We start from the raw sequence: 72,089 nt of genomic DNA, 5'->3' as shown, positions 1-72,089 counted from the left end.
GTTTGAAGTCAGGAGCACCAGCAGGCTTTGGGGCTGTGGTGTGAAGTGGGGCAGTGTAACGTGCGGTGCTCTCAGATTGAGGTGCAGGCAGCAGCTTGGTGATGGTCGTCCAGCGTCATCAGTAAGGTCAGGGCTGTGGTGCGAAGCAGGGCGGTGCTTGTTGTGGTGCTGACAGGTCACGGTGCAAGCAGCGGCGTCATTGCTGCTTAAGTGCTATTGTCGGTAAACCCAAGGCTACGGTGCGAGATGGGGCAATGTATCATGCAGGGCCCACAGATCGGGGCGAAAGCAGCGGTGCTGACATCTGTAGTCAATGGCATTGGTATTGATGGGCCAAGGCTGCGGTGTGGGACAGGGTGGTGCGTCGTGTAACTTATAAGAGGTGCCCCCAACCGATAGTGAAAGCAGTGGCGTCAATGTCAGCTTGGAGTGTCGTCGAAGGTGAGACCAGGACTGTGGCGCAAAGCAGGATGGTGCTCTGTGTTCTCCACAAGCGGTGTCCACATGTCATGGTGCAGGCAGCGGCATCGGTGATGATGTCACAGTGTTGTTGAGGATACCAGGGCGGTGGTGTGAAGCGAGGTGGTGTGGAGTGCGTTGCCCATAGGTCATGGTGCAATCAGCAGCTCGGTGGCGGCACCGAACGGTGTCATCGGTGAGACCAGGGTTGCGATGGGAAGTGCTGTAGTTCCCCCTACAGTGCCTTCAGGTCACAGATCCGGTAGCAGCGCCATTGACTACGTCGTGTCCCTTTTTCCTCTGTGGCAGCTGAAACATCCAGTTCCAGAAGCCGGTACCCAGAAGATGTTGAAGTCTTTGATTTCCCTGAGACTTTCTTCAGAAGGCAAGCCCTACATCAAGCCCTTGGTGATACTTAGAATGCAGAAAAAAAGTCCAGTCCTTTCCCTACCGAAGACAGAAGCAGCAACTGCAAGCCAACCCAGAAAATCACACTGCAAAGTGGTAGTCTCTCCTCACATCTCTTCCAGCTCTTCTTCCTGGCAGGTTCCTTAGTCCATCCAGCAGTAATCTAGAGTTTTGGGTTCAGGGCCCCAATATTCATAGCACATTTTCATTTGAATTTGGCACAAATTCAGTTCCACTGGCATACATAATCCAGTTCTTCCTCGGTTCAGGCTGGGCCCACTCTAGGGGGTGGATATAGCATTGTGGAAGACAGTCAATTCAGTGCAAGCAACAACTCTTCCCACTACTCTAAATGCAGCCAAGTCTATTCAGCCGGGCTATGTCACACAGGAAAGGCAGGACACACCTCACCCCCCCACTGTATGTCTAGTGTGAATGCACAAACCAGACCCTGTCAGTATAAAACCCAGACAGTGAATACACAAATGGCAGATGCACACAGTATGGTTAAGCAAGAAAATGCCAACCTTCTAAAAGTTCAGTTTCATGGTAATTGTACACTCTCTTCATTTCAGTTTAATTCACATCAATATTTACATTGGTTCTTGTTCTTTTACAGTGTGGATGGGACAAACTTTACTCTATTTGAATTGAATCAGAGCTTCAAGGTAGTGTTGATTTGAGTCACGGCATGCTCCACCCAATTTGCATGCACACTCACATGGGGGGTTACTCGGCTTCTTTGAACACTCCTTTATTTTCTCAGTTCTTTAGAGTAAATTACTAAATCCACGCAGTTGCTTTATTGTGCATCACGTGGCATTAGATTCAGTGGTGGTTTGCATTCCTGTTCTTTTCTATACTTTAACTCAAGACCTGTAATATCGACAACTGATAATTGTTGTCAACCATGAATTTGTTAATGGTTCTGTGCTCACTCTATGTTCATACCGACGCAACAGTGTTATAAGATTTTTACAAATAGTTTAGTTACTATGTTCATTTACTTGTAGATACCCCTGAAGAAGGGCAAATTTTCATGCCCGAAATGCATTGGGATTCCTTCTTAATCTGCATGAAGCTCGCAACTGACACTTTGTATAATTGAATGAAGTTCTCCAAAGGAGACGCATCAAGTCTGCTCAATAAATTAAGACATTTCTTCGAGCAAACCATATTATGCTCTGTGTAATATTTTCTCTGCATCATTTTCTGTCAATAGTTTGACTGTATATGGATTCTCTTGTTATATCTGATCACTCATAGTATAATGTGATGTACTCCTTTGGAGTGTTCAGTGTAGTGCACTTGGAGGCTATGACCTTTGTTCTAGCGTATACATACTTTTGAGTAGAGGGTGGGCTGTATCTCCTCCGCAGGTGCACACCAAATTGTACAGTAACAACATAATTGATTAAATTTGCATTATTGTTGGTTCAATTGAGTGCATACCAGCTGTTACTGTTCAATTTCATAACCTTCTAAATGTGGCATTTTCAAACAAACAACATAAAAACCATCTTTACTAAAATATGTATCTTTAAATTCTGAGTTTAGGAAGCCTAAACTCCACTTCTACAACATGTCTCAATGGAAAGTTATGATTGTAAGATGTTACATAGCAACTCCCATGTTAGCCTATGGGACAGATAGTCTTGCAATAGTGAAAAAGCAAATACAGTCTTGTACCATCAGGGCATGTAAAACACACCAATACATGTCCTACCTTTCACATATAGTGCACCCTGCCCATGGGGGACCTTGGGCCTACCTGAGGGATGCCTTATATGTAAGAAAAGGGAAAGAGGATGCACTTGCCAGGTCGACAAGGCAGTTAAAAACTACGTGCAGACTCTGCAGTGGCAGTTCTGAGACACCTTTGGAAAGCTACCTGTGTGGGTGACACAACCAGTGCTGCAAGCCCACTAGTAGCATTTGATTTACAGGCCCTGGGCAAACTCAGTGCACTGTACTAGGGACTCAGTAGTAAATCAAATAAACCAATTATGGAAACACCAATCAATAAACACAATTTACCTGGAAAACATTTGCACTTTAGCACTGAATAGCACTGGAAAAGTACCCTAAGTCCTAAAACCAACAAAAACAAGGTCAAGAACAGGAGGCCAAAAAGCAAAAAGTCTGGGGGTGAACCATATGACGCCCAATTCTGACAGGTATCCTCTGCGCGATGGGGTTTTTAGGAAGCTGGCTCACTATGTAGTGTGCTAAAAAGTAGTACACTGTGCAGAGAGTCAAGAGAATCCCCAAATGATGTCAAGAGGTAAAAGCAGATATTTCTAATGCTCATTTTGTGGTAGTATAGGCAAGCAGTTAGGCTTATCAGAGGGTAGTGCTAAGCATTGTTGCACTCCACAGAGGCCGTAAAGGGGACACATGCTCAAGAATAAATCTGAGACCAATTTATAAAAATATTATTGATTTTAAATATTTTTTAAGACCAAGGACACAGTTCTAAAGAAAGTACTTTTGGAGATACGATTTTGAAATGTTTGGCTTCCCCAACTACCTGGAGGTGCCTGAGCTGGATTTCAAAGGTGTCATAGCCTTTGCAGCTTTCCACCCAGGAAAGCCATCCTGTCCTGGAAGAGGTATGAAACACCTCAACCCAGACCAGGCTTTTTCTCTGGTCTCTGAGAGTGCTAGCCTTCCCCCCATGAGGTCAGAAACATGTCTGATGGTGGCAGACTGGTGAAAACAAGTTAGAGACCACACCAGTGCTTTGTAGGTTTTCTGGAAACGCTCTAAAAAGGTCTCCTGTATGAATATATTCATACATCCAACACTGGCATTAGTGAGGATTAATTAAGACAATAGTTTTGGCACCACACATGTTTGAAATTAGTGAAGCCATCATGGAGCTAGAAAACTCGTGTTGACAAGCATCCAGCTCATGTACTCCTCGTGTCTTCCCTGTGCCCTTACAACATCTCAGAATAGACTTGACATTGTAGGGGCATATCTGATGATGCTGACATGCCCTCACATGGGTGGGGAACAGCACTTTGTCTGACCCTAAAACTGGTTCTGGTCAGTTTTTCACCTTTTTGTATGTGCTGGGGAAGGTCTCTTTAAAGTATAATCAGGACTGAACCCAACTCCTCCCTGGCCATCCTGTCAGGAAGACCGACTCCTCTCTACACCTAGGCCTTTTGTGCACTGTCTGCCTCAAATACAGATTTCCCAGGGGAAGAGCCATCACCAGACCAGGCAGCTGGAAACTCACAGAAACTTTAGTCAAGAAAATCCCAACTTTCTTATCGTGACATTTCCAAAACAATAATTTAAAATCTGACCCTCCAATTAAAGAGGACATTAAATTGTAATTAAAACGAGTGCAAGTAGTATTTTTGTAGCTGCTACCAATCCAAATTTAGCATTTAATAAGTGTAACAAAGTAGCCTAATGATTCCCTATGGCAGCAACCAGTCTTGCTACAGTGAAAATCATTTTTGGGGATATTACATTGTAAGGACATGCTCAAAATCAGTTTCTACATGCCCTACTTTTAAATAGCTGCACCTTCCCTTTATGGCAAAATGGCCTACATAGGAGTGACTTACTCATATTTAAAGGGAAGGTTTAGGCCTGTTAAAAGCGGTATTTTGACGGTTGAATTTGCAGTTTAAAACTGCCACAGGCAGGTTACCTGGGTGCAGCTACCAGCCTGCTCATGACTTTAGTCTCTCACATGCAGCCTGCACCTGTGCAGACATGCTGGTGTACATGTATTCACCTGTAACCAGCCCAGTGCCCCTTACCCTAGCTGCTTCAAAGTTGCCCTATCTTCAAAGGCGGACACTGACGGTAAACATGCGGTGTCTAATTTACCACAAACGTACTGGGAGTGAGATTCGGGTATTGACTCAAAAACCTTAAAGGTCCAATTACCGATAATCCAAAACAAAAATCCTGGTGTACTAAATGGGCATTACCCATTTGCAACAAAGGACAACTCTGCACCGTAAAGTAGCCCTTATGCACTGGTTTACTCCTTCAGCTTGTTTCCTTTGTCCGTATTTTGTATAGCACTGACTGTTTACAGCTAGGGTTGTGATTTATTAGTATACATTCATGTATTTAACATCTTGGAAGTCACCATGATTTAATCTCCTGTATATTCTTTATTTTTAGTTACCCCCTTAGCCCAGGCTCTGTTGTCAAAACTCAAATCTTGAACTCTAATTCAATTGCAACTCTATTTTTAATGCTTGCTTTTTTATCTTTGGTTGTATAATCAGCATATAATTTTAAGTGTCAGGTTCCTTCATACCTAACCTGAATTCATTTGGAAAATATATCAGTGTTCCTAATGTGGAAATGTGGATTTTCCTGATCAGTTATGTCCCCTATCTTGGACCCCAACGGTTCTATATGCATGTTACAAGTACATGTATGTTCCCTCCAGTTCCAGTTTCTAAGACGCAAACATATGTGTGTCTACCGTCGACATGTTCTCTGTCAGATCCGCCATCAATGGGCTGGATATTCGATTCCTAAGTATGAAAGGCCACCGACTTTATATGGCTAAGTTACTTCATTTTTACAGTTCAGGCAAGTAGGCCCGATTCTGTCCTCAAGCCTTTCCCTGCTCTCTGTCTCTGACAGCTTCAGCTTGAGCTCGCATCTGTATCCATGAACTTTGTCCTACTCCCTGTGCAGCTAACGGTGCCTGCCTCGGCCAGTTTTCGCCTGTCTGCCAAAAAGCTGTATTTCACCTTCGAATTATCTATTTTGCTCTTCAGCCGATGCATTCCTGTCTAGTGATTTAAGTAAACATTTCCTTTAGCTCACAAGCAAGGGACTCAGCCTTTCCGTCCTCCTGCAAGTGATTCATAGCCCTGCTGCCATGGAAAGTTTTCTGCCCCTCGCATCTCATATAGACACTTAGACGCTTGTACACGCACACACAGTTAGTATAGAATAGATTCTGTCCGAGAGTCCTTCCTTGTGGATAACATAGTTCTCTAAACATAGGATGTTAGATATGATTTGGGATTAGGTTGACTTGACCCCTCAGACTTTTTGTCTCCACATGTAGAGCTAAATGTCAAGTCCCTTTCACCCTCTAGTTGCACGTCAATCACACGTCATGCTGCTGCGCGCGCATCTCTGCCAAGTATTTCTGCTGACATTGCGAAATCATCTCCAGGTATCCACCCACACATGGAAATTTACCCATTATCATCAAGTGGACGCCCACATGGACGCCCACCTTCACGCCTACTTACACGCCCACATGCTCTTATCTCATTCTCTCTTGCTCTCTTGCTTACGTACAATTGAGAAATGTATATATACTGTACTCTGTGAATAATGTTTGGAGAATATTGAGAATACTTTTCAGCCCCGTCCAGATCCTTTTTGGTGATGGAGATATTCTCCCTTTGACTCGAGTTATTGGAATAAATCCCTTTATGAATCTGATACCACAGACTCAGCCTCTTGCTTTATGCATGATCTTATTGATATCTGAAAAATTATGACAGCGTGATATTTTATTTACCACAGAATGGCGCCCGAATAGGACAGATAGTGCTGTTCCATCCCGCTCTGTCACAAAAACATAAACGATTTGTTGTAATCAGGGTTTGCTAAAACTGGTGCTTGACATAAAGCTCTCTTTAATTCTTCAAATGCCACAATGTTTTATTGTGATCTTTCAGGGGAATTAGTCCAAGCCCCTAAATACAGCTTCTACTAAAGTCCTCCCTTGGACACAAGAACACACTGTGGCATTTGAAGAATTAAAGAGAGCTTTATGTCAAGCACCAGTTTTAGCAAACCCTGATTACAACAAATCGTTTATGTTTTTGTGACAGAGCGGGATGGAACAGCACTATCTGTCCTAACACAAGATCATGCAGGAAAACACGAGCCCTGTGCTTATCTTTCTAGTACATTAGACCCAGTAGCACAGGCTTTGCCTGCGTGCCTAAATCAGTTGCAGTAACGGCCTTAGCCATAAGACAAAGTGACTCGATAGTGCTGGGCCACCCTCTGACAGTACAAGTACCACACGCAGTAGAGGTTCTCTTGAACCGGACACAAACACAACACCTGACTGTAGCTAGACTGACAGATTATGAGCCAACGTTATTTCAACCACACATAGAGATCAGACGATGCAACATACTGAATCCTGCTACCCTTTTGCCCTCCAGTACAGAAAGCGTTTCACCACACAACTGTGTTGAAGTAATACATACCGTGACTAAACCAAGACAAGACTTGACAGATGTTGCACTCCCAGACCCCGACCTAACACTATATGTTGACGGCTCATGCATGAGGACAGGGGCGGGAGAATTAGTGGCAGCATATGCAGTGACTGCTGATACTGTAATAATAGAGACTAAAAGAATAGACATATTGTCAGCACAAGCAGCAGAGCTCATCGCCCTGACACAAGCGTGCATAAGAGCTAAGCACCTGAGAGTAAACATTTACACCGATTCTCTGGCGAGAAAGAGGTTTCTTGACCTCTCATGGGGCCAAGATACAGCATGGCCCCCATATTCAAGCCCTACTGGAAGCAATACATTTACCAACAGCCATAGCTATCCTAAAATGTAAAGCACATACTAGAGCCACAGATACCATTTCCCAAGGCAATGATCTGGCAGACCGAACTGCTAAACAGACAGCTCAGACCCCACTAGACATGACAAAGTTACAGGTTCAATAAGTGTCCAAAGCCATGACAGTTAGGGATCCTTCCAAGGATGTACAAGACATACAGACACATGCTACTATGGACGAATTAAAGAAATGGTCGGAACAAGGAGGGGTACTGACTGATCAGGGTTGGATGAATAAGGGCAAATCCACATGGTTTCTTCCTGATACCATGGTACAAGTGATTATAAATACCGCACATAGTCCTGCACACTTAGGAGAGAAAGCAATGATAGATAGCTTACAGAATATATGGTTCAACAAGCACCTGCGTGCAGCAGCGAAACAAAAGGTCAGAACATGTATGATCTGTTGCCAATTCAATCCAGGTAAAGGCATTCCGATGGAACAAGGTGGATTCCATCCACCTGACCACCCTTTTGAAGTGCTCCAAATGGATTATATCCAAATAAACAGATGTAGAGGTTACAAATATGTCCTGGTACTAATGAAGCAGGTGTCCCTTCTGTTAGGGTATACCTGGAAATTCCATTGTGTGCGACATCCTGAAGCAGCAGGCCTTGTAGAAAGACATAATCAGACATTAAAAATTTGCGCAGACAAAGGTATAGACTGGATGGTAACCCTGCCGGTTGCCCTCTTTTACATGCGAATTGTAGCTCATTCTAGAACAGGCTTATCTCCCTATGAAGTGGTCTTTGGTAGACCACCAAAATATGTGGGCACTACAATGCCTAAAAGATTACTTATGTTGACAGTAACATGCTGACAGATTACCTGGCTTCCTTGATGTCTGCACTACTCTCTTGTTGTTCGCAGGTTGCTGCCGCCTTCCCTGACAACACCCAGGTCAAAGAATACTCCATCGCTCCTGGATGACAGGCGCCGAAGTCAGTGCTCTGGACCACGGGGACGGCCGTTAAAGTCAAAGTGCACCTTCACCACTCTTTTACAAAGGAAAAAAAAACTTTGAACTTGGATTTTGAACAACATTTTCTAGAGGAGAATGCCCAGAAGTTTCCACAAAGCTAAACCTTGATTCAAAAAGTCAGAACCCGTTTGATCAATTAAGTCCACTAGGTGGTGAAGCGGTTGAACATGTATTCTGGCTCGCATAAGATCTTGGACAATAACATAAAGCAAAAATAAGAGTTAGATAAGAAGCAAATAGATGTATAGTGACTGTAATTTTTCAATATCTTAAGAGCATCACGATAATATGTATCAGCTTAATACTACATGCTATTTTTCCTCCTATTGCCTCACTTTTACACTCCTCCACTAATGATACCATAAAGCACACATTTAGTGATCTGCCATCCTATGAGCTATCATATCGACTTGCCTTACGCAACAATACCTTTATTCAGATGCTGCACCATTCACATCAGACTAGCAATGCTACAGACTGCTGGGTCTGTGGCCGACTCCCCCCCTATCAGAACTATAAGGGAGTTTTGCCCCTTTATTCTCTATCCGTTCACACACAATGGCTCCTGTGGAGCATGGTTTAGTTTGATTAATTCCCTAGATTCGAATTCCGCAGTTTATCAAGACAACTGGGTATGGGGAAACCTGAACTTAGTTTTGCTTAAAGTCTGCTACCCTAACAAGGAGGGACTTCCCAAAAGAACAGGAACTGATCTAAGAAATGAAGTATATGGATTAGGTAATTTTACACTTAACCTCATGATCCTGAACGTTGAATCTGAAGCTACACCAATCTTGCCCGCCATGTCCGTATTCCCAGTAAAAGAGGAATTATGTATAAGAAAGAATGGCTCCATACACATGGGCCATAGTAAATGCACCACTGTAATAAAATTCAGTGATCAAGGCAAGTCTACATTTAGAGCTTCTCGTCATTCCTACTTTATATGTGGCCAGACCGCATATATACGCTTACCTCTAGATTGGGATGGTACCTGTTACATAGCATTCCTCCTACCACCTGTTTTCCTAGCTCCTCCTGATTCTCATAGAAATACTCATTTAGTACACAATAGACAGCAGAGAGATCTCCCAATTGTCAATTACACTGAAACAGCATGGGAAAAATACACAGATTTCAATAAAGGTTTCTTTCCCTATATAGGTACAGTTACCAATAGTAAACTGATACGTAGATTAACCAGAACCCTTGAAGCAGTAGTGAACGAAACTATTTCCGCCTTAGGCAATTTAACAGAAGAGCAGTCTGCTATGCGGATTGTTGTGCTTCAAAATATTCTTGTCCTTGACGTTATCCTGGCCGATAGGGGCGGAGCTTGTAGGGTCATCGGATCAAGCTATTGCATTTTTCATACCAGAAAATTCGCCATCTGTATATAAAGCCATAACTCGCCTTCATAAGATTGTAAGCCAGATACACCAGAATCCAGGCACCTGGACTTGGTCCGGTTGGTTTTGGAGTGTATTATCTACCTTTGGATGGAGGGTCCTATCCTTCCTAGGTATTGGCCTTCTCATACTATTCAGTTGCTGTCTATGCCTGCAATGTGGACCAGCGATTTGTGGTCTGTGTGCCACATCGTGTATTCCACATCAAGGTTTTCGCTCAAGATCCCGGAAGAAGAAAGAAGAAGAAATGATGCTCCATGAGCAAATCGATGGATTAATGAAGATTGATGTTTCTTGACGGGCAAGTAGGGGACAAGGAGGGAATGTGGAAATGTGGATTTTCCTGATCAGTTATGTCCCCTATCTTGGACCCCAACGGTTCTATATGCATGTTACAAGTACATGTATGTTCCCTCCAGTTCCAGTTTCTAAGACGCAAACATATGTGTGTCTACCGTCGACATGTTCTCTGTCAGATCCGCCATCAATGGGCTGGATATTCGATTCCTAAGTATGAAAGGCCACCGACTTTATATGGCTAAGTTACTTCATTTTTACAGTTCAGGCAAGTAGGCCCGATTCTGTCCTCAAGCCTTTCCCTGCTCTCTGTCTCTGACAGCTTCAGCTTGAGCTCGCATCTGTATCCATGAACTTTGTCCTACTCCCTGTGCAGCTAACGGTGCCTGCCTCGGCCAGTTTTCGCCTGTCTGCCAAAAAGCTGTATTTCACCTTCGAATTATCTATTTTGCTCTTCAGCCGATGCATTCCTGTCTAGTGATTTAAGTAAACATTTCCTTTAGCTCACAAGCAAGGGACTCAGCCTTTCCGTCCTCCTGCAAGTGATTCATAGCCCTGCTGCCATGGAAAGTTTTCTGCCCCTCGCATCTCATATAGACACTTAGACGCTTGTACACGCACACACAGTTAGTATAGAATAGATTCTGTCCGAGAGTCCTTCCTTGTGGATAACATAGTTCTCTAAACATAGGATGTTAGATATGATTTGGGATTAGGTTGACTTGACCCCTCAGACTTTTTGTCTCCACATGTAGAGCTAAATGTCAAGTCCCTTTCACCCTCTAGTTGCACGTCAATCACACGTCATGCTGCTGCGCGCGCATCTCTGCCAAGTATTTCTGCTGACATTGCGAAATCATCTCCAGGTATCCACCCACACATGGAAATTTACCCATTATCATCAAGTGGACGCCCACATGGACGCCCACCTTCACGCCTACTTACACGCCCACATGCTCTTATCTCATTCTCTCTTGCTCTCTTGCTTACGTACAATTGAGAAATGTATATATACTGTACTCTGTGAATAATGTTTGGAGAATATTGAGAATACTTTTCAGCCCCGTCCAGATCCTTTTTGGTGATGGAGATATTCTCCCTTTGACTCGAGTTATTGGAATAAATCCCTTTATGAATCTGATACCACAGACTCAGCCTCTTGCTTTATGCATGATCTTATTGATATCTGAAAAATTATGACAGCGTGATATTTTATTTACCACACTACACCGTCCCTTAACAAGAATTTGTTCCTGCCCAATAAACATTGTTCGTTGGCCGGCAAATAGGACACAGGATAAATACATTGGCCCAATTATTCCAAAATGTATTTCCATACATAAGATTAATTATTGTGCACCCACGTACCACATATACAGGACAACAAATCTTATAAATATGATGAATTTGTCTTAATTGGTGATGTGTGGATTTGCATGCATCCATGGTATTTACAGCATGGAACATTCCAGCCAGTTGGACAGAATACCCAGGCGAGAAAATCTGCTTGCTTGGGCATGTTTGTAAACAATATTGATGAACACTTTCAAACTCTCAGATTTGAGAGTAGTCACAAAACGATTGCAAGTAGTTCCTCAACCCAAAAACACTGAGAGATTTGCAACTGACAAGAGGCAGGGTAAATAATTTTTGTAGGTGTGAGTCACACAAGGAATGGATAAGCAACAACAACAAATGGGTGCGGTGATGGATTGATTTGGAGTTCATGTGGCAGGTACTGGAGCACACCACAATATTGCTTACATCATTGGCAAGACAGTATGCGGAAGGTATAAGAAAATGATTACAAGTGAGCAGATAAAGTGATCCAGGGGACTTTATTACAAACGAGTACACTTCAGTTTCATAACGTGTGTGTGGGGGGGGGGTGGAACAGGGGCAGTTGCCTGGGTGCACAATTCCTAGGAGGTGAAAAATGTTGAAAGAAAGAAAATGGGTACCACGGTCAACGGTTAGGGTGCGCTATCCTTATTTATTTATTTATTTATTTATTTTTTCAATTTGTAGGGCGCAACAGCTACCCAAAAAGGGTTTCCCGGCGCCAAGACACAGCTAGTTAGAAGACAGGAGTAATGGCTATTGAGATTTATTGTTCAAATAGCCAGGTCTTAACATGCTTTCTAAACCTGACATAATTTTCCTCCTTTCGGATGAAGGGAGGGAGCGTGTTCCAGAGGGATGGTCCCAGATGGGCGAAGGATCTGCCACCTACTCTCGCCCGTTTGAATCTCGGCATGCAGAAAAAGGCTGCCGACTGCGACCGTAGGTTAAGTTTGGGAGTGTAGGGATGGGCAAGGGCTAGAAGATATTTAGGTGCCGTACCCGCTTTAATTCTGAACATAAAGTTCAGGGCTTTAAAGCGGATTCTATTTTCAACCCTGAGCCAATGGAGTTCCCGGCGGTGGCTCGAGACTCCAGAGTTTTTAGGAATATTGTACAGTAGGCGCACTGCTGCGTTTTGCACAAGTTGTAGTCGGCCGACTACTGATTTGTTGGCGCCCAGATACAGAATGTTGCCGTAGTCAAGCCTCGATGTTATGAGGGCATTGACTACGGTCTTCTGCGTGGAGAGAGGCAGCATCCAGAGAATTTTCCTCAACCATTTGACTATGGTAAGACATAGACCAGTGACTTTGCTGGCCTGTTGATTCATGGAAAGGGAGTTGTCTAAGATAAATCCCAGATTACGAACATGGGTTACCGGGATTGGAAGAGCGCCCATCTGATCAGGCCAATGTACGGAATTCCACAAATCTTGATGTTTCCCCAGAACCAGAATCTCGGTCTTGTCACCGTTGAGTTTAAGTTGATTTCTCGTCATCCAGTTCAGGATGTTTAGGAGTCCTGCTTTAAGTAGAGAAGGAGAGTTGGGACAGGATTCGGATAGGGAAAAAATGATTTGTGAATCATCCGCATAGCTCATAAAAGTGAGACCAGATTGTTCAACAAGGTCGGCCAGGGGTCTAAGGTATAAATTAAAAAACAAAGGGCTAAGAATAGATCCCTGAGGTACTCCATGGGGTGCCGACAAAGTATCCGAAGAGGCTCGTGAAGAGGTGATTTGGAAGGTTCGAGTAGCCAAGAAGGACCAGATCCAATCCAAGGCCTTTCCGCGTACACCATTTTTATCCAATACCTTAACGAGAGTTTCATGGGAAATGGTGTCGAAGGCCGCGCTCAGATCTAATAGCACGAGCGCGACCGTCTGACCTTGATCAAGAAGTTTACGAATGTGCTCCGTAACTCCAAGCAGGGCGGTTTCAGTAGAGAAAGCGGCCCTAAAACCTGACTGTGAGGGGTGCAGAAGGGAATTTTCTTCCGCAAAAATAGATAGCACAGAATGCACGTGCCTCTCCAAACATTTGGAGAACGCAGGGAGCAGAGATATGGGTCTGTAATTGGCAGGAATTTCCGGGTTAGCAGTAGGTTTTTTTAGAAGAGGCTTAACCATGGCATGTTTCCATAGAGCTGGGACAATGGCAAGGTCAAGGGAGGAGTTCAGAAGGTTTGTAATGATTTCCAAGGAACTATCACCGAGTTGTTTAATGATTTTGATTGGGATAGGGTCCCTGGGGGAGCCGGATTTAATGGTCTTAAGAATCACTTTCAGTTTGTCTACTGAGAGAGCAGGTCAGGATTCCAGTGTGTTGACACAAGGAGGAATTAAACCTGAGTCAGAGAAAGAGGGTGGTGCTTTATTGTTCGTACTGATATCTAGGATGATTTTATCAATTTTTTCAGTAAAAAAGAGTGCTAACGCCTGGCATTGTTAAGTGTTAAGTGGAGGTGCTGCAGCTGTAGTGTAAGCACCAGCCAATTCTTTAACTTTGTTAAATAGGGTTTTTGGCATATTGGTGGCCTCCAAGATGCTTTTTGAGACAAATGCGGCTCTTGCTTTTGCGCAGGCCGTGTGGTACAAATTTCTGGCCTCATGATAGCTTTTCTTGGTGTCCAGGGCGTAGTTTTTACGCCATTTGCGTTCAAGCGCTTTACATTTAGATTTTTCGGCTTTTAGGCTATCATTAAACCAAGTAGCCGGGTGACGGTGTCTATTCCCTTTAATACACATAGAGGGCAGGCATTTATTAGCGGCACCGCTGAGCCACTTTTGTGCTGCAGCCGCGAGGCTGTCCATGTCTGGGCTATTACCCGGAGGGTTATCTTGTAGTGTAGAATTTAACAATTCTAAGTTCACTGATTTCCAATTTTTCCTGGGTGTTTCAGGGGAATCATATTGCAGATTATGAGCGGGAGGAAAAATGATGCTGAAATTTATTAGATGGTGGTCGGACCAGCATATGGGCATAGTAGCGAGACATTTAAGTTCTATGATGTTGGAAAATATAGGGTCCAGCAAATGGCCAGCTATGTGAGTAGGGCTAGAGTTGATCAGAGACAGATTTAGAACCTTCAAGTCATCCAGTAGGTTAGAACAGGAAGAGGTGGTGGGGTCCTCAAGATGCAAGTTGAAATCGCCCAACAGGGAAAAATTGCTTGAGGTAATGTGATGGGGAATGATAAAATTCGCTAAATTTGATACCCATTGAGAGGGGTTTCCTGGGGGACGATAAATCAAAAAGCCAGACATCGTGAAATTTGGGTTCAAGAAAATTTTGAAAAGGCCTGCATCACAGTCTGGAATAGCTACTGGTTCAAGAGTGCATTTTAAATCTCTATTAAAAATGATTGCTATTCCGCCACCTACCTGTTTGTTCCTGTCTATTCTGACAATGGCGTAATTGTCAGGGAGGGCGGTAGCGATATCCGGTTCGGCACTATCGTGCAGCCAAGTCTCCGTTAAAAAGAGGGCACTGGGACTCTTTTCAGCTAAGAGGTTGAAAATGTCATATTTATGTTTCGGTAATGAGCGACAATTAGTACTGTAAAAAACATAATTTCGAGATTCGTTTTTGCGCACTAATTTTCGTTTTCTGTGTCTTCTGGAAGTATCAGGGTGGGGTTGACATATTAAAGTGGTCAATTTGCAGTTAGCGCAGTAGCGTATTCCTATTTTATGGAGATTACCTATTGTGCACCTAGGATTGGGGTAGGACGTAAAGCTTTCAATTCCGACAATGATCTTACCAGCCTGGGTTTTGCAGGGGGAGCGGTGGCCTCTGCCCCGTGCCCCGTCCTGACACGGACGGGCACAGACGGGCTAGTCTTCGGCGTGCCAATGGTGTGCCCGCTGCGCTCGTCCGCTGCGCTTCCGAGCGATGAGCATAGTAGTAGGGAAGAGGAGGGGGCGTGGCTATTAGAAGGGGGCGTGGCCCCAAGTCACGTGGGTGGTGACGAAACCAGGAAACTGATCTTCCCCCAGCAGTGCTCTAAGCGAAATGCAGCAAGGTAAAACACAGTTTACGTTTTTAAAACAACAAGAAAACAGTGCAGATAAGTAAAATCTTAAAAGTTGAGGAGCAACACCCCCGGCTTCCGCCTCAAGGGTAAACTAGCATGTCAACACCGGCTGCAACTCAGCACGGCGTTTTCAAGCCTCAGGGAGGGGGCGTGGCTATTAGAAAGGGGCGTGGCCCCAAGTCACGTGGGTGGTGACGAAACCGGGAAACTGATCTTCCCCCAGCAGTGCTCTAAGCGAAATGCAGCAAGGTAAAACACAGTTTACGTTTTTAAAACAACAAGAAAACAGTGCAGATAAGTACAATCTTAAAAGTTGAGGAGCAACACCCCCGGCTTCCGCCTCAAGGGTAAACTAGCATGTCAACACCGGCTGCAACTCAGCACGGCGTTTTCAAGCCTCCGGGAGGGGGCGTGGCTATTAGAAAGGGGCGTGGCCCCAAGTCACGTGGGTGGTGACGAAACCGGGAAACTGATCTTCCCCCAGCAGTGCTCTAAGCAAAATGCAGCAAGGTAAAACACAGTTTACGTTTTTAAAACAACAAGAAAACAGTGCAGATAAGTACAATCTTAAAAGTTGAGGAGCAACACCCCCGGCTTCCGCCTCAAGGGTAAACTAGCATGTCAACCTTGCCTTGTCCCGGGTGCTGGCAATCCATGCTGCACCGCTTTATGTAGTTGTTCACTTTTTTTTCTCAAAATGCATGGTTCTTCATCAGGATTATTGCTTACATCTTGATTAATAAGAGCACTCATTGATATTATGTCATTAGAATTGTTCCTTTTGGTTACTTCAAAGCAGTGGGATGTGAAGTGCGTAACCAGTGTTTGTATTGTTAGACTAGTGTCCTGAGAGTACCAGTCATTACCTCCTCGTTAGTCTTCCTTGCCACATCACTAACAAAGTGAGATTCAGCTCCACACCAGAACCCTCCAAAGCAAAAAGTCAGCCTCCCATGCCTCCCATCCCTTCCCAGTATGGCCGACCCATTACACCCTGACCACTATAAGAGGCGGGCCAGCCCAACCCACCAGCCTGTTTTTTTAGTTCTGCGCAGAATTACTCTCCAGTTGCGCCTTCAGGTAAGTGGTTCCTGCTGTAGCGGGAGCATGGGTCCTGAGTTGGTGGTCCTGCGCTAGCGGACTCTGGGGCTTTTAGACCTCCTCCCTTCCTTCCCCCGGTCTCTTTTGGGACCGGCTAGGCTCTGCCTTAGCGGGCCAGGGGTCAATAGGGGGGGGCGGGCGGGGTGGTCTGGGGCGCTGCTGTGGCTGACTTCCTTCATCTTCAATGCCTACTCTGTATGGACATTTGTCAAGGGCAGAGTTACATCCATTTGTTTTCAGGCACATCCTGATCCGCATGTAAGCAGGTTCTCCCCTTAGTGTTGGGGTGCCCACCTTTACCACAATAGGCCTTAGCATAGTGCAAAGGACATTAAACGTGGCCCTAGCTTCTAGAGCAAGCCAACTGTGGCAGTTCGAGGCTGGTTGTATGTGGCCATTGATTCACAGATCGAGGCGCATTCAAGCCATCCGATGTTATCGAATTCTCAAAGACCAATGTTCAATTGCCGTGTACACTACTAAATGCATAAACAATTCCTTAATATAAAAAAAACATTCATTTTTCGGTGCCCTTAAACGTATTGATCGTTTTAAGAACGCCTTTTACTGTTATCAGCAAAGAAAGAAAGACATCATGCAGTGAGACGTGTTCCTTAAATGTTCGTATTAGGAAGGAATCGTGCAAAGCGATGCGTCGCCATTCAGTTGCATGCTAAGTAAGAAACGGCGCAATCCCTCGTTGCCCCAGATTTAGCTTCATGCGGAAAATGCAGCAAAAAAGGACTGCTTCGCTCTTATTGAATAACCCTACAATTGTGGCATGTGCAACATTATTATAAGATATACCCTGGAGACCCTTATCGGGCTTGTCACCAATTCTAGGAAATCTCTTCGCTGAAGTCAGCCACAAACAGAATTCCATTTCGTTGCTAGGAAACCTCTGCAGTCGAACCAGCACACCAGCAGAAAACGATCAATTTACATAATTGCTTAAAATGTATACATGTATCACGGTTAAGGGTAGAAAATTGTCCCAGACACTGGATGTGAATTTCATAGCTAGGTTCCAAACACACCCCATCACAGCAAGATATAAAACCCTCTGTCTGAAATTAGATCCGTTTTGAAGGTGCAGAACATATCTTTGTGTCCCGCCGGTAAAATGAATTGTTATTTTTCTGGGCTCGAATTATATTGCTTTCGATTCCTTGACCATCAAAGCGCTGCAATCATTTTACTGCAATTTCCTGTGCCTTCTTGATGTCAAACAGATCTTTCTAGCAGGCATCTGGAATGTGTAGGTAAAATGTGTGCCGCTTTACTGCAATTTGTGTTTAAGAATCTAATATGTAGTGCAGGTGTTTCAGCTCTGGGTTATAACAAAATGGCTCTTCCAGATAACGTGTGTTGCATTCCCTGCTGTGCTTTTTTGCAGATGTAAATACTTGTTCAAAATAAGCCAGATAATTATCAGTTTTCATCCATCCATCCATTAAATAGCAATGTTCCCACTGAGCAGTTTGATTTTGTGTTATAATAAGGCAATCACTCCGAGATGACAGATGGGGTTTCATTTTGCCAGCAGTGTGTTAAAGTGCTTTGAGTTGTGATGTGTTTGATTTTATTAGAGATCAGATTTAACACATGCATACCACATAACTGCAATAGCGTGCCCATTTCTCATCTGCAGGAGAAAATGAAACTGTGATGAAATGTAATGTACTCACCCTCCAGCAGAACTAGTGGGATTGGGAATTGCAACATAATAAATCTAATGGATATTACACTACAGGACTCCAGAAATTTATTGTTTTTATGTGCAGGGAAGAAACTTGTCTTTTTAAAACTTGCTTTTATGTATCTGGCACCGGGACAATGTTACAGTATCTTTTTCCATTCCATCCTATTAAAGGCAGGTTATACAAGATACGCAAATAAAACTGGTGTGAAGAGGCAATGTGTGAGAAGGGCAGCATAACCGACACAATAACTGAAATGACGCAGCGGAAACACATAAAAACACATCATAATAGTGAGTGTGCTTAGTGGCTTACCGTAATATTTAATCTCCATAACACCTTACTATACATACATTGAATTAATTCTTATGTTGGTTTGCATTACGTCTTTAGTTAATCTAAATGATCTGCATTTCATCTATCTATCTATCTATCTATCTATCTATCTATCTATCTATCTATCTATCTATCTATCTATCTATCTATCTATCTATCTATCTATCTATCTATCTATCTATCTATCTATCTATCTATCTATCTATCTATCTATCTGTCTGTCTGTCTATCTGTCTGTCTGTCTGTCTGTCTGTCTGTCTGTCTGTCTGTCTGTCTGTCTGTCTGACTGTCTTGTCTGTCTGTCTGTCTGTCTATCTTTTGCATCTTTACATTTCAATTTTTTACTCATGGTCGGTGCCCAGAGACTATTTTAATCAGTAGTATATAAAGTCACTAGAAAGCAAATCTTCCATGAGAATTATCGTAACAAGGAAAATATAACACAATGTCTTTTTTTTGTATGACAGCTGTTTCTTCAATAACTAATTAATATCCAACATGTAATTATCGTTTCCTTAATCCATGATTCACACATACTAGTCCCCCAAGCCAAAAATGTGACCCAATGCCAAACTTGTTAGTTTACACGTTTACAAAATATCATTACATATTTGAAACTCCACTGTCTTTAACCTCTTCTGTGCCCATGACGAGATAGTCTCGTCATGGAGCACGGTTGCGCTGTGCCCATGACGAGACTATCTCGTCATGAACCCCACCCACTAATACAACGCCCGGCACAGGAGGGGGAAAGGGCGTGGCACTGAAGGGGTTAATAATCAGAGCAAACACCTATGTATTTGAGATTTGCAAATGAAATGTGGTTTCCATCCACATGTTGGTGAGTTGAGTGTAGATACCCATTCTGATCATTCATGAAGGTAGGTTCAGTGGGGCAAAAGAAACTACTGAGATCATCTCATGAACAGTAACACTAGTTCCATTAAGTGAAATTGCACAAAAATAACCTCGTTCATGTGGATGGTCAAAGGACTGGTCATTTGCTTGATTAACAGCTACAATACTAGCTGTCATGTTTATTAACATGTATTGTGGTATTTATATATTCGAGTATTTATTTAATATTATTGTATCTGTTTGTGGAACAGTACACACTACTTTCAACCACAATCTAGTCTTGAGGCAGTCAGTGTCATAGCGTATTCTTGCAAAATAAATGTTTTTTTTGTTCAGCATTCTGTCTATCATTTGTTCCTTTTGCTTGTGTTGCCCTATGTGTGAAGGGTATGCCCAGACGTGGGTCCCATGCTCACTGTGACACAGGATTCAAGCTAGCGTGGCTGATGAGGGGTGATGCCCTGAAACCGGTCCCAGGATGCTTGTTTCCGGTCCAGGGAGGACTTGGCTTGACAGTTCGAGCTAGACTGTTCCCATGAGGGGCAGGGTCAAGACTGATTTACATATGGCTGGGTCCAAACTGGGGTGGAGTATTGAGGAAAAGAACGATGGATTAAACCCAGATCTTTGTGACTGGGGGTGAATGTTTGCATTGTTCAGCACTCCGTCCATCATTTGTTCCTCTAGCTTATTCTTGAGAACTGTAAATGCCATTGGAGTTTTGGACAATCAATGGATGGAAGATATCACATTGTATGTGGGATTGACAAGGCAGATGTACATGTCTTCCAATCAACATGTCAGGACACATTGAAGAGGAGGGGTGATTCAGTTTTGCCCGGAATATCTTGTTGTAAGCAATTGATTTTAATGTGTCTTTCAGAGTGAGTCCTGGTTCTTAAAGAAAGAGGAAGACTCATGTCATGCTCATGGCTTGTCTTGTCTTTGTTTTCTTGAATTTGGGCTTGCAGATAGCTCTTGGGGTGCTGGGTCATTTGTCCCTTAAACAAAAACACAATTCCCAATGCTGATGATCCTTTAACGCATTACATTTTATATTTTGTGGGCATGCAAATAAATTACTGTGGCCACAATTTATTTTCTTTGTGTTCAAAAATCTTTTTAGATCATTTTATCACAACAAAATCATAAATTGCTGACCAACACACATGAAAAACATTACAAAACATTAATCAATGCTAATGAACAACAATACATTTGCCAAAACCCATAAATCCCACATGTGAATTTACACAAAAGAGCCATTTCAAATTATGTGTAAACATAAAACAACACTTATATAATGGTACTACATTTATTAACCCACTAGGAGCAAAACCATGTTTTCATTCACCTAGATTTTGCCTGCTGGGCTTTACTCAGAGGTGCTCACACAACTTGTGAACCCTGGCTATTGACAGAGACCTACCTTTACAACCATTTTAATCTATGCGAATTCTTTGTGCACCAGTGATGTATTTACAACATGCTGTCTGGTGTAAAACCCTGCCGTGGCATGGGTTTATTGGGGGCTAGTTTTTGCAAGCACCCACTTTTGTTGCACACACAAACTTGGGGCATGGTGAAGGGGCTATTAATCTTGCTTCAAGTCTCCACCCGGAGCAGTTTTAACGAATTTGGGTCAGGTGTAATGCGCTGTGAGATTCTTAGGCATTGTGGCAGTTCACTAGTTCTTTTAGTTATTTGTCTTTTTCTTTTAGTTACGCCTATTAAAGGTTTTAACAGTTAGTAGTATATTACACAGATTCATTTAGTCTGGAAATGGCACTAACTGTGTGCTTTTTTACTGATTCCCATGCTGGACTTGAATGTGGTGCAGAAGGAAAACTACATTTGCTGTTACTCCACTGACATCGCTGAGCGATTTACCTTTACCTTCTCGTCCCTCAAATGCTCAGGCCAATAAGAAGGCTGAATATGATCAGTGCCTTTGCATAAACATGTTTTGGCCAATTCAATCCCTTTTCCCACCATCTGTTGGCACTGTTTAATACAGTAAATCCAAACATGAACATTTTGTGAAGTTATTTGATCAAAAGCATAATCCATCAAACTTTCACTTCTTCCAACCTCTGACTTACCTGCCAATTACAAAATGATTCACATAGTTCAGATGACTTGTTCTTGCAGAATTCTCGGAGTGTGAATTACTCAAAAACTTTATTCAAATTGAAACCACTAAATTACTTTACTGACTGGTTTTCTGGAACAAATTGTAAAGAGCTGGCCAGACACATTGTTCAGTACTGGACCACTCTAGTGAGCTTGACACTTTGCAAGGGGAGTTTTCCTTCAGTGTCTGGAAAGTGGAAGCTTGACCTCTTTTGAAGAAATCCTCAGTCTACACTTATGAATTTAACAACTTCTATCTTGTGTTAGTACTACATTTCACAGGAATGGTAATGGAAGGTAATGTAGCCTTCCAACTAACTTAGCATATCCAGGGTAACCATCTTTAACCCCTTCGATGCTGCGCAGATTCCGCCGCTGTGCTGACGGAATCTTGCGCGGGCGTGGTCATGACGGAATGGTTCCGTCATGAGCACAGCTCAACCGTGGGTCATGACGGAACCATTCCGTCATGAGCACCGAAGGGGTTAAGATCATTTTCAATCAGGAATAAGATGAGGTTGCAGGACAGCGACATACCTACTGGCACTTCTAGATTCTTCGGCAGCCTTGGATGGATACTGTCAATCTTATCTCTATGACAAACAACCTTAAAATATGATAGGCATCATAGGTGTAGTGCTAAACTGATGCACCCTTCTACTTATCAAACCAGTCCTAAGTGGTAAAAGTATACAAATCTTTATTGAGCAGAAATGGTCTGCAACAAGAGGTTTACCTCAAGGCTCCATACTTTGACTTACACTTTTCCATCTGCATTTAGAACCACTTAGGACTATCCTTAGGAATTCTGGGATACATTAAAATCAATATTTTGATGACAGCCATCGACACCTCAAGATTTCTTCTCCAAGTGATATATTTCTTTTATCGACACCTTGGAGGACGTCAATCATTTATAAATCTACTGCACAAAAACAGAGACCTAGTAAATGTCTCTAAAAAAGTGAGGCTTATGTGGTGCTGACTCTATTCTCCTTGAGACTATAACATTAAAAATCAGCCTAGCAGTGTTATGCTAATTTTGAATTCACTTCCACCAGCTCACTGCACCACTCTCTATCCTTCAACATTCATAAAGGAGCTAAAATTCTCTTTTTGTAAAGAACTTTTCATTGTGACTAAAATTAATCTTATTCTTCCAATAGCTATGCCCAATAGGCTGCCTACCTACTCTAGCTGCCCCCTGCTCTCTCCTCCCTTCTTATTGCTGTCTGAATAGTCCATACAATAATTTCATTCTCTGGATTTTTCCTGGTCCATTCCATTTTCACTGACCTGCTAAATCTCTCTTCTGTTACCATGTAGTACTTTCAGTGTTTGCTGTTCCCAAGCTAGCTGTCTATGAAATCTATTGAATATTGTATGAGTCATCAGTGTTGCTGATTTACCTCATTCATCATGTCTTTATTACTTTGCATCAACTGAATATGGTCTCACTGATTCTTTCTAAATGTGTCTATTTTTTCTTTCTGTGTCCCGCTTTTTAATGGTAACCTAAAATACCTCTATGTATGGATCAATGTTAGTTACTGCAACTATTTTGTCCTAAATGTTCAAGCCCACATGCAGAAAGTGGCAGCTGTCCCTTTTGGTTGTCAATATCCTATCAATGGTTTGTGATCACAGCAACTGTTACTAACTATTGATACATTTAATTGTTAAGCTCAAGAAGAGAGGGATACTCCCTTTATTTCCCCTTTTCAGCAATTTGTGTGTGTTTGGATATATATTTAGATATATGTACTACAATATCTGCTCCTCAGGCTCCCACTTCACATATCCTCAGAGTCAGGCACAGAAAGGGAGCAAGCAGCACAGCACCATCAGTTTTAGTGATCCTTTATTGAGTACGATTCAAACAGTGCAGGATAAAACAGACCAACACGTTTCAGCCGTAGACTTCAACAGGGTCATAGAGTTCATGTGTATAGATTGTTGTTTTAAAGGGACCACCCCCTCCCAGGTACCATGAAATTTAAAAAAAACTGGGCCACTGCCTTCAATGTTATTCCCATGGCAAAACGTCACCACCATAATCTAGCCTTACATGAGATTCATCTCAGATATAGTCATCTGTATATATATTTCATCCATATGTATTACTTCACAACAATATGCCTTTCTCCCATGTTATGCATATTGAAAGAATTATTATGTAATGTTACCGTAATGTATGTATGAATCTTTAATTCAGACATCGCCCCCTGTGTAATTTATCCAACCTCTATGGGATGACAGGTTAAATTCTGTCAGCAAAGAGGCATTGCATAATTTGTGCCGGTGGTTTCCAGTGCTTAGCACCAGCACTTATTTATCAGGGCTGTGTGTAGATATGAGAGCCACTGCCTGCCAACTTACATCAACAACAACTGCACAACATGTGTCACAAAAAAATAATCAAGTTTACATTCTGTCACTCCCCCCAATGAAGAGTGCTTAGCAGATAAATCCATGCCTGACCTTCAGTCAGTGTTGCCGGTGTATGGGCCACTAATTGGGCTGGATTTGGTCCTGACTGTGGGTCTGTGCCGCGGTAACATGTGCAAACGTTTTAAAATGCTACGCCCCAGCCAGCCGGTTCGCCTTATAATTTTTCAAGAGGCGCACACGCATGGGTCACAATACATGAACTAGCAGTTCAGCGTAACGTCTAGCCAGTGTGCAGCATCAGATCTCTAGTCTAAAGGCAGTAACCAATGCTGCTTTTTCTTCAGTGTGGTTGTCTGAGTCTGAGTCTGAGTCCGACTCCGACCGCATGATGATGGTGACGCGCCTACAAAAAGGAGTGAGACTCACAAAAGTAGGCATTAAATGGGTGCATGTCACCGTGCCTACATAAGATTACTGGAACTGTGGCTTTATCTCATATTATTTAAGGACATCATTTGCTTGTTGCAACTCTGTGGTTCCAAACCATGTTTTCTTCTTGTACTTTCTAATAATAGTTTGAACACAATTATCTTGTCATCTTAAAATATAAAAACTCTGCCTTGTTAGTATTTTTATGTATTATATTATTGGAATGTGTCTTGAGTGGCATCGGCCCAAGTTATCTTCACTTGCAAACTTACTCACAATCTCTGAGGTGCATCATTGTCATGTCAGACCATGTGTTGCGATGTTATGTTTAATCATTTATTCAATTCAATTCAATAATCTTTATTCAGATATAAAATATCCCTAAAAGCACGTCAAAAAATACCAGCAACAATATAGATTATTATAAAAGAAGCACAATATAAAAACAATGGTTAGATGGAGTCCTTCAAATTGCATTAGGGGACTTCAATAACATACATATGTTAAAAAGGCATAGTGGGCAAACCAGCAGTGTCGAGAATAGCATTAAAACATAGAGAGTTTATAACCCTGACAAGTAGCAGCATTGTGCTATTAGGTACAATCGAATGTTCAACAAATAGCAGCATATTATAATAAAGTGCAATCAAATGTAAACAGTTTTAGCAGCGTAATATAAAGTGCAATTAAGTATAAACTATAAAGTGTAGTCTGGCATGCGAACAGCCCTTTCTTTTGATGCTCCATACCATAAAAATATTTATAAGTCCTTACGACTAACAGCACATTGTGCTCAGTTACACTTAAGTATGTTACAGAGTGCTCATCGTCCCTCTAAAGCTTAAGAATTTCCAGGTAGGCTGTTTTATATAATCAATGTTGGCAGGTGTCATAAAATAGGGGATCTGATATTGTTAAGTGTATTTTTGATAACATTTACAGAAAAATAAAAAGTGTTACATTGTTTGATTACTAAAAGTACCACAAGGGCATAACATTTGCTCAAGATTGATGTCAAAGACCAAAGGGAAGCAAAGTGAGTATTTTAAGATGCCTGCCCAAAGGCGAAAGGGCAAACTTCTCTCCCGATGACCTATGTTCTTCAGAAGGTACTTGGATGGCATATAAGATTGGTGGCTGTTAGCATCCACTAACGACATATACCTAGCAACTGATGGTTTTGAGAGCTCTGTAGCATATCTTGCATTGTTATATAATTCATGTAGGGAGTCCTTAAGGATCTTTTTGTTTATTCCTTCTAGGTCAGTTGGATTTAGAAAAATATGTTCTAAATTCACGCTACTCAGACATTTTCTGACAGCAGCAAGCCAGGGTATGCTCCTTCCCTTGTCGAATTTGAGACAATCTGCTATTATATCCCTCATTTAATCATTTATGTATTTTGTGGTTTTGTTAGGTGCCATGAAACTGCTGGTGCTGGGCCAGAGAGCTCTCCCTCTATCTGGAACAGAAAGTCTGGTCGGGGAATTTCGGCTCTGGGGTGGGCTTATACAACAGCAAACTGATAAAATGGCAAAGTGGTTACAGAGGGAGAACAAGAGGGCAAAATGTTTAGAACCTTCCCAAAAATATTGGCTAAACGTTTTTCAGGATAAGAGCACACCCGCCCTGGAATGGTACTGCCCAGGTGAGAGGCTGCTTTTTTATAAATTTTGCCAGATTTGGTCAAACACATCACAGATCATAGAATCATATCTAATGGGAAAGTGCTACTATATCAGAGGAGTACTTTAGCAAATAAGTGCAGTCATAAATACTCAAGGGTGTCCACTCAAGTAAAAAAAAATTGAAGGAAGGGCAATTCATCTGTTACAACGATTTGGATGAACCCCTAAAAAAACAAAATCATCAATCATAATCCCTTCTCGAGTGAAAGCTTAAAAATGTGCAGCAGAGGTCAGGATTTGTTCATGGTCCATAAATATATAACCTTGGGGTGGTGGTGCTTTTCCATAGATGCACATGCAGCTCTGCATTCGAGTTCTAACCCCATGGGTGTTCAGTCCCCATTATTAAGATGCATCTGGAATCTATCTTCCATAGATCTAGTTCTCTATCCCCACCACAGTTCTTCTGTCAGATCTTTTGGATCCTGTAAAAGCACATATTTTTTACATTTCCATTGTGCACTTCCCAAGGGTGTGTAGACATAGTAATAGAGAAGCCCGTGTTCTTAATAGCCCTCAAATGTTGAAGAATTCATAATTTGAGCTTGTTCAATATGCTCTCCATGTACCTTTTTCCACAGAAGCATTAGATCACATACACCACAATGAGGTCTCACATGTTATCCATTCTTTGACATTCTTAAGTATTCCATGCTGTGTTTTCAAATCTCTCACATTTGCAAAATACTTTCTTGTTATTAGCCAGACAGTTGGATATTCTTGATTTCTCAGTCCTATCTGTTCACATGTAGCTGCTTGTCAGCTTGTCCCCTAGGCACAGAGCTTTTTTTATAGGTGATGCTAGGATGTTCCAGTAGGAGATTCTTAACGGTGTCATCAATTTTAAGGATTCTCCAATTCTGTCTTAAGCGTTCCTTTGTTTCTTAGTTTGATGAGTCTTCTTCTTCAAAACTTTATTTGGTTTATAAGTCGAACCATAAAAGTCATACAAACATGGATAAAACATCTTCGAGATACCATTAACGAATGTGATACATCCAAATAAATCTGGATTCAGATAAAAATACATAGATTACAGTACAAAAATTAATCACAACTTGACCTGAGTCTGACAACAACCCGTAAAACATTTAGTGTGTACAAGACAGTGTCATTAGAGAGGAGTTGTAAAACAGAAAGGCTGGTCTTACCCTTCTAAAGCCAGCTTTTTTAAGGATAGGAATAATAAATAATTTTCTAGGGGCAGCATAAAAACTGCAGAACATTAAAAAGTGCATCATGTATAGAGGAGACACACCGTCGCAGCCACAGGGCAGGAGGCACTGACCTCTATGGGAGCCACGAGCTTGAGCCAGGAGGAAGTGGAACAGATCAAAATGAAACCTCATCAATAAGAAACGATCATGAATGCTTTTCAGCCCTAAAAGATATGGATCTTTAGTTGGGACCTTTTTTAACATTGCGAACCTATGTACACTGGGCTTACACAGCTCGATTTCCTCTCTTTCATATCGGCTCCTTCTTAAAAAACACTCTTTGGCCCAGACAAGGTCCCTCTTACATATACACTCAGGGTTAGTAAATATTTCTACTTCACCTAACCTGGAAAGGCCTGCTCTTATATGCTGGAGCCATCGGATGCGTGCAAGATGGTCAAGAGAAAGACAATCCATTAAGACATCTTTAGTAAGTGTATTTTCTTGCTTACCCCAAATCTTAAACCACAGAGCCAGGGGACGAAAAGCCAATTCATCTGAGAGGAAGGGTAAACCTAGCTCTCCATGCACAACATAAGATGGAGTGCTAGGTGGTACAGAAAGAGCCCATCGTGGGAAAGAGTTTTCAGTGATTTACAGGGCCCCTACCCCAATGTGACTCCATATCTCACTCCCATAACTGGCCTTTGAGATGCATTTAGCTTGAAACATCTTCAGAAGAGCCCCTATTGGTTTCCCTCCCACTCTGGTGGCAAAGTGGAAAACAGCCGCAGATGCTTTCACTAGGTCCCCTTTCTTCTGGGTAAGCAAGGGGCACCAGCTCAAGGAGTCGTCTAACACTACTCTAAAATAGGAGAACATATTGGTCTTGGGTATTGGTGACTGTCCGAGCTTGAAACTGGACTGCTTGGCTTTACGGGATCCCACCTGTAAAATAAATTATATAGAGTGATTAACCATCATATCCAGGTCCTCCATAAAAAGAGCAAAGGAGTTTAATAAAAGTTGTAGACCCCTGGCTGTCCTCGCCATAACCGCGTCATCCAGTGCTTAATTTGTAAAAAATTAAGTGCCGGGGCTCTTCCCGAAAAGCCACTGCAGCCAGCCACACATTGCCCCTGCCAGCTCTGCCAGTGACAGTACCAACATAACACCTAACCTTCGCACTCCTACAAGTGTGACGTTTCAAACTATTTCAGGCCACACAAGGCTATAATAATGGCGTGAGAGGCTGACTTCATGTTCAATGCCATTTGAATTAATAAAAACAGTTGTTGTGCACATCTCACACAGCTCTACCATGTGGTAGACTTTCACTAGAGTTGGAGATTATGCTGATAAGTAAGTGGTGGAGCCCAGCACTGGAAACCACCAGTTCAAAGTAAGCACTGATTAGAAGTATATAACACTGATCAGTGCACACTTCAAATACTTCATCACATTGTCATACAACTCAATGGTACAGATTTTATCGAGTTTGAAAGGATGAGAAGCTGAGTTGGTTGTCTTCGAATTAGACCCTGGCTGACACGCACAGTTCTGTTTCAGATGCGGTTAATCTCGGAGCTATCAGCCTTTAATTATATATATGCCTATATCGGAAGTGCCTGTAGAAGGAAAATTATAGGTGTGGTACAAAAGCAAACTGGACCGCCTGGGTTAGGACGTGAGAGATGTGCCTCTGTTGGATGCATTAATGAAAGCAATATTTATTTTTGATTGTCTCTATAAAGGCGTTTAGTACTTTGAACACGTGTGTATATGTGCTGCCACTGCTGTTTGTTTATGTAAGGACGCACATGAGATATACTTGTGTGTGTGTGTGTGTACGTGGCATACATAGCAGTGTGTGTGTTCACCTTTGCTGCATCTAGCTATTGCTCGGCGAAAGTGCGCGAGTGTTCAAATTATGCTGAAAATCTTTCGCATGCATGGGGTGAAATATTTAGAATGTGGGTGTAGCTACGTGTCTAAGGCATTCCCAGGTACCTCTGTTTGCGAGCGTGTGCATGCTCTTGTGAACGATATTGAAATAATGGTCATGTCTGTGTGTGAGCTAAGTGTGTTTGTGTGTGTGTGTGCGTGCTTGTGCACATATGTTTGTCTGGAGGATTATGTATGTTTGTGCAGAGGTTTGTGCACATATTGGCTCTCGCAGCCACACACTTCAACCGGGGACTCGGGAGAAGAACAACAATGTCTGCGGTGAGTCAGTTACGTAATTAGATTTACTTTGCATGTAATATGGCATTCAGGCAGATGCATACTGTAGACCCGGCCCTGATGAATAAGTGCCGGTGCTAAGCACCGGAAAGCACCGGCACAAATTAACCACTGGCGTTATCTGTGTATAGGAGGACCGGCAGGCTACGCTTGCCTACCTGGGGACAATCAGCTTTTATAGCCAAGAGTGTCTTCTCTAGAGAGTTAATATATAAGTTAAAAAGAAAGGGGGCTAGAATGCACCCCTGACACACCCCTCTCTTAATTTTGAACTGACGGGTCAAATTCAAGTCTTTGGCGTAGCTGGCAACCGCCATTGATTCTCGGTGGAGATCCCTAAGGAATAAGATAATGTTACTGTCAATGCCAATGGAGGACATCAACTGCCACAGCTTAGATCTGTTGACACAGTCGAACACTTGGGACAGGTCCATGGAGGCTAGGTGTATGGTGCTGGAACGCACCACACTATACTTATTCAGAACCATGTACAAATTTAGACATTGTTCCATGGTGGAGCAACCTGGGCAAAAGCCACATTGAATCTCGGCTAAGAAGTTGTTTTCGTCAGCCCCCGTTACAAGTCTATCCAGAACCATGCGACCCACCACCTTCACCACAGAGTCAAAAAGAGAGATGTGCCTGTAGCAATGGGTACTGTCCCGATCCCCCTTTTTAAATATTGGGACTATAATCGATAAAGGCCAGGAATCTGGGCGACCAACCTGGACAGCAGCATTGATAACAGCTGTGAGGACCGGTACCCAGGTGTCCACATGGGCAATATAGAGATCCAGCGGGATTCCATCTGGCCCAGGGGCTTATTTTTAGACAGTCCCAGGATACAGGCTCTCACCTCTTGGGTTGTAGAGACAAGTTCCGCCTTGCCTACCACCCCTTCCGGGCTCTCAGTTAGCAAGATCTCCGACCAGTAAATTCCCTCAAAATGACGTACCCACTCATCCTCAGTAATGTGGACATCAAGTAAATTGCCATTGTCTCCGGACAGAAAGGGACTATTAATAATGTACCAAAACTTTGGGCAGTTGCACAATGTGCTAGCCTCCACTAGATCAGACCATGCCTTCTCCTTTAGAGCCGACTTACGGGTACCAAAGTAGCCTTGTACGCTCTACGTAGGTCTTTGACTACCACCCAATCTCGGTGCTCAGCACCCAGAGCCTGTCTCAGATTAGTTGCTTAAGGCCCCCACCTGGGGCCCAGAATAACTTTCCTATGGCAGTAGACATTGTCCCAAACACTTGTAAGATATCCGAAGCACTGGCTTCACAGTCAATACAGATGTCAAACTCCCTATGACACTGGGTTAAGAGGGATTCATAGAGGAGCTCTGGGACTATACACCCCACTTTATACTACTTCCTGCATCCACCACTTTTAGACGAGATCCCACCCCCCTCCTCCTGGGTCTGACTATGTACTCGTGACCAGCTTATTGAAACACAGACGGGATTGTGATCGCTGCATACGCTCGCCTGGACAGAAAAATCAGCAATCAGTGAGTAAAACGGGGTAGAAACAAAGGTGAAATCAATAAAGTTCTCACACCCCCTTCCAATAAAGGTGGGAGTAATGTCAGTTTTCCCCGGAGGTAGCTTATTCATAACAGATGTTAAATCAAATTCATTGAAGATGGTATTAAGTTCAGTACCCTGGGGTGTATGTTCCATGTGCAAACCTGCTTGTTGAGCACTGTTGTGTAGTTCCTGTAGAAAATATACAGGATCTGCACGTTTAGACAACATACACTGTAGGATTGGTGTTGTATGAACTTTGATCACCCCCACAGGGTATTTTGGCCCTTTTGTACCAACTAGCTCACAGTTCCACTAGAATCTCTTCTTACCAAGGAGAGAATAGTTCTTGGCAACCATCGAACATGACAACCCTGATCCCTCAGGACCATGGAAACAATGTACTACCTTTCGTTCAGTCACTCGTGCTTACTTAGTTTCTCTTAGAGAGATACACTAAATAAAACAAGCCCAGCATTTTCAATATGCAAAAGAAACAATTGATGGACAGAATGCTGAACAATAAAAGCATTCACCCCCGTCACAAGGATCTGGGTTTAATCCATAATTTTTTTGCTCACCACACCACCCCAGGTTGGACCCAGCCATATGCAAGTCAGTCTTGACCCTGTTCCTTGTGAGAACAGTCCAGCCCAAACTGCCAAGCCAGGTCCTCCCAGGACAGGAAACAAGCATCCTGGGACTGGTTTCAGGGCATCACCCTTCATCAGCCAGGCTAGCTTGAATCCAGTGGAGTAGTGAGCACGGGATCCACGTCTGGGCATACCCTTCCCACTTAGGGCGACATATGCAAAAGAAACAATTGATGGATGGAATGCTGGACAATGTAAGCATTAACCCCCGTCACAAGGATCTGGGTTTAATCCATCATTCTTTTGCTCACCACACCACCCCAGTTTGGACCCAGCCATATGCAAATCAGTCTTGACTCTGTTCAATGTGGGAACAGTGCAGCCCGAACTGCCAGGCCAGGTCCTCCCTGGCCTGGCAGTTCGGGCTTTTGATTGGCGGAATGCTGGACAATGCAAGCATTCACCCCCCATCACAAGGATCTAGGTTTTCAATAATCATTTATTGAGCAGTTGTTATTCTGGTGTGGAATAGATGTGCTGCAACAACTGTTAGGCAGTATAAGATATACATGATTAGCAGTATTACAAAGGTAAAAGGATGGTAGAGTTCTACCATCTTACTAAAATCATGAATACATTCAAGTATATAAAACACATGATAAAAGATGCATACTCCTACGATACCTCCCTATCTAGATGTACCTAAGTGTACCTAGCATGGGTGTTGGTGTTAAGCCAAGAATTCTTCTAGGATCTAGTCAACCCCATTACCTTAAGTGAGACTGTGGGACCCCGTCCTGGTCTTGAGTTGGACACCCCACGAGGGACTACTGTGAGCTGGAGCGTCTGCATGCATGAACCTCAGCGTCTCTGGTCAGTGTGTCAGCCGGGAAGTCTCGATCTCCACTAACTATCTTAGCAAGATGTTATGTATATATACCCATAGGTTTCCCTAGCCCAGGGGTCCTACTTTGCTGTATTACTGTGTCGGCCTAAGGATGATGTCGGGCAAGAACTTTGTACATAGATTTTATACAGGAGATGGCAGTCCTGCTGTGCTTCCAAGAACCTTCATGCATAACGTATGAGATTTCGGACTAGGGAAAACCCGTATTCTAAATGCAGTGTAATAACTAGGTAAAAGGTGTAGTGTAGAGAGAGAATATAGGTGAAGGGTAACGATTTTACCGAGGCCTATATTATAGTACCTATATGGAATTTAACACCCACTCCTCTTCCGAATGGACGACATAATGTTAAATTCTACACGTACTACTAGGTGTTCTAGATATGTGTACGCAAATATACAAAACATTAGTTTGTCATTGTGTTAAAAACATTCATTTAAAAACGTTTTCCTAAAGAATAAAAAAAAAAGTGTTAAAAAAGGGAAAGTATTAGAATTTGACAGATAGGCTACTGCTCTAATATGTCCGTAGTTATAGTCCGAACTACTATAAGCATTTTGAAAGCCATACATGCGTGAAAGGAATGCCAAATCTGATATAGAGTTTTACTTTTCTGGTTTGTTTTAAAAAAAACGAATTTCTTCCCAGCACACGATGGGCAAAATGAGTCAAATGTTTATGTGTCCTGGGTGGTAGACACAACATTCTCGTTGCTTTCTGCCGCAGTTGGTGGTCCCTGTAACACCTCGCAGATTATGTCTATTGAGCAAAGATGATTTTCCGTACTGTCCACAGCTGGTGCTGGGGCAGCCTTTGCAGCCTGTGCACCATCCAAGGCCTGGGTGTCAGAGGAGGAGCCGGTATCTGTACCAACAGTCACTGATGTTAGCTGCGGTGGCTCTAAGAATGCCGACATCAACATGGGAATACGCTGGGAACACTGCAGAACATGGGCTGTTATCGGGTCCAGTAAAACATCAACGTCTGGTCGCGCACATGATGGGAGTGTCAGACAGAGATCCAACAAGCATTCTTCCCTTCAGAACAGGCCTCGGAGGACAGGTAAGATGCAGTCCACCCAGACTGGTCTAAAGGATAAGAACAAAGAAGCACTTAATTCCCTTTGGTGAGGTGTGCCGAGAAGTCGTACCATGCGATCAATGTATTTTCTCTCCGGGAGTACTGTTTCCATTTCCTTGGTGACTGGGATGTCCATTGCGTAGCAGAAACACGACAATCAGGATACCTGCTATTAGAAACAGGATCAGGGGCAGTCCTCCAAAAATGATTCGAAATACGGAATGTATAAAGTTTGGTATAACTCCGAGGACCGTCTGAAAGGTGCTTAACAGTCCAGAGCCTATGTTCTTCAATAGGTGGACAATGCCTGTCGTATCAGACATGTTAAAGATACGATTTACCATTTCTATTAAATGGAAAGGGCAATTTGTATGTATAAGTGCCTGTATATCTGCTAAAGACCTAGCTACTTGGAGATCAAAAGTCTCTCAAGCGAAGGTTAAGGGCACGTATTTCTGTGTAAGCATGGCTTTCATTCTGCTCAAAGAATCAAACCGTATTAATGAAATATTTCACTTGTTTGGAGAAACAATACTTGCATACAGCAATAAGCTTGGAACTTACTGTTACCAAATATGCGATGCCCAGAAGCATCCCATAGCAACCTTGATCAATCAGCATTAAGTAACTCCAATTTGAAAGTAGTCTGAATACTGGAGTGATCACGGCAGCTGGGGCACCCTCTAAGTGACAGGACAAATTAGCTACTGAACCATTACAGGCCCCATAAAGTATTATATCCTGGCATATAAGTGATCCACTTAGGGTATTCTCGCACTTAGTACAGCTAAGAAACACTTCTTTTTCCCCACTCCAGCATCAAAATCAGTACGGTAATTTCCAAGATTCCTTGATTAATTCCTTACCCATTTCTTCATATCTGCCTGTATGCATTTGTTGTAGGCAATATTGCAATTGAAAGTTTGTGACCGGGAGAGTTATGTGGCCATGGATTAACCATTCTGTGGATGGTGATTCTGCCACAGTGAAGGCTAATCTGTCCAGTTTTTCAATGTGCAGCATTGAGTATTTTGCTCCCCTCTGTGCCATTTCTATCTGTTTTTCTGGCAGATTGTATGAGGAAAACAGAGATGTGCTGTTTATAAAATGCCATGGCACATAGCCTGCGCGCTAAGATTGCAGAGTCCAACTTAACAACATAATAGAACGCAATTTTGATTGCCCGTGTTGTAATATGGACAAATCTTGTTCTAGGACATTCATAGCAGAAGCTACAATGTTGCCCAGTGAATATATCCTGGATGTAAATGTTGTTAACCCATTATCTTCCACTGCTAGTGCTTTCTCCAGATTAATACGATCTATTTCTCGTATTGTTTCCGCGGCCTCCTGTTGTGAGATCTTCCAAATCTCATTGTAGACAGCATAGTAGAATCATTTGTGACGTGGTTTCCTAGGACCTAGTAACAAATCCTGTAGGTCCACATCCCCTGTAATTAAGGATAAGTATTATTTCACCTGTGTGAGTGTTGAGGTTTTTAGCCAATCGAGGCATAACTTCCCAACACTGTACAATGTCACTACCACTGGGTGTTGTCTAACGCGGATCTGGCCTATTGATACTAAATCCTTTAGTTTTACCCAAGAATCTTTCTTGACAGTTATTGGTGTCTGTGGGCCAAATCAACCATCCCTTCCAATCGGGGTCTGTTCTGTTGTATTGCATGATGTCATCAAGTGTAACCTCTTTTTGTGATGTTATGTTACCCTTAGTGTGTGATGGTTCAGGCAACCGAGGTGTATTCAAATCATTATTCCTGGCTAATCCAAGACAGGTTGTTTGTTGCACTGTTTCATTCAAAAACATGATTTGTTGAGGAATCCCAGGCACGCTCTAAATAGTGCCTCTGTTCCCTGGACCTACCAGTCTCTAGTACCCCAAACCGATTTTAGGTCTATGGTGTCTTCCCATAAGTTGAAACCTTGTTCAGACAACTGGGCAATAAAGGAAGCAGAATAGACCTGTTTGGTATTTGTCAACATATTTTTCTGTGCTGATGTTGGTGCAACCGTATAATAATATGAGGCTGGGTCTGGCATGTTAAACCCTGAAAAATATGGAAATTTTTGTACAAAGTTTTTTTAACTACTTTTCGGCAGTGTCAGGTAATGTTCCCATTGGTGATATATGAAAACATTCCTAGGAATAGCAGAGTTATGCAAAAAGTGATGACCACAATGTTGATAGCAATACATTTCCTCATAGTCTGACGTGTCTCCTAACATTTCATTATTCAAATCAAATCAAATCAAATCAGCTTATTCGATTTTTGTTCTATAAAAAATCATAAAAGCACAATATTTAAAAATGATAAAAACTTTTCAAGATAATATTACATGGTTCAAAGGCATGAGCAGAACAATCCATATTTTCACGATTATATTGCATAGTACACGAACATGAAAAACAATTCATATATATATATATATTATCTACTGGTGGTCGCCAGTAGATAGTTATAGTTAGGACCGAGTTTCCATAGGAAATCTCAAAATTCTATTTTGAATAACTTTGGCGCCGATTGACGAATCCTCGCGGAATTTTCAAAACTAATGGGGCGCTCCGTTCCGCTCCTACCCTGAAAGACTCGGGGTGATTCGTCAAGCGGGGGCCGAGAAAAAGGGGGGGTCCCAAAACGCGTTTTCCCCATGGATTTTTCCATAGGTTCTTTAGTCGCAGCTACAGCCCGAACGGCTGAACAGAATTACGTGAAATTTGGCAGAGAGGTAGCCATAAGGTCCATGAAGTGCCTTTTGCAGGTTTGGTGTAAATCTGTTCAGTATTTCCAGAGAAAATAGCATTTAAATCAATATATATATATCTGTACGCGCGCAGCGTGCGCGCTGGGTGTGCGCACCTTGCCGTGCGCGAGCGCAATTCTGATAGGTTGTTAGATCTTAGTAAACATTCGAATCGGTCGAAACCAGGAAGTGTCGGCCGCCATTTTGTCTCTCGCACTCTGAGGGGGTGAAAAACAAATGTGGTGAACGTGAAAAGGGGGCAGGGTGGACAGTTCCTGACCCCCTAGCCACGGTCAGGGGGTCCCAGAAGGACCCCCAAGGGCCAAAAATGTTTTTATTTTTTTTTCGAAAAATCGGCGAGTGCGCGCACCCTGCGCGTACCACCCAAACGGAAAAAATTCTGCGAAGTTCGCGCAGCGTGCGCGCACTCCGTGATTTATCGAAAAAAAAAAAATGTATTTGGCCCTTGGGGGCGAAGCGCTCCGTGCGCGCACGGCACGAACTGCGTAAAGTTGGTGCGCGGTGCGCGAAGCGCACCGTGTGCCCACCGAGCGCGCATGGTGCGCGAAGCGCTCCGTGCGCGCACGGCATGAACTGCGTAAAGTGGGCGCGCGACCGCAATCCTCTGCTGATGACATCAGATATTACATCACTGATGACATATGTGTCTTTCTGAAAAAAAAAAAAATGTAATATATGTATAGCTAAAGATGAATGGAAGAAGACATGGGTAAATAAGTGTCTAAATACAGTGATGTAATATCTGACGTCATCAGCAGAGGATTGCGGTCGCGTGAGTTATAGTTGCCTGCATTAACTATAACGGGGGAATTTCATTGGTTTTTTACGAGGGAAATGCCCAGCTAACTATAACATGTGTGAAACCTATGGTTTTTTAAGTGAATTATATATATATATACACACAGAGGGATACCGAGAGCTCATTTTATCAGAAGCTTCACATAGTATTCCGGTACCTAATAACGGCCTTTAAAAAGGAAGAAATTACCATAATGATTTGTTAATTTTCCAACAGTTGTAACCTTAGAAAAGCTGTTCTACATTGTCTTAGGCCCCAGCTTCTAAGAGTAGGCATTAAAAACGTTTTCCTCGGTACAACATAATATTTATAAAACAAAGTGCAGTGCACAGTTGTTTGTATTGAGATGTCATCACATGGGCATATGGATGAATTGTTTGTCTAATCATTTGTTTCAGGGAATGTGATTAATCTAAAAAAAGACCCACAATGGGCCAAAAGCATGCGGCAGAAACTACTCTGTACTAAAGCCAGATAGGGTTGTAAACCTGTGCATGTGGTCATCAGATGGTTTTCCATGACTTATTTCTTCTGTCTCTCAATGAGCCAGCACTTGTTCTCTAGATGGTTCAGGCAGTGCATTTTTAACATTTTTCTAGATACGGTTTCCATGCTGCTTGGAGAATCAAAGTATTCTGGGTGTCCAATTTCATGTGACATTCTTTTTATGTAACTGATCCATGACAAATTAGCCACCCTGTCTAATCTGAGACAATCCAAGATTACGTCTCTATTAAAACCTGTCTCCGCAGATACCCACACCTTGTGCCACAAAAGGAAGGGGTTGATTTTTATGATGTCAGAAATGTATGAAAGACCGAGTTCCCTGTGGCAACTAAAAGTGGCAGTAGAGCTGGGAACCGCCAGCAAGTAGCGGATAAAAGTGTTTTCACAGCAATGAATTTGATCTACACCTTCAATACCCCAGATGCCAGCTCCCTGTGTCCCTGTTGAAATGCATTTGGATTTGTAAATGGCCAGCAGCTCTGGGACAGGTCTACCGCCTAGTTTCTTAGAGAAGTTAGTGACTGCTTCTATAGCTCTTGAGAGGGTCAATTTCCTTGCATTCATGGCCGCTTTCCAGGATCCCTTTCTATTAAAGATTATTCCTAGGTAGGATAATCTGTCCGTGCTTTCGATTTTTTTGTTATCAATAAAGATGTCACATATCTTTCTCATTTTTGTTACACAACTCATAGTGTATGTCTTAGTAATGTTTACCTTTAAGCCCCTGTCTTTCATATAGGCGACAAAGTTAGTCACCGATCTTTGTAATCCTAACTGTGTCCGTGCCTTTATGACTGTGTCGTCTGCGTATAATAGGATAGGGACGGGGGTATCCTTGGTGGTTGGGTAATCGTGTTGGTAATCACTCAAGTACTGTCCTAGGCTATTAATATAAAGTGAGAAAACCAAGGGTGCAAGTATGCACCCTTGCCTCACCCCCTTTTTGATAGGAAACTTGGGTGAACACTCCCCCTGTCTCCCATATCGGACCCTCGCCCCAGCCCCCCTATACAGTTCCTTTATAAACATTAACAGTGGTGGATCAACTTTTAGATCTTAAAGTATGTCCCACAGCTTATCGTGTTTGACACGGTCTAAAGTGGAGCTTAAGTCCACAAACGTAAGGAAAAGTTAGCCCTTCTGTGCTTTTGTGTATTTATCTATGATTAATGACAAATTAAGTCCCTGCTCAATTGTGCCTAAGCCTGAGCGGAAGCCATATTGATAATTTGATAGATCTCCCGTATCTTCGGCCCATGCCTGTAACTTATTTAAAATAACCCTTCCTGCAACTTTCATAAAAGCATCCAGTAAGGAGATAGGGCGGTAACAGCTTGGTTAATTTCTGTCCCCCTTTTTGAATATAGGTATCACGATTGCATTGGTCCAAGTGGGAATGAGCCTATGGCGATTACAGCTGGTTAAAACATTCATTAGAAGTGGGGCCCGTAACTCTATATTAGTTTTGTAGACGTCCACCGGGACGCCATTCGGCCCTGGTGCTTTCCCTGAGGCACTCTCTTTTATGGCTCTAATGACCTCCTCACGGGAAATATCGATGTCTAGGGGGAACGGTCCAAGTTTGATGTTTTCTTCAATTCCCAGTACTACTGTCACTGTTGTGATGTCATCAGTGATCTCATCGTTGTAAAGCCCCGTAAAAAATTCTGCCCTCTAATCTCCAGAGATGGCCATATCTTGAATATCGGTCTCTCTGTTATTGAAAAAGGGAGCGTTGACTGCTCTCCAAAATCCAGTGTTATCTTTATTTATGCAGGCCTGATGTAAAGCCTCCCATGCTTCTCTTTTTAATTGTGCCTTCCATTTATTTAAAGCTAGTCGGTACAAGGTTCTGGCCCACCTAACTTTTTTCTTTTATCTGGGTTCGCTATGCAGGACGTTTTTTAATTGAGTATGAGCCTTCGTACATTCTTTGTTGAACCACCCCTGTGAGTTATGCGCTCCATGTCGCTTTTCCCTCGTTAATAATCTCCGGGCCTCATTTGTTATCTTGAGGAAGGCATTGAAAATGTCTTTGTCATCCCTAGCCTGTGACAAACATATCTCTATTTCCTCTGATGTATTGTTAATCAATTGTTGAAGGAATACCACAGGATCCACTTTTGCCCAGTTTAAAGTGTACCCATTGGTGCTAGCAAGGTGGATGTCAAAATTATATTGTGTGTTCCTATCAGGTCTTCTCGCCAGCCCTCTTACAGAGAGATCTAAGCAAATTAGGTAATGGTCACTCATTAGGATGTCAAGGGTATAACAAGTGAGTACGGTACAGGAATACCTCTTAGACATTAAGGCAAAATCAATGATTGAATTACATCCCCTCCCATTAAAGGTCGGTTGAAAGGGTATAGGGGTAGGCACAGTTCGTTTGCATATCCTAAATCAAAATGAAAGACCATGTCATTTAACAAGTCCCCTATGTTTGTGTGTGAAAAATGTGAGGGTGTATCTACCTTGTCCTTGCCCAAGCCACAGATGCCCTGTTCACTATACTGACACAAGGGACAGTTAAAATCACCAACCCAAATAATGAACATATCCCCTGACATTTTTCTTTCAATATGTTTTAAAGATCGACATAGGTTAGTGAAAACATTCGTTATAAGTGTTTTAGGGATATTGTTATATAAATTTATTAGCACTACATCCTTCTCCCCCCCCCAGGTTTATTGTCAGAATCTGATAAAACTCACTGGTGTTTACAATCTTCGCATTAGAGACCCCTGCCGCATTGGAGACGTAGGTGCATAAGCCTCCTTTATTTCGCCCTTGTTTGCTAGTGCTGGTTGGGGTATTAAAAGTTTGAAAACCATTTATGTGTATCTCCCCAATTGCCCATGTTTCTTGGAGACAAATTATAGCGTAATCATCTGTAAAAGTTAACCACTTGGGGTCTCTTTCTTTAGCTGATAGTCCTGCAATATTCCAGGTTAGTATTTTACATGTTCTGCTGCTATTTAGCTTAATTGTCTCTCCTTCGCCAGCCCTTTGCAAAGTTGGTGTAATATGTTTAATAGATCCCTTACCGGTGTTACTTTGAATTTTAACTGGGACTACACTTCTATCCCCATCCTCCCTGTTGTTATCTTTGAGTAGTAATTGATCTCTTACTTTCTCACAATGAGTGTTGGGGCCGTGTCCCTGGGTATACAGAATGTCACCCAGTTGAAATAACATGTCAGTTTTCCTTTGAGCCACCTCCCTCCCTTGGTTTGGAATGGGTCAATCCTGATCATCCATTGATGTTAGTGGTTCAAAGCTGTTATGAAATGGGACATTACCTCGTGTTATTCTGCTTGGGGGTCCCTTACAAATTTTCTGGCATGGGGGTCCCCTACAGAGTTTCTGCCATCAGACCTATGAAGGAGCGGATAGGGTAGATGGAAGGCTCCTAGTGGCAATACATTGATTTCATCATTGTTATAGAAATCATTCCCTGTCCTAGTTAAGATGGCATGGGCTAGCATGGGGTCGCCGAACATCAGGACTATACAGTCTCCCTGGAGCTCTTTTCTTTCTTTACCCACCCATGCGACTTGTCTTGCCATTTTTTAATTTTTGAATAACGCATCACTGAGACCAACATGCCTACCCAACCAATGGAGTGACTTGCTACAAAGTTCTCTCCATGATTCATGTCCCGGTGTCTGCAGTGCGGGGGCATTGGCCAGGATTACCACATATGGTGTAGCTGCCGGGGGCAAATCAAGGTGGGTGCACTGTAAGTGCTCCGGGATTGACCTAGGTTCTGTGGGAATTGTCTCTATTCTGTTTTTGTGTCTATTCTTTTCTGCAACCGGTCTATTTATACTGGTGTGATTCTATCATGTCTGGAATAAGTCCCTGGGATAGGGGTCTAGTTAAAGTGTCCCTAATGGCTGAGTTTGGAATAACTGTATGGGTCGTACTAGTCGGCCCATTTAAGTGTGTTCTTGTTTGTATGGGCAAAGGTGTGCCCTCTTTGGTCGTACTAATTTTTCCCATTAGATGCCCCTCCAAGTTTGTCACTCTCTCTATCGGTTTTCCCAGGGCTCCAAGCATGCAGCTATGCAGTGCATCTATGCTTTTAGATATTTTTTCCAAAGCCAATGTTTGTCCCTCCATTTGGGCGTGCATGGTAGGTTTTCTTATGCTAGCAGTATTTTTACATGCAGGTTGTTTTTGAGATTACTGTTTGCCCAGAGTTATCCTTTTCTTGCCTTGTGCATTTTTTATCCGCCTCACCGGGCTTGACCCTCCCACTTTCTGAGGTGATGTGCCCTCTGAGTTAACTGGATTTTTGCTGCGCTTCAGGGGAGGTCGTGCGTCCTCTACAAGGTCACTCAGGTCACTTTGGGCTATGTGATCCGAGATTTCTTATATGGAGCCATTTCGGGAACCCTGTACAATATGGTTCTCACTTGATGGTATAAGGACATTAGGACTATGGCCTCCCAACTCCCTTTCCCGGCCCGCCTTCCATTTGCTATGGTCTCCTCCACCGTGTTGATTTGCTCTTCAATGGCCCCCATAGCCTCGGTGAGATAAGTCAATAATGATGTTTGTCCTGCTAGCTTTGCATCTATGTTTACTATAGTGGGTACATGGCTCATCTTCCTTTTCATTATGAGAAAAAGCAGCAGATTTCTCTAAATCAGTCAACATATTATTTATAGTCTCATAATCCCAATCATTAGAAAATGTACTTGAGGTACTGATATCACTCTGTGATATTTTAAATAAATGTGGTATTTTTAAAAGTTCAGTCGGGCCAAATATATTGAAATCAACCTTGTCCCATACTATACCATCAGGTATGGGAACTGCTGTAATGTTCACTGATGACTGATCTCTCCTTTCACGATGTGATGATAGGTGCAGTTTCAGAATCACATTCACGTTTTGTGCCGCAGAGCTTTCTCGAAGATAAGTTCCATTAATAAGCATACTAAAAACAATTACTAGGCCTATCCAGAAAAGAAAGAAAAGTATTCCTGTAGATACTCTGAGTTCCACCCAAGGTGATACCAGGTAAGTCTTTTTAAGAAAGTTCAGAATATCTTTACATAGCTGTAGACGATTTTTTTGGGCTGGCGTCGTTTCACGTTCCCTTGGATGTAAGGAAAAGAAATCAAAGCCAATGAAATAGCCAGATGCAGTTCGATCAATTTTCCGAAGTTCCGCAGGCTTTTTGGAAACTGTAGCTTGCTCTTGTTGGGGCATTGTGATGTAGATATCCGTGTTTGGTCAAATTAAAATTTCTCTTTCAGGGGAGTTCTCATTTTAAATTTCAGTTTCAAGAGGAATGAGTTTGATTGCATTGTTGCTTAGTCCTTCATTCCCTGTAGGTGACCCATCAAACATGATGAGTCTTTCTGTTTGAACTTCTTATGTAGTTGTGAGAGGAGGGTGTCTATTACTTTGGAGTCCACGCTGCCTACTACTCTCAGTATAGGCCTCATAGTGTGGTTTGATTAGGTCAATTGAGACAAATCTTTTCTCCTTTTTACTGGCAAGAGGTGGCAGAAGAACTGTTCTTGTTCCTTCAACTGCCAGGACAGGTACAGGCTTTCTGTATGATGGCCCAAATTCAGTTTTTGTCTGTTATTTTCTCTCTGACCAGATCCCCGACTTTAGGGATCCAGACAGGTCTTGCCGTGACACTTTTTACTTCCCCAGTGGTGTGCCTCTTTATATTTACATTACTTTGTAGTGCCCTGGTTTCGTTCAGGTCCTGTAAAACAGCCAAACGTTAATGGATGTCAAAACGTTTTTCATCTGCCACTGTGCCTTCACAATTAAGATCAGGTACCCACATTCTCATCCTAAATAGGACCTCATAAGGAGTGACCCCCTCTAGAAAGCTTCTTTTCTGATAATGTAATGCCCTTTGTACTCCATGCAGATGTTTTACCCAATTGCCACCCAAGCCTTATACTCTAGCTGGTAAAGATTGCTTTAAGTCCCAGTTTTTCTTCTCCCCAACACAATTTCCCTCAGGATGGTATGGAGAGGAGTACCGCAATGCTACACCCAGACTTCTCATATCTTCCTTGTAAGCCCTAGAGCTAAACGCGGGGCCACGGTCAGAATGTAATGTGCCAATTGTGTATGTTCCTACAAAGACTTGCAAATCTTTTATAACAGTTCGAGCGTCAGCCAAGCACTCGGGCCACACCCATAGGAACCTAGAGCAGGAATCCACTGCAACCATGATATACTTGTAAGCCCCATAACATTGTAAGGGGCCGCAGTGGTCCAAATAAACACACACAAGTGGTTTGTCTGATATTAGTAATGGTGTCTGCACTGGACGTGTTACGGTGGAACCTTTCATCTGCTGACAGATGTCGCATTTCAAGAAACAGTCTTTAGTCTACCTTCTTAGCCATGGCCACCAGTAGCATTGTTTCAATAGAGAAACAGTAGCAGAAACTCCTACATGCTAGAATTAAACCTAATCTTTGATCCATAGTTGATATTACTCTATCCCCCACTCCAGGAGTCTGAGCAAATGGAATATTGTTTGTATCTAACTTGTAGGAGTACTTGAGTGGAAACTTTTTAGTACTGCCGAGTTAGTGTGTGTAGCAATAATCGCAACCATTATTTCATTGTCTATCCTCGTTTTGTAACGAGTGACTGCAGCTATGGAAGCCGTGCGTAGAGCCCCCTTTGCGGCTTCATCAGCAAATGAATTCCCTTCAATGTGAATGCCATCACCTTGATGACTCAGTGTGTGTATCACTTGAGCCGTTGGTAGTTCGTTTTTCAACTCCACTACCTGCTGCCATAGCATTTTATGCTTAATTGTGCCACCTTTTGCATCTTTAAACCCATTCTGCCCCCAGTGATGTAAATATTTATTGTATGCAGGTACACAGTAAAAGGAATCACACATGATTAGTGTGGGGAATTCTTGATCCATATTTACCAGTGTCAGTATTATTGCTTTTTGTTCTGCTAGCCATGCTGTGCAGTCTCCAAGAGACTGTGGTTTTGTGCAATTTGGATGAAACTTTCCATCCTGCATTTGTCCTTTAACGATAGCACACGCGGCACTGTATCGTTATTTACTCCCTATGGTCGGTTTCGTAGAACCTTCAGTATAAATAATGTATTCATACTGATCTAGAGGCATTATTTCATTTGGTAGACGATATTCTTGTTCGTATTGCAGAAATGCTTGTGTTTTTAAATTTGGGTAGTACCTGTATTCCACATCTGTTGCAGTGAGAGAATTAGCCCATTATATCTCTCTTGGATGTAAGGCTTTAGCGTTGGGAACGCTTACCTTTGTTGCAGCCTCTAAGGCTGGTACTGGGGTAACGACTATTATACGTTTCCCTTGAGCCAGGGCTCTTTCTCTGACTACAGCAGTCTCCACTGCTGTTAGAATCTTTTCTGTTGATGCAAAACACATCTCAGCATTTGTGTACAAATGTGATTTATATGCTATTGGAACTATTTCACCTTCATTATATGTTAGATAGGTGTACCCAGATTGACCAGCAACTATTCGGATCACCGAGTTGCATACTTTCACGCCTGTCTGTAAGTGTTTTGAAGCTATCATGTCAGCTTGTAAGGAAGGAAGTGTATCTGTGTGTTCCTGTGTCCATTGTCTAACTGAAAAATCAGGATTTATTCAATCGTAGAAAGGTTTAACTCCTTTTGAGTAATATAAAATGTATGTTCTGCCAAAATTAAGGAATCCTAGTATTGATTGCAAGTTTTTAATGATTTTGGAGGTTGGAGTGGCGCACACTTTTCTAAAAAAGTTAGCTGCCAGGCTTTTTCCCTTCACTTGAAAGCTCATATCCTGTATTAAGGACGTTAAGTTGGGCTATTTTTGATTTTTTAAAGTTGAATTTGTGACCCTCAGAGGCGAATCACAAAATTATGGTATTCACTCTGTTCAAGTGTTCCTCCAGGTCATCGTCTGTTAGATAAATATCATCCACATAGGGCAATGCCTCTAATCCAGATTTTGAGGTAATTCAGTTACTCTGGCTGAAAACAACCCCGGGCTGTTCTTATACCCCTGGGGGAGTCAGCAAAATTGCCACTGTGACCCTATCGCTGAGAATGCTGTCAAGTATCTGCTCTCAGGCGCTATATTTTGGCAAAATAATCCATTTGATATATGCATTGTTGTTTTGTATTTTTTCTGCACAATGTTGTTTATTAATGCAGCACTGTGTGCATTTTGAACTGCAAATGTCTCAGTGCAAGTGTTAAAGTGTCTGTAATCTAAAACTAAACAATATGAATGGTCTGGTTTTGATACTGGAAACAAAGGGTTATTCATTTGAGAGGTGTAAGTTTCAATCACCCCTTGATATTCAAGTTGATCTAAGATCTCCCTGACTTATTTTTTAGCTTCTTGCTTTATAGGATACTGCCTTTGTGCAGTTGGAGTGTTTTTCAGTGGAATAATGTGGTGGGTTGAATCCTCATCCCATCCAACATTGTTTTTGTATAATGCTTTAGCTTGGGCAACCGACCACTCCCGTGCAAATGTATATTTCTAATGTTTAGGAACATGGTCGGAAAATGCTGGTAAAATTACCATTTCTCCCCTAGGGCAATCCATGACGAATGATAGCGGCCAATCTTGTTCAGCTAACAAAATGTCATAGCCAAACATCAGGTTCTCCAAAAATAGACCTCTAGCTGTCCTACATTTGTCCCCCTCCATCTGAAGTGTTATTTCATACAATTTATGTGGGACTCTTACCCTAGTATCAGGTGTTTCCACCGTAATATAATCATTGAAGTCCACAGTCACCAGAAATTCCATCCGGTTCTGGCAAGCTATTTTTACTTCTGCCGCACTCTCTAGCATCGTGAGAGCCCATTTCCCATTCAGTAGTTGAGTCCTTAGAATTCTGGGCATGTCTGATCTTTAGACCTGCGACCTTCTTCTTTTTGAACTGTGGTTTCTGTTTGGCTTTATCTCCTTTTTTGGAAGTATAGTCTTGAGTGTGCTGCTTGTCTCTGGACTTTGTGCGCTCTTCTTGTCTGTCTGACTGTCCTTCTCTCTCTGAGTTTTTTGATGAACCCTGAAAGGAACAAGAGGAACATGTATCAGTATCCTGATACCTGTCAGGTTTTCTAATGTTATCCCTATTCCTAAGGTTATACCTCCTTTCGGAGGGCTCCTGTGGAGGAGATCTACCTCTGGATTGAAATCTATTTTCATCAATGTTTTGTTTTTTATTATTGTCCCACTTCTTTTTAGAAGAAGTAGGTGTCTGCTTGAAAGTCTCATTCTCAGGACTACCCATTAGTTGTGGTTGTAATGCTTTTCCACCCAAACTATCCCTGCCTAACTCTGCATATGCAGTTTCTTTTATTTTGGTATTTCCTGATCCTGTTGTAAAGGACTGAACTCCCTTAGGTGTTGGCGGATAGCCACTGATGCTGCTTCCCCTTTAATGTTTGCCAGTATTATAGCTCATATCTGGGCATAGTTACCTAGTAACTTCATCCCTAAGTTTAGAGCAGTCGCTGCTCCGTACTCATTTTGTATTTGTCTTAATATGTCTGGCACTACTGCTAATGACAGGATACCAGGAGTCCTAGTATATATGTCAGCGAAAACTGTACCCCACAAAGTACAGTCCTCTAGTTTTGGTGTGATCCCCATGGGCAAGCAGATTGTTAGCATTCTGTGTTTTTGGGAATAGGCTTCTAGCTATGTTATATTCTGAGTTATCCAGAATGGCATTTGTTCACGTTTTGCGGGCATTTTACCCATCACTGCATGTAACGTTTGTGGTGTAATTCTAGTTGTTGTGTTTTGAACTTGAGCTGTATTTTTTGTTATCATTGCTGGCTGGACTGTGAATGTCCTCATGACGTATTGCGTCATGTTTCTGTAAAGTTTGATTAGTTCTTTGTGAAGTATGAGTAAGTCTGGTCCTGGCATTGTTTCAATGTCGGGATGTGGTGTGGAGGCTGCTAATATTGGCCATGTCACTCCTTCTCTTCCGAGCTGACCGAGTCTTACTTTTCTTCTTATATCGGATAGGGCGCCTTTAAACCAATATAAGTTTATATGTTCCTGGTATGTGAGCAGATCCTCAATGTCCTCAAACGGTCAGTATTCTGCTGGTACATCACCTTCTGTTTAGGTGTGAAATGTTTTTGTTCTTGCTTTTGCTGCTGGGAATGTAATCCATGAATAAAATGCCTCTGTTCTGTACGATTTGTGTGCCTCAATCACAAAAGCTACTATGCCACCCCTAGGTGTTAGACCATGCACAACCAGATTCAGGGTGACTGCATTTCTAATATGTTCTGCAATCTATTGCATTTGCATCTTCCTCATCTTTTGAGAAGGGCAGTGCTTGTTCTAGTGGGTCTATGTCCTGGTTAGTCATTGTGTTTAGAATACGAAATAACTTTTCAAGGAAACTAAGATAAGGTGTTTTGCACAGTTTTAGGAACTTTCTGTCCTTCAAGCTTGATTAACCAACAGTCAATAAATAGGATGTTTGCCTACTCAGCTGTGGCGGAATTTAGCCTACCCCCTCCAGACGTCTCTGGTGTTTTGTGAATAGGGATTTCTGAGAATGCCACGACTGATCTACTCAGATTCTACAGTTAAATAAGTATCCAACCAACGTTGGTGGTGCCATGTCATGTAGTTCCTATAGAAAATAAACAGGATCTGCGCGTTTAGATAACATACACTGTGGGATTGGTGTCAGACAAACTCTGATCACTCCCACCGGGTATTGTGGCCCTTTTGTACCAACTAGCTGACAGTGCCACTAGAATCTCCTCTTACCAAGGAAAGAATAGTTATTGGCAACCATGGAACATGATAACCCTGATCCCTCAGGACCATGAAAACAATGTACTACCTTTCGCTCAGTCACTCATGCTTACTTAGTTTCTCTCAGAGAGATACACCGAATACACTGGGCATTTTCAGTAATCATTTATTGAGCAGTTGTTATTCTGGTGTAGAATAGATGTGCTGCAACAACCATTAGAAAGTATAAGATATACATGATTAGCAGTATTACAAAGGTAAAAGGATGGTAGAGTTATACCATCTTACTTATATCATTAATACATTCAAGTATATAAAACACATGATAAAAGATGCGTACTCCTACGATGCCTCCCTATCTAGATGTACCTAAGTGTACCTAGCATGGGTGTAGGTGTTAAGCCAAGAACTCCTCTAGGACCTAGTCAACCCCATTACCTTAAGTGAGACTGTGGGACTCCATCCTGGTCTCGAGTTGGACACCCCGCGAGGGATGTTAGACCACTGCGAGCTGAAGTGTCTGTATGCAGGAACCTCAGTGTCACTGGTCAGTGTGTCAGCCGGAAAGTCTTGATCTCCTCTAACTATCTTAGCAAGATGTGATGTTTATATACCCATAGGTCTCCCCAGGGGTCCTACCTTGCTGTATTACTGTGTCGGCCTAAGGATGACGTAGGGCATGACCTTTGCACATAGATTTTATACAGGAGATGGCAGTTCTGCTGTGCTTCCAAAAACCCTCACACATAATGTATGAGATTTCAGACTAGGGAAAACCAGTGTTCTGAATGCAGTGTAATATCTAGCTAAAAGGTCAGTCCATGTAAACCGTGACAAGTGTAATGTAGGGAGAGAATATAGGTGAAGGATAACAAGTTTACTGAGGCCTATATTATTGTACCTGTATGGAATATAACAGCACAGCCCATAGCTTCTACTCCTCCTTGCCTGATGTCTCCACACATATGAATATTAAAATCCCCTGTTAAAAGGATATGATAGTGACTCTGGCCTTTCAAATTAGTATCCCGAAGTTTGATAAATCGTTATCCATTATATATCTTATTATTTCCATTCCTTCCCTATTCTTTGGGATTTTTAGTTTGACCACCACCAGTTCCCTTCTCTTTTCCCTCACTCTCTTGAGGACATCATCCAAGACCTTTTTTAAATACCCTCTAATCCCAAATCATCGAACATCTCTTGCATTTGCCTCTCAAATTACTCCGTTTCTGAACAGTACATTTTTTCCCTGAATGGGACACTTCATTTCAGAGCACATCGGTGCCCACTATTGGCATGGAGGACACTGTTGCTACTTGTAGCATGTCTGTGAATTCTTGCACAGACTCTGCCTTCCTTCACATGTACACCAATGTCAAGATAGTTAGTTTCCTTATTAATGATCTCAAAGGTTAATTTGAGTCTTTGAGATTCAACGAGTTGTTCAAAGCCCCTACTTTCACCTTCCCATGTGATGAATAAATCTTTAATGTAGCAGACCCACATGATGACTTGGTCCATCTTCGTCATGTTGTGATCACTCCACATGGTCTCCACCTCCCACAAACCCATGGCGAGATTCGCATAGATTGGCAGGAAGGATATGCCCATGGCTGTCCCTTGTCTTTGAAGGAAACACTCATTGTTAAATAAAAACACATTATGGTGAATGCAGAAGTCCATCATTTCCAGTATCATGTTAGAATGGTCCATTAGTGATACTGGCCGAGATCTCAGGAAGTGTTTACAAGCTTTGATTCCATCTGAGTGCTGGATAGAGGTATAACGAAAGACCACATCAAATGTGGGCATTAAGTAGCATGACTTCCATGGTATACCATCTATCCTATTTAGAAGATCCTGTGAGTCTCTCAGATATGGTGGTAATGTAGTTACATAGGGAAAAAGAAAGATATCGATGAACCTTGATGTATCCTCAAGTAAGGCCCCTATTGAGCTCACAATGAGCCTGCCTGGAGGGTTTACTTAACCTTTGTGAACTTTGGATAGAAATTAAATCGTTGGTGTAATAGGGTAGTCAGTTTTCAAATACAAATACTCACTGCCATCCAATACTTCCCTTTCATGTTAGTTTGCTAATTTCTGGTAGAGTGACTCTAAAAACTTTCTAGGTGGGGTCTCTGGGGAGCTTTTCATAGTATTCTTTGTTTTCAAGTTGTTTCTTTGCCTCCGCTATGTATTATTCATCACTTAGAATCATGATGTTACCCACTTTGTCAGAGGCTTTCATAATGATGCTCCCATCATTCTGTAAGTCCAAACGTGTCAACCAGTCATCCTTCCTAATATTGTTAGTTTATATAAACATATATATATACACACACACATATATATATATAATCACTGAAAAAACAAAGGTTGCATGGATAATATAGTTAGGCTCAGATTCCGCTCTTATAAAACCATAGAAATTCAGAAGTTATAATTAACTGAGCTAACTATAACTTACGCCCCCACAATGCATTGCTTATAACCTTACATATGACATCACTGATGACATCATCTAGTGAGTGTAACTTTTCTAAGAGTTTATGAGTGTTTTTAATATATATATTAAGCTACTACAAATGTCTAATAGTATTCTAGGTGCACTACTAATGAGTGATAGTCCTTGTAAAATATATTAAATGAGTGGCTGTGGTGGTATGTGTATCCATGTGTGAGTGGGCACCTGAGTGGCTGTTTAAGTTTGTGGGTGGGTGTGTGAATGGCTGTATGTGTGTATATGTGGGTGTGTGAGTAGCTGTCTGGGTGAATGAGTGGTTGTATTGCGAACTAGTCAGTGTCAGTGGCTGTATGGGTTAGTACATGGCTGTGCGAGTAGCTGTATGGGTCGGTGAGTATGTATGTGAGTTACTGTATGGGTGAGTGAGAGGGTCTCTGAATGGCTATATGAGTGACTGTGTGTGTAAGTGGCTGTATGGGTGAATGAGTGGCTGTTTGAGTGGGTGTTTGGTTGAATTAATTATTGTGTGAGTGGCTGTATTAGAACGTAAATGTGTGAATGGCTTTATGTGTGAGTGATCAGGAGTGTGATTGCTTGTATGGATGTATGAATGGGTATGTAAGTGGTTGTGTGGGTGCAGGAGTGAGTGTGTGAGTGCGTGTATGAATAAGTGAGAGGCTGTGTTGAGAGGCTGTATGGGTGAGTGAGTGGGTATATGAGAGGCTGTATAGGTGAATAAGTGAGTGTGTAGTAGCTGTATGGGTAAGTGACTAGCTGTATGGGTAGATGTATGGGTAAGTGAGTGGATGCATGAGTGGCTGTATGAGTGAGTGAGTGGGTATACGAGTAGCTCTAAAGTTGAGTGAGTGGTTGTGTGAGTACTTGTATGGGCCTGTGAATGGGTATTCAAATGGTTGTATGGGTGAGTGAGTGGGTGTATGAGTGGTTGTATGGGTATATAGGAGTGGATCTGTGGGTGATGAGATCAGTGATTTATCAGTGATGTCATTTGAGATGTCATGAGTGATGTCACTGACCATATCATGAGTGATGTGATATGTGAAGTCATAAGCAGTGCATTGCGGGGCCATAACTTATAGTTAGCTCAGGTTACCTATGTATAACATACCTGTAATCTTTGTTTTTTTCAGTGAATTCCGATTTGGTTAATGTTATTTCCTAACTGTAACCTGTAACCTTTGAGAGTGAGTCTGTGAGTGAGTGCATGAGTGTCTCAGTGGTGTGTGAGTAGGTGTGTGAGTGTGTCAGTGGGTCTGTGAGTGGTTTCATGAGTATCTGAGTCAGTGTTTCAGTGAGTGCATGAGTATCTGAGTGGGTAATTGAGTGGGTTTGCGAGTGCCTCCATGAGTGTGTCAGTCATTCTGTGGGTGAGTGCATGAGTGTCTGAGTAGGTATGACAGTGGGTGCGTGAGTCTCTGAGTGGGTTTGTGAGTCAGTGCATGAGTCTCTGAGTAGGTCTGTGAGTGGATGTACGTGTCTGAGTTCTTATGTGAGTGGGTGCATGAGTGCCTGAATGGGTCTGTGAGTGGCAGGGAAGTATCTGAGTTGTTCTGTCAGTGGATGCATGAGAGCCTGCATGGGTTCTGCTCATTCTCTGCTAGTTTTCTGCCTTTTTCTGGCCACTTCTGACCTTTATTTTGCCTCTTCCCTCTTGTTACTGACCTCTATTTTGCCTCTTTCTGCTTGTTTCTGACACCTATTGTGCCTCCTTCTGCAAATTTTTTACTTCTATTTTGCCTCTTTCTGCTCACTTCTGACTTTTATGTTGCCTCTTTCTTCAGGTTTCTGGTCGGTATTTTGCCTCTTTCTGCTCCTTTATGCCCTTTATATTGCCTCTTTCAGCTTGTTTCTGGTCTCTATTTTGCCTATTTCTGCTCGTTACTGTCCTTTATTTTGCCTCTTTCTGCTCATTTCTCATTTTCCTTGTTTCTTTTCATTTCTGACCTTTATTTTGACTCTTTCGGCTAATTTCTCAGCTTTATTTTGCCTCTTTCTGCAAATTTCTGACCTGTATTTTGCCTCTTTCTGCTCCTTTTTGCCCTTTATTTTGTATCTTTCAGCTTGTTTCTGGTCTCTATTTTGCCTCTTTCTGCTCGTTACTGACCTTTATTTTGCCTCTTTCTGCTCATTTCTCATTTCTAATTTTCCATTTTTCTTCTCATTTCTGACCTTTATTTTGCCTCATTTGGCTCATTTCTCACCTTTATTTTGCCTCTTTCTGCTTGTTTTCTGACCTTTAGTCTGCCTCTTTCTGCTCATTTCTCACCTTTATCTTGCCTCTTTCTGCTTGGTGCTGAGCCTTATTCTGCCTCTGTCTGCTAATTTCTGACCTTTTTTTGTCTCTTTCTGCACTTTTCCCCCAGGACCGCGGTGGAGCCTCAAGGGCCCCGTGGTCCCAGCCCCTTCCCTGCCTCCTGCAGGTGCCTGCATTACTCTCTCACACTACTGACTAAACTGTGTGAATGTCTGTATGTGTCTGTGTGTTGGTGTATAAGTGGCTGCATGGTTTTGTGAATAGCTATATGAGTGTCTATATGGGTTATTGATTGGTTGTCTGAGTATCTGTATGGGTGCCTGAGTGTTTGTGTGGGTAGGGTGTGTGTGACTCTGTGACTAGATGTGTGAGTGGGTGATTCAGTGGGTGCATGGATTTAAGAGTGCATCTGTGATGAACTGTATGGTTGAGTGAGTGTATGTATGGGTGTGTTAGAGATTGAATGTATATCTCAGTGGTACATTTCTGACTAACTACATATGTGAAAGGCAGTATATATGCGTGTAAGAGTATATAAGTGGGTATATGTGAGAGTGTGTGATTGTGAGAGTGGCTGTATGGATGAGTGTGTGCTTGTATCAATGATAGTATAAGAGCGTAAGAATGTGGTACTATTTTTATGAGTAAGTGAACTTGAGTGTGTATAACTGCATAGGTGAGTAAATGGGGTGTGATTAATTATTTGCATGACAGACTAGGTGTGACAGTACCTCTATGGATGATTGGTGGTGTGTGAGTGTCTATGTAGGTGTATAAATGCATATGATAGTCTTGTACGGAGTGACTGTAAGTATGAGTGACTGTACATGTGAATGAGTGGAGGTGTATGTAGACCTAAGAGTTAATTAATGGGTATGTAGTTATTGGTATTGGAGTATCTATGGTTTTGAGAATGGACGTCTGAAATTTTGAGTTTGTGTATCAACGGTTAAATTAGGGTGTAAGAAGATGCAGTAATTTATCACATGGATGACGTCAGAGCAAGAGAAACAATGCCAGCAGAGCTGCTTTAGAGGGAGAGAACCAGGTCAGCAGAGCTGCATTAGAGCCAGAGAACCAGGTCAGCAGAGCTGCTCTAGAGCCAGAGAAACAAGTCAGCAGAGCTGCTTTAGAGCCATAGAACCAGTGCACGCACCGTAATTCGTTTTATTAATTTATATGTTAACTTACCTGTAAACCTCCGTAATCCATAGTTTACTACCCCCCGCCCTTCCCCTCCCCCTCCCCACGTCACCGCCCTGCAGTTACTCCTACTACTGACCGCGGCTGTCTACTACTCTCTACTACTCCTCTCTAATACTCTCTCTCTGCTACTCACTCTCTACTACTCTCTACTACTCACTCTCTACTACTTTCTACTACTCACTCTACTACTCACTCTCTACTTCTCTCTACTACTCTCTACTACTCATTCTCTAATACTCACTCTCTACTACTCACTCTCTACTACTCACTCTCTACTACTCTCTACTACTCTACGACATGCAGACTGAAACATGCACTTTCAATACCAGCAGCAGACTTCCCTGGTGAGCAGTAGCTTTACTACAGTGATCTAATGAGCAACTAGAGTGATAACATTCTGAATTTATGGCAAATGTGTGACACATCTGAATGCCTTCTTGATGGAATCAATGTAAAAAACTGAAAGTATTCCTACTGAGGAGACTGTAGTAAATGAGAAAATTAGGAAACTTCATAACAAATAAGTCTCCCAAGATGGGCACCAGAGACAAAAGAGCCCAAATGTAGCCCAAATATCACCCAAATGTAGACCAAGTATAGCCCAATGACAGAAGTGTACAAAACACTTATTTTTTGTGTTTTTGCAGTTTTATATAGTGCAGATTTGTCAGGTTTTGCAGTGATTTACATGAGCATTGGTTACATCACACAAGAACAAATTCATTTTGGTTGTAGACATGGGGAGATTAAGTGATTTGACCAGAATCACAGAATGTCGAGTTGAAGCAGAAACTCCAACCTGGTTCCCCAGTTGCAAAGTCTGCAGCTCTGGAAGTAACACCATATCCTCTCCCCTAAGTGCAACATTTAATCAAGTGGCCAACTGGATAAAAAACATAAAGATAACAAATAATTTAAAAGTGCTTTGTCGCTATTTGAAAACTCAGAAAATATGTCCTCATTTTAGTTTTTTAGAGCACTAACCATAATTTTGATGCAAATAAGACCATCTCATATACGTAATTTCTAAAGGAAATGCTCTAGGTGTTACAGTTTTGATTACATCAAGATGGCGTCAGGCGTTCCACACTTTTGTAATAAATATAGAATGTTAGCAATCTAGTTGTTCATTAGGATACTGTTGAGAGGCAGAGGCCAAGGGCACGGACTCTGAAAATTGAAGGCAGGTAGGAGGGTGCAGAGGCAACAATTTGACCACACTGGGCAGGCAGGAAGGGCTGTGGCAGCACAACAGACTATGGAGGGCCGTGGAAAGGGGAGCAGGGGCAACAAACCAACAATACAGGACTGGCAAGAGAGGCTGTGGCAATATAATAGACCATTGTGGGCAGAAGGAAGTGGCAGTGGTAGTACAACCATACATGCCAACAGCCAGGACACGTCCAATGTTTTTAAGCTCAAATGGGCTTAGTTTGATCTGTCTCCTGTCTACAATCTCCTCTTTTTCAATGTAACTCAAAGGGGAAAAACAATACCCCAGTTTTTTTTCAAAATCTCCCTCTTACCAAGTTCAAAATGTACACAAGTATGATACATTGGATCATGGAAGGCAGGAGGAATTGGGGTAGGGACATGGACTTGGATAACAGAGGACATTTGGGACATGGAGAGTTACACCAAACTGACCCTGCAGGGCAGGCATCAGGGTTTGCAGCAGAAAAATACACCACACAGGGCATGCGGGGCGGGAGTGCAGCACAACAATCCATAGAAAGCAATAGGGAGGGGACAGGACCATGCACATGGACAACAGAGAACAGAGGGGAAAGAGGCAATGGTAGCTAGCTGACCATAATGGACAGACAGGAGAGAAAGCGGCAGCATAACAGACCATAAAGGGCAGGAGGGACGGATCAGGGGCATTACAATGGAACAGACAAGCCAGGAGGGAGGGAATGAATAGGGGTCTGCACATTGAAACAGAGGGCTGGGGGCAAGGGGTCAGGGCAGGAACAGCAAGATGACCATGGAGGTCAGGCAGGATGGGCACTAGAAGCAAGACACACCATGGAGAGCAACAATTTGACTATGATGTCTTTCACACAGACCATGGAGGGAAGGTGGGAGGGGGTCAGGGGCAGCTAGCTTACCAAAAAAGGGAAAGTGGGAGGGGCCGTGGCAGTACAGAAGACCATGCATGGCAAGCGGGAGGGTTAGTGGCAGCACAGTGGCTATGATGGGCAAGGAGGAGGGTGCAGGGGCATGCGCAAAGGACCATGGAGGACAGAAGGGAGGGTCAGGACCTGGGCACAGACAAGAGAGTTCAGGGGAAGGGGCCTCACAACAGACCGCATGGGGCAGGCAGGAGGAGCAGTTGCTGTACAACAGACCAGGGAGGGCAGAAGGGTGTGGCAGTAAAATGGACCATGGAGGACATGAGGAAGGAGATAGGGGCATGGCATGTGGACTGGCAAGGTGGAGGTGGCAGGGACAGGTTACAATCATCTGACAATGCTAGGCAGGTGGGAGGGGAGTAGCAGCTCCACAGAACACTCAGAGTAGATAGGAGTGTCAGGTCCATGGAACATGGTGGGCAAAAAGGATGGAGCAGGGGCATGCACAAAGACATCGGAGGGCAGGGGGAAGGAGAACAGGGGCAGCAAGCTAAGCACAGAGGCTAAGCAGGAGGTCAATGATGGGGCATAGAATTGGGCAATGGAGGGCAGGAGGAGTGGACTGGTACATCATGCTAAATGGAGGGCAGCGGCAGCACATCAGACCATGCATGGCAGGAGGGAGGAGGCTAGTCCATGGTTTCAGACAACAGAGGATAGGGAGGAGGTTGATGGGGCAGCAAGCTAACTGTTCAGAGAAGGTGGGTATTAGGAACTTTATTGTTTATAAAAATGTGTGTCTGTGCGAACTACTTAAAATATGAACAAGTATGCAGCATAATCTCACTTTTATTCAGGAAGAAGAGGACGTTTGTGACTGTAACTCCAGGCTCACTTGGCAGAAACACCCCCTGACCCTCCACCCCCATCACAAAATGTAATGCCCGTGAAAAGGGTAGGTGAACGCAGTGTTATATAGAACATAGTCCTGAGAGCACAATTGACAATGAAAACTAGATATATTGTATGGTATAAACTAACCCTGGGCGTTATACTACGCTTCGCCCACGTAGTGTACGTAGCGCTGCCTGCTTCGCAGTTTTCAAAGTAGGCAAAGCAGGCAGCGCTACGCACACGCCAGGGCAAAGCGTAGCTGCCTGTCACCCGCCACCCGCCTCCCGCCCGCCCTCCTTTTAAAATAATATCATGCATGATAAAATAATTAAATGTAAAGATTTACCTGCAGCACGGCGTCTCTCCGGGGCTCCCTCTTCCTCGTTTCCAACTTCTTGTGACAAATGCGCATGTGCGGACGCCCACGCATGCGCATTTCTCGCAACATCCCCATACATATCCACTCTAACATCCACATCCACATACATATCCACTCATTCACCAACAGTCCTATACAGTCACTTATACATGTACTCACTCATCATATGTACCATACACCTATACATCCTGTTACACAACGCCACTCATCCATAGAGTTACTCACACACATAGTCACTCATGCTAATAAAGAATCAAACCTCCATTTACTTACATATACAGTTATACACACACCACCACACTTACTTCTACAGAAACTTACACATACTTAGTCTTTTAAACAATCACTTATAGAAACACATACTTAGTCATACCGGGACTCTTCCAATATCTCACTCTCACATATACTCACTTATGTACACCAATAGTCACATATTCTAGTTTAAAACAGATGTAGTTACTCATAAAGACACTATTGAGACAGTCATTCACTCATTAACACACCCATACACACACTCATTCACCCATACAATCCTGCACACATGCTGTCTTCAACACATACAAACAGTGAGTCACTCATTCATGCTCCTATGCACTACATAATACCCCCCACGAACCATACAGACGCTCAGACACTCATACTGATACTCCAAAAAACAACTAATAACCTATATAGACACTCATGTAGCTACTCACCAACCCATGCAGCCACTTATACACAAAGTGAGAGACTGATACAGATATTTACATATTTAAACATTACTCACTAAGCCATGTATTTATTTACTAAGGTACACTTAATCAGTCAGTTACACAATCAATTTTTCAAAAACAAATCATCCATTTAGACACTTATATACCCATTTATTCTTCCATCGACCTTGAGATATACATATATAAAACATATTTCATTTTCAGAAAAACACACATTCACTGGATGATGTCATCAGTGATGTCATCTGAAAAGTCATCAGTGATGTCATGAGTGATGTCACTGACCATGTCATGAGTGATGTAATATGTGACGTCATCAGCAGTGCATTGCGCGCGCGAGAGTTATAGTTAGCTGAACTAACTGTAACAGGGGAATTTCAATGGTTTTGTACGAGTGAAAAGTCCAGCTGACTATAACACCCCTGAAACCTATGGTTTTTTCAGTGAATATTATATATATATATATATATATATATATATTATCTACTGGCGGTCGCCAGTAGATAGTTATAGTTAGGACCGTGTTTCCATAGGAAATCTGAAAATTCTATTTTGAATAACTTTGGCGCCGGCTGACGAATCCTCGCAAATTTTTCAAAATAGGTGGGGCGCTCCGCTCCGCTCCTACCCTGAAAGTCTCGGGGTGATTAGTCAAGCGGGGGCCGAGAAAAAAGGGGGTCCCAAAACGCGTTTTCCCCATGCATTTTTCCATAGGGACCTTTAGTCCAAGGTACAGCCCGAACGGCTGAACAGAATTACTTGAAATTTGGCAGAGAGGTAGTCCTCAGGTCAGGGATGTGCCTTTTGAATATCTGGAGTCAATCTGTTCTGTAGTTCCTGAGAATATTTCAGTTAAAAGTACATATATATCTACAAGCATGCACCGTACGCGTACGGTAAGCTTACCGTACGCGCACGCAGCTGTGCGCGAGCGTAATTCTGATTGGTGGTTACATGACAGTAAACATTCCAGTTGGTCGAAATCAGGAAGTGTCGGCCGCCATTTTGTGTTACTCACACTAAAAAACAAAGGTGGAGAACGTGAAAAGGGGGCAAGGTAGAGAGTTGCAGACCCCCTAGCCTTTGTCAGGGGGTCAAGAAAGGACTCAGAAGTGTGAAAAATACATTTTTAGTTTTAAAAAAAAAATCGCGGGGTACGCATAACGTGCGCATACGGTAAGCCTACGGCGGAAAAAAAAAATAGAATAAAATACATTTAAAAAAAATTGTGAGGTAGGGTGGCTCTTAAAAGAGCCCTTGTGTTAATACAGGGACAGAGGAAAGAAAGAATGGGAATATTAGAAGGAACCGCACTTGTGCTGCTCAATCTTATTATCTATTAGAGGAATACTAGATTCCCCCACAGCAATTTATTATTATTTTATTTAGCGATTTATAGAGCGCCTGGTGACCCGGAGGCATCCCCGCGCTATGAGATCAGTGGAGATCTGAGGGGAGGGGGAGGGATACTATTTGGGAAAAAGGAAAGTTTTCAATCTTTTACGAAAGAGGAGGTGACAGGATTCCAGATGCAGGCTGCGAGGAAGTGAGTTCCATCCTGAGGACGCTTTGACCGCAAAGCGTCGCCCACCGGTGCGTACCTTCCTGAATCTAGGGACAGTGGCCAGGCGTTCGTTGTCCGAGCGCAGGAGTCTGGGAGCTTTGTAGGGGGTGACCATGTCTTTCAGGGCAGCTGGGCCTACACCGTTGATGAGTTTGTGGGCAGTGCACAGAGCCTTAAATTCTACCCTCTGGCGCACAGGAAGCCAATGTAGGGCCTTGAGGGCAGGCCTGGCCGAAGCTCTGGGGGGGAGACTCATAATGAGCCGCGCCGCCGCATCTTGAGTGCGTTGGAGTTTCGCCAAGGTGGATTCGGGGGCACCGAGGTAGACGGCGTTGCTGTAGTCTAGCCGGGCAAGAATGAGACCCTGAACCAGTAGTTTTCTGGATAGGGGAGGAAGAAGTGGAAGGATCTTGCGGATGGATCGCATGAGTCCAAGACAATAAGAGAGTAACAAGTGATGCACCTTATTTGTACCCTCTGAAACCGAGGGTAGATGTCCAGAGGAGCAGAAGAGGGTGATGCTCCCACCGCAGAGGAAGTGCTTGGCTGAGCTGCCGCAGATGTACTCCGCTGAGCTTCTGCGGATGTGCTCGGGTGACTTACTGAAGGGTTTGCTTCAGTATGTCGAGCAAAAGTCCTGGGATGTACATCCCTAATGTGTATCATCATAGTGTGATTACTAAAGGAATACTTCTTCCTTGGATTACCGCTAGATAAGACACGCTCACAAAGTGAGCAGGTGACAAATGGAGCATTTACCTTTTTCTGCCCCTCAGGAAATGTGAAATACTCCCAAACAAAAGAATTCTTCTGTTTCCTCCTTCTCTGTCTAATGATGCTGCTGCCCTGCTCACTCTCAGAAGAGGACTGCTGCTCTGCCATTGTATCCCAAAGACAATTCAGCTCCTTCTCCTAAGGAATCACAAGCAGTAATGAGGGGAATGGGTGTGGTGTTGGAAGTTTCTGGAAATGAAACAAGTTTAAACCAATGAAAAGTGTTGTTTCTGGATCACATGACCTACCGTGCGCGCTACGTACGCTTACCGTACGCGCACGGTAAAAGTACGCATGCGCGTACGTAAGATGAGCGCACGTAGGGAGCAAGCGCTTACACGTCGCACGCGAATTACGGACGCGTACGTAAATCGCATACGCATGCGCACACGGAGCATAAACATATATATATTGCAGGATACAGTAAATCAATGATTATATACATAGGTAGCATATTGTTTTAAAAAAAAAAGAAAAAGAAGTAAGAAAAAGAAAAAAAAAGGATTTAAATAACCTTACAAATTTGCTTAAAAAACCATAGGTTTCACACACGTTATAGTTAGGAATTAGCATTTTAAAAACCTTGCAAATTCACTGAAAAAACCATAGGTTTTACACACGTTATAGTTAGGAATTAGCATTTAAAAAAACCTTGCAAATTCACTTAAAAAACCATAGGTTTCACACATGTTATAGTTAGGTGGATATTTCACTCGTAAAAAACCAATGAAATTCCCCCGTTATAGTTAGTTCAGATAACTATAACTCGCGCGGCTGCCACTCTATCACAAGGATGATGTCATCAGTGATGTCATGAGTGATGCCACTGACCATGTCATGAGTGATGTAATATGTGACGTCATCAGCAGTGGATTGCGGGCGCGCGAGTTATAGTTATCTGAACTAACTATAACGGGGGAATTTCATTGGTTTTTTACGAGTGAAATATCCACCTAACTATAACATGTGTGAAACCTATGGTTTTTTAAGTGAATATATATATATATATCCACAAAAATGCCCATGCATTCAGAGGCGCCACTCCTCCAGCCGGTGATTTACAAAATCTTTATTTAAAGGAACAGGCATTTCAACTCCAATACAATAATGTCTGTTTGCCTGACGCGTTTCAGAGCATCTGTGCTTTGGAACACACGCATACCACTGGAGGTAAAAAAATAATTTGAGCAGAACCACAAGTTCCGGCATGCATCGTAATTAAATTTGACTAACAATGGCACACCGGAGGCCTTTTAAACCGAAAGAACATGCAGGGTACTATGGGAGCTAAATAACTGTCGTGTGCACAAACTGCCTCTGAAGAAAGAGCACAGATGCTCTGAAACGCGTCAGGCAAACAGACATTATTGTATTGGAGTTGAAATAATATATATATATATATATATATATATATATATATATATATATATATATTACCTACTGGCGATAGCCAGTAGGTAGTTATAGTTAGGACCACGTTTCCATAGGAAAACCTCAACATTCTATTTTGAATAACTTTGGCGCCGGTCGACGAATCCTCGCGAATTTCTCAAAATAGGTGGGGCGCTACGCTCCGCTCCTACCCTGAAAGTCTCGGGGGGATTCGTCAAGCGGGGGCTGAGATAAAAGGGGGGTCCCAAAACGCGTTTTTCCCATGCATTTTTCCATAGGACCTTTAGAACGAGCTACAGCCCGAATGGCTGAACAGAATTACTCAAAATTTGGCAGAGAGGTAGTCCCTAGGTCAAGGAAGTGCCTTTTGTAGGTTTGGTGTAAATCTGTTCAGTAGATTCTGAGAAAATAGCCTTTAAATCAATATATATATCTGAGCCAGCTTACGGTACGCTTACCGTACGCTTACGGTAAGCGTACGGTGGCGTGCGCGAGCGCGATTCTGATTGGCTCTTAGATCTTAGTAAACATTCGAATCGGCCGAAACCAGGAAGCGGCGGCCGCCATTTTGTCTCTCGCACTGAGAGAGATTTTTAAAATCGGAAGCCCAAAAACATGTAAAGGGGCTGTTTTGACAACTCCCTCCCACATAGTCATGTGGAGGGAGTCCCCAAACATCCCCCAAGTGCAAAAACGGTTTTATTTTTTTTTCGGCAATTTCGCGGGGTACGCTTACCGTACGCTTACGGTAAGCGTACGGTAAAAAAATAAAAATAAAAAAAACACTATCCACACTTACCCCACCCCCTGTGCTTTTGGTGGCCGAAGGCCACCAAATGTGCTGGGCTTATTACAATGGAAAAAAACACTATCCACACTTACCCCACCCCCTGTGCTTTTGGTGGCCGTAGGCCACCAAATGTACAGGGCTTATTATAAGGGAAAAAAACTTAGCATTTAAAAAACCGTACTAATTCACTGAAAAAACCATAGGTTTCACACACGTTATAGTTAGGAATTAGCATTTAAAAAACCTTGCAAATTCACTGAAAAAACCATAGGTTTCACACATGTTATAGTTAGTGGAAATTTTACTGATAAAAAACCAATGAAATTGCCCCGTTATAGTTAGCGCAGGCAACTATAACTCACGCGACCGCAATCCTCTGCTGATGACATATGTGTCTTTATGAAAAAAAAATATTTGTAATATATGTATAGCTAAAAATGTATGGAAGAAGACATGGGCAAATAAGTGTCTAAATACAGTATTAGCATCAGCAGAGGATTGCGGTCGCGTGAGTTATAGTTGCCTGCGCTAACTATAACGGGGCAATTTCATTGGTTTTTTATCAGTAAAATTTCCACTAACTATAACATGTGTGAAACCTATGGTTTTTTCAGTGAATATATATATATATATATATATATATATATATATATATATATATATATATATATATATAATATTCTTAAACTTTTCAGAAATACTCCTACTTACTGGGTGATGTCATGAATGATGTCATCAGTCATGTCATTTGAGATGTCATCAGTGCTGGCACTGACCATATCATGAGTGACGTGTTAAGTGACGTCATCAGTAGTGCATTGAAGGGGCGTGGGTTATAGTTAGTTTAGCTAACTATAATAGCTAAACAGCTAAACTTCTAAGCCTGGGCAAAGCACTACGCTACGCTCGCGTAGTTTGCGAAGTCCGCGCTACTTCGCACTACGCGAATTGCACGTAACACAGTGCGAACACGCGTAGCGTAGTGTTGCATAGTGCTGCGGTCATCTTTTGCTTGCTCGCGGTCCTCAACGTCAAGTTGGCGACCGCGAGCAAGCAAAATGACATCCCGGCGAGACTTTTTCCTTGTTCGCGATCAGCAACATCAAGTTGGCGATCGCGAGCATGGAAAATAAACCTCCCGGCGAGATTCACAACGTGAGGAGGTCAGGTTTCTCATTGCGAGTGGTCGCGTATGCTCGCGACCGCTCGCGATGAGAAACTACCAGTTCGCGTAGAGAAAGCTGCCGCTCGAGTAAAAATCTACTCGAGCAGCAGAAAACTACAGCTCGCACTGTGCAAGATGCCATTTTCAGTGATTGCACAGTGCCGGTTGCTTGTCCGCACTGTGCAATCATTGAAAACGACATCTGGCACAGTGCGAACAAGGTACTACACAGTTCGCGAAGTGCTACGTGTAGCTCGCGTAGTGCGAACTGCACTTTGCGTAGCTTCGCGAAGTGCTACTTCGCGAACTACGCCCAGGGTTATAAGCTTCTCTGCTTTTGTATGAGTAAAATGTCATTCTAACTATAATGTAACTGAAAGCTCTGTTTTTTCAGTGAATTTCTAAGTTCTAAGACCCAACAAGTTTCGCCTGCTCTAGAGGACGCACACGACAGGTAAGGATTTGCCACATCAGCTTTAATGGTGGAGCAGTCAAGGACAGCAACACTGCCCACGCGGTTTACAAATCCAGTCCGAATGCGTTTCGTACACTGACTTCCTCAGGGGCTATGGACTGGGAGGCAACAGCGGAGTGATTTGGTGGCAACCTTGATATTCAAAAGAAACCCCGCCTCAGTGGGCGCGGCCACTCCTGTGGCCTGCTGGTACTTGTGGTTCTGTCCACTTTACTCGAGTTAGTCTCTCTGCTGTTAACATTTCCAATTATATTTTCTTATCCAAGTGGATCTTGGCGCTAGGGTAAATGATCCCAAAACTGCTCGTGTTTAATTAAAAAAGCGGCACCTGTCCCATAGGCAATTCCGCCGCTTGTCGGACTTGCTGGTGCGCTGAACCAGCGCAGGCGCTGCTCCTCTGTGGCAAAGGCAACAAGCCGCTAAACATCAGACCCACCAGGTTTTGCCTGCTGTAAAGGACGCACACGACAGGTAAGGAATTGCCACATCAGCTTTAATGGTGGAGCAGTCAAGGACAGCAACACTGCCCATGCGGTATACAAGTCCAGTCCCAACGCATTTCGTACAATGACTTCCTCAGGGGCTATTGACCGGGAGGCAACAGCAGAGTGATTTGTAACCCTGGGCGTATTCGTGAAGCTACGCAAAGTGCAGTTCGCACTACGCGAGCTACGCGTAGCACTTCACGAACTGCGTAGTACCTTGTTCGCACTGTGCCAGATGTCGTTTTCAATGATTGCACAGTGCGGACAAGCAACCAGCACTGTGCAATCATTGAAAATGGCATCTTGCACAGTGCGAGCTGTAGTTTTCTGCTGCTCGAGTAGATTTTTACTCGAGCGGCAGCTTTCTCAACGCGAACTGGTAGTTTCTCATCGCGAGCGGTCGCGAGCATACGCGACCCCTCGCAATGAGAAACCTGACCTCCTCGCGTTGGGAATCTCGCCGGGAGGTTTATTTTCCATGCTCGCGATCGCCAACTTGATGTTGCTGATCGCGAACAAGGAAAAAGTCTCGCCGGGATGTCATTTTGCTTGCTCGCGGTCGCCAACTTGACGTTGAGGACCGCGAGCAAGCAAAAAATGACCGCAGCACTACGCAACACTACGCTACGCGTGTTCGCACTCTGCTACGTGCAGTTCGCGTAGTGCGAAGTAGCGCGAACTTCGCAAACTACGCGAGCGTAGCGTAGTGCTTTGCCCAGGCTTAGTGATTTGTCAGCAACCTTGATATTCAAAAGAAACCCCGCCTCAGTGGGCGCGGCCACTCCTGTGGCCTGCTGGTACTTGTGGTTCCGTCCATTTTACTCGAGTGAGTCTCTCTGCTGTTAACATTCCCAATTATATTTTCTTATCCAAGTGGATTGTGGTGCTAGGGTAAATGTTCCATAAAACTGCTTGTGTTTAATTCAAAAAGCTGCACCTGTCCCATATGAGGACAGGTGATATGAGGGAAAAAAATCATGCAAAAAAGCAGAGACTTTAACCAGAAAAGAGGTGCAGTGTAAGGAAATCAGAGTTAGAATGTTGCTCAGTAGAGTAATTAAGAAACTGATAAGTATTATGAAAAACTGTAAAAGAAAAGTAGAAGCAGTCAGACAAAAGGAATGTGTTGAGGCTGTAGTTGATAAGGCATTTGCTTTCAAAAGAAAGCTATTTATTTTGATTCTAAACAGAATAAGGATACTGGATAAAATAGTGTTATCTATGAGGAAATGAAGCCAAAAGAAAAGACTTGTCAATAGAAGTAACTTCTGCAAAGTTGCCAGTGGTGAATGGAGACATAATTCTAGTACTGTGCCTTTCATTAATGAAGAAGGCTACTTCCAAGAGAACACATTAGTGCATGCAGTTGAAGAATCAGGATGTTGTTATCAGATGAGGGATGGTAGTTGTATTCCAAAAGATGTGTTGGTATCTACAAATGTGGAGGAAGTGATAGCAAAAGAGGTACAGGGAAGGCATAGACAGTCCCCTGTATATAAATGAAACTGTAGCAGTATTTGTAGTGCTCGTCAGGAATCTATTGATATATTGGGAAATTTCCTACATACATTTCCCTGCAGAAGTCTGAAGCAGAAAATAGGTAGGATGCAAGGATTAGATCCATAAAAAGTAAGGAAGTATACTAATTTTCAGGGTCACTCGCTAGCATGTCTTTCAAAAAAAGTGTGCCAAAGCATGTTTCATCATTTAAGAATGTTAGCTGTACACCATTCAGAAATGTGAACTTTAGTTAGGAGGATTTACTGTGTCAAAATCTTTGCACTATGTTTAGGAGAAAGGATTAGAGCTCTTCTGCATGGTACAGTAGCAGAGGCAGAAAATGTTTGTGATGATGTTCAGTTTTGTTTCTTTGGTCCTGAACTAGAGCATAGGGAAAACGAGGACTTGGTATCTGCAGGTCTAGCAGAACAGAACAAAAATATTACTATTGATAACTTTTGAGAACAGATTACAATGTTAAACCCTGTTTGTTCAGTGAAACCAAACTGTATTTGTATATATTTTTGACACACTCACTACAAAAGTCAAAGTTGTTAAGTTGTTGTGTCTTCAAAAACTGAAGAAGAGAAGAGAGATAAGTGGCAAGAATTTGCAGCTTATTTATTTGTAGAAGAATGCTTTGATTGTTCCACACAGCAAATTATAATTAAGTGCTACTATGATAAGTTAGAGGACAAAAAAATCCAGCTAAAGCAGTCCACAACAAGCTAAAATGAGTTCAAATCCCACAAGAACTTGAAGATTTAAACATTTATGAATGAATTCTATTGCAGTGTATACATCCATTCCGAGCTATAGTTCATATGGAGCCAAAGACAGGGAAGTTACCTCCAACAGAGTTACAGAACTGTCTTAAAGACAGAGTTATGTACTTGTTATTAGATTTCAAGCAGAAAATTCAAACTTTAGGGGTGCAGGGATATTTGGAAGAAGCACATAATATTCCGGTCAATAGTGCCCCTACCAAGAGCAAACACATGTGGCAAGAGTTAGTGAAAGTCAGTAAAGTGAAAAAAGCAACATTATATCTGATACGAGATAATATTTATTTTAAAAATATAGATCTTCTTTAAGATATAATACATATAGAGGATGACCATTCATCATCAAGATATCACATTGAAAAGTTGGCTAGATCCAAATCAGAAGAAATTTATGAACACTACAATATTCATCCTCTGCATTCTAAAGAGATTGTTGGTGATGCTATTGATCTCTTTCAAATGAAAGATGCAAGAGGAGCTCCCTTGAGTGTGTGGGAGAAAAGTTTAAAATCTCACTGTTTTCCGTATCTGTTTGATACTGGAGTAGGTGATAAATATGATGACCGGACTATACAAATACCACCGGCTGACTACAGATCAACTAGACTATATTCAGAAGATTCTAAATTCTAGTATTCCCTATATATTTCATCTACTATTTCAGAGCAACTTGTCAGGGCTTATGCACTAAATCACATTTTCAAAACAGGTGTGAATCTGCAAAATCTCACAAGGGAATTTGTTGACAAAGTGCAAGGAAAAGATGAAAACCTCAAATACAACTTAATTAATTTGATGACATGTCAACGTGGCACCAACTAGTAATAGTATCATCATTACGGTGAGGTGAAATGCACGTTGAGAAACCTAGGAGCACCAACTATGATGAGTATGCGTGGGATAATCTGCTTGAATTTCTGCAAGTTGCAAACTCAAACATCAAGGACATCAAAGTGAAGACAGCTGGAGAACTTTGCTTGTTGGATCCTGCAAATGTTTGCAGATATTTCAACCATAGGTTTCAAGCCATGATTTCTTTCATTTGCAACAAAAGTAATCCTCCTCTTGGTGAAGTAACTAATTTCTTTTGGCTTAAAGAGTACCAAGCTAGAAGTGCTCCACATATTCACATGCTGGCACACCAAAATTTGGAACAGACAGTGATGAGTCTGTCTTGAGATTCATAGAACTGTATGTGACTAGCGCCGGCTCAAAAGATGGCAGTGAAAATAGTTTGAGATAAAAAGTTCTACGGTTTCAAAGTCATAGATGTGGGAAGTATTGTCATTAGAAATACAGATGCAAAATAACAATTTACACTAGATGCCTTTTTGGATTCCTATGACATGTTATTTCTGAAGGAAGAGTGAACAGCTTATTGTCTGTAGTCAGCCATACACTGACACAGAAATTACCAAAACATACATACTATCTTAGAAGAGCTGAGGCTTCAAAGTATATTAATCACTACAACCCTGTTATTTTGAAGATATGGAATGCAAATATGGATCTACAATGTGTTGCAGACAACTCCATGGCTGTTGCTCGCTACATGACTTGATATATATCAAAATCAGAGAAAACAGAAATCAAATAGATGTGGAAGGAGAATGCTGCAGAAAAGAATCTTACCAAACAATTGTACAGTTTCAGCTTGAAAGTGCTTTTCCACAGAGAAATAGAATCCTATGAGTGCTAGGGCCCGGTTGAGCTCGGCTAATTTGTTCTCAAAGTCAAGGAAAATTGTATGGGTAAGTCTCAGCCTTGCAACCACTCAAAACAGAGTATTAAAGTCTTTCCCAGAAATTCAGTATCTCACAGAATTTGAACCAGAAAGAAGAGCCATTCTGAAAACTAATATGTTGAATACATACTACCCAAGAAGGAGTCGACATCTTCAAAACATGTGTCTCCTTGAAATACTTCAATATTACACATATAGATATAGTACATGTAAACAAAAACATAGAAGATGGGAGATATCCAGTACTTGGATGTGATGGATGTTTGGTGAGACTCAACAAAGGAAATCTAATTAACCACTGAAAAATTAGTTGCCAAACTACGGAGAGAAGAGAGTTTTTCTACTGGGCACTTTTGCAGTTGTTCAAGCTTTGGTGTGTTGAATCAGATTTACATGGACACTATGACTGTTTTGAAGACTCTTTCAACTCTGTGAAAGACGGTGTTGTGTGTTCAGTCTTTCCAATCCATTTGCAAATGTTGAAAAAATGAGATTGAACAGGAAGAAACCATTGCTTCTGAAATAGCCAAGGAGAGTTCACAAAACAGACAACGTTCTAGACCACTGTGTCAAGATCCTCTTGGAGAACCAATAATTCAAAATGAAGCAGCTATATCTATGAATGAGGTAGAGAATGCAATGCAGCAAGCAAGAGAGGAAACTGTGGAGTTTGAACAGTTACTAGGACAACTGAAAAATGAACAGAAATAAATTTACGATGAAGTTAAAGTTACATAACAGCAAGGATTTCTCCAAGAGAAAAAAGAATGTGAATGTTCTTCATATAAACCAATATTACTATACATCAGTGGTAAATATGACACTGGAAAAAGCTTTCTAATTAAAGTTCTCACAGGTTATCTACAGACAACTACAGATTCAAGTTTGTCATGTGTAGTAGCAGAACCAAAAAGATTAGCTTCAATTACTCTAGATCGACTACTAATGCTACCTGTTCAACATGAAAATTAACTGGAATATCAGAAATTATCTGTTGACTCTTGTCAAGAGGTATCAAGAGTATTGAAAAAAAATTAATCTTATAAACATTGATGACGTGAGCATGGTGTCAAACTTAGTGCTTGCCTTCATACACTTAAGAATGCAGCAGATTTTAAGAACAAAGTATGATGTACTCTTTGGAGGAAAGCATTTAATTGTGTTTGGTGACCTACTGCAACTTAATCCCATAAAAAAGACAACATGTTTTTAAAACATGTGTGCATAATGAAACAAGAAATTCAATTGGGAGTATTGGCAATGTAGATATTTGGTTAAACTTTGAATAGAAGGAACGAGTGAAAAATATGCAGATGTGGAACATGGAGGTATACTGAAATAAATTTGAGTAGGAGTACTTAAAAAAGAGGGAGAACGTGCTTTGGAAAGTTGCCTTATCAAGAAAATATTTCCATCTTACATTTCAACACCAGAACTAATGTACAAATTCATTGAAGGACAAAAATCTATAGTTTGTTTAATGCCTACACTTGAAAAGTGTTCCAACTTTAACGAACAATTACTAAAACTGAAGTAAGAAGCTATTTTGAAAATTACAGCTATTGATAAAATGGAACATCTGGGAGTCACAAAACTACTCACAGATAAATTACAAGCAAAATTGGGTTATTTAGAGTACAAAACAGCAGTATTAATAAAGCGTTTACACGTGAGTACTTTTATGCAATAATTTAAATGTTGAAGAAGGATTAGTAAATGGTACAATGGATAAAGGTATTTATTTAATTAGTTTTCCAAATAGAGATGAGGTTGAATACTTGCCCATACAATTTGATCAGATTGATGGCATGAAGGAGATTGGCCAATGTGTTGTATGTTGTTTACTAGTGAAAGAAACATGTGCGAAGTCAACAGTTCCTACTCTCTCTAGCATGTGCTGTAACTGTCCAGAAATCACAAGGTTTATGTACAGTTGCAGCTTTTCTTAATATTGGTAGTACTGTCTTTAAAGAAGGAATGTCATATGTATCATTGCCGTGAGTTAGAAAATTGTCCTGTTTGTTTTTGATTGATTTTGATCAAAAGAAAATTAGTACCAATGCAAGCTGTGTAAGACAGTTCAGTCCGTTAAGAAGTGTATACTTTTCTCATTTAGGCCAATACACTGTTAATGTGAAACATATCATGTGTCCAAAATGGAAGATTACAAAAGAGTGTACAGATGATGAAGGAAATAAAGGACACAAGGACGATCTAGAAACTGTTAAGAAGAGAAAACTAGAAAATGGCACAGATATTGTAGGTTGCCATTTGAAAAACAGTTCAGGTGTCAACTGCCATGTAAATATTATTCTCAATGCACTGTTTCATATACCATATCTATTAAACCAAATAATTCAACAAAAACCAGTCTGAACTGGATCATTTGCTCCAAAGTTTACAGACTGACAGAACTTTGATACATATGTAGTGGAATAGTAACATTTACTCTCACCACTCACCAAGACAAACAAGAATTTATTATGGTTATGTTTGGGGTTGTAGAACAAGAAGATGTAAATAGTGAGGATTGATTCAGACTGGGTTACACATGAAACTATAACTGAAGATTGTGACTATTAATCTACCACTCAAATACATTCTGAGGGTTTTCCCTAGTTCACATTACCAGATTCTAAAACTGTGCCTTTTAATATTTTGTTGAAGAAGGCTAACCAAAACATGACTATTCCAAACTGCAGATCAGATGCTATGTCTACGATAATTCTTGTAACAACTGGAAAATACCTATGTTACAGTGATGCAGAGCAGATGGTTCTAAATTGGAAACTCAAATTTCAAACTTTAAAGCTGGATAAATATCAATTTCTGGA

This window comes from Triturus cristatus, chromosome 12 (genome assembly GCF_964204655.1).
Source record: "Triturus cristatus chromosome 12, aTriCri1.1, whole genome shotgun sequence".
NCBI classification, from domain to species: domain Eukaryota; kingdom Metazoa; phylum Chordata; class Amphibia; order Caudata; family Salamandridae; genus Triturus; species Triturus cristatus.
This window is presented reverse-complemented; position numbering follows the sequence as displayed.